The sequence below is a fragment of the Galleria mellonella genome, unplaced genomic scaffold (assembly GCF_026898425.1).
Source record: "Galleria mellonella isolate WM207_F2 unplaced genomic scaffold, CSIRO_AGI_GalMel_v1 utg574, whole genome shotgun sequence".
NCBI classification, from domain to species: Eukaryota; Metazoa; Arthropoda; class Insecta; order Lepidoptera; family Pyralidae; genus Galleria; species Galleria mellonella.
The window spans coordinates 190,530-261,997 of record NW_026442122.1 but is presented as its reverse complement, the minus strand read 5'-3'; the positions used below and the strand labels follow the sequence as shown (position 1 = coordinate 261,997).

At 40.4% G+C, this 71,468-nt stretch overlaps 5 protein-coding genes across 13 annotated transcripts in view; 3 read left to right on the top strand and 2 right to left on the bottom strand.

Annotated features, from left to right (window-relative positions):
• Positions 1-4,962, top strand: part of LOC113514909 (zinc finger protein 1) — a 16,087-nt gene extending 11,125 nt beyond the window's left edge. For all 3 annotated transcript variants that reach the window (XM_026899004.3, XM_026899003.3, XM_026899002.3), the window contains exons 3-4: positions 1-1,006; positions 1,455-4,962. The exon at positions 1-1,006 is cut by the window's left edge and continues 1,077 nt beyond it. In XM_026899004.3, coding sequence (XP_026754805.1) covers positions 1-1,006; positions 1,455-1,648 — 1,200 coding nt within the window. In that variant the 3' untranslated portion in view covers positions 1,649-4,962. The remainder of the gene's footprint in view (positions 1,007-1,454) is intronic.
• Positions 4,963-12,245: 7,283 nt separating this feature from the next.
• Positions 12,246-37,691, top strand: LOC113510543 (uncharacterized). The gene is made up of 25 exons (XM_052899536.1): positions 12,246-12,414; positions 13,743-13,943; positions 14,409-14,540; positions 15,271-15,405; positions 15,483-15,595; positions 15,709-15,891; positions 16,009-16,177; positions 16,335-16,401; positions 17,520-17,637; positions 18,166-19,006; positions 19,340-19,538; positions 19,622-19,840; positions 20,657-20,789; positions 21,117-21,603; positions 21,828-22,115; positions 22,504-22,739; positions 23,138-23,321; positions 24,894-25,080; positions 26,097-26,324; positions 27,186-27,324; positions 27,990-28,140; positions 29,027-29,180; positions 34,397-34,572; positions 35,428-36,942; positions 37,294-37,691. The coding sequence occupies exons 1-25, from the start codon at positions 12,367-12,369 to the stop codon at positions 37,351-37,353; spliced, it is 6,363 nt and encodes a 2,120-aa protein (XP_052755496.1). The 5' UTR covers positions 12,246-12,366; the 3' UTR covers positions 37,354-37,691.
• A 1,282-nt stretch (positions 37,692-38,973) lies between these two features.
• On the bottom strand, positions 38,974-42,140 carry LOC113518201 (transmembrane protein 138-like). The gene is made up of 4 exons (XM_026903044.3): positions 41,839-42,140; positions 41,329-41,401; positions 40,360-40,531; positions 38,974-39,199 (listed from the first exon to the last, which is right to left on the bottom strand). Exons 1-4 carry the CDS (start codon positions 41,964-41,966, stop codon positions 39,093-39,095), a joined length of 480 nt encoding a protein of 159 aa, XP_026758845.1. The 5' UTR covers positions 41,967-42,140; the 3' UTR covers positions 38,974-39,092.
• A 6,523-nt stretch (positions 42,141-48,663) lies between these two features.
• Positions 48,664-61,826, top strand: LOC113518115 (NKAP family protein CG6066). 3 transcript variants are annotated; one of them, XM_052899517.1, is made up of 7 exons: positions 48,664-49,317; positions 49,721-49,865; positions 50,369-50,592; positions 50,882-51,161; positions 51,979-52,155; positions 52,199-52,218; positions 61,785-61,826. In XM_052899517.1, the coding sequence occupies exons 1-5, from the start codon at positions 49,089-49,091 to the stop codon at positions 52,148-52,150; spliced, it is 1,050 nt and encodes a 349-aa protein (XP_052755477.1). In that variant the 5' UTR covers positions 48,664-49,088; the 3' UTR covers positions 52,151-52,155; positions 52,199-52,218; positions 61,785-61,826. The 3 variants fall into 3 exon arrangements, with proteins under 3 accessions (XP_052755477.1, XP_052755478.1, XP_052755476.1); XM_052899518.1 differs by lacking the exon at positions 61,785-61,826 and having other exon boundaries at positions 52,199-52,261; XM_052899516.1 differs by lacking the exon at positions 61,785-61,826 and having other exon boundaries at positions 51,979-52,261.
• Positions 52,215-64,363, bottom strand: LOC113519156 (protein phosphatase 1 regulatory subunit 12C). 5 transcript variants are annotated; one of them, XM_052899512.1, is made up of 11 exons: positions 64,217-64,363; positions 63,541-63,627; positions 62,270-62,470; positions 61,793-62,189; positions 61,262-61,318; positions 60,949-61,025; positions 60,302-60,494; positions 59,680-59,912; positions 59,357-59,572; positions 53,161-53,196; positions 52,215-53,130 (listed from the first exon to the last, which is right to left on the bottom strand). In XM_052899512.1, the coding sequence occupies exons 2-11, from the start codon at positions 63,601-63,603 to the stop codon at positions 52,990-52,992; spliced, it is 1,614 nt and encodes a 537-aa protein (XP_052755472.1). In that variant the 5' UTR covers positions 63,604-63,627; positions 64,217-64,363; the 3' UTR covers positions 52,215-52,989. The 5 variants fall into 5 exon arrangements, with proteins under 5 accessions (XP_052755472.1, XP_052755468.1, XP_052755470.1 ...); XM_052899508.1 differs by having other exon boundaries at positions 52,215-53,196; XM_052899510.1 differs by having other exon boundaries at positions 52,215-53,196; positions 64,128-64,362.
• Between the last annotated feature and the right edge of the window lie 7,105 nt (positions 64,364-71,468).

Sequence of the window (71,468 nt, the reverse complement as noted above, 5' to 3'; positions counted from 1 at the left end):
AGTGACTTACTGGACCACGAGAAAGTAGTATGTGGAGGTTTATTTAGAAAACACGAAGGTTTGGCAGCTCAAGTAGCCGAAACGGTAGCATTGAACAGATTAGAAGCAGAAGCTCGTGCCTCTATACAAAGCGGAGTGAGTGCAAGTGAAGACGAAGATTTTATAAGAGAAGATCGCGATGATAAAATATCTATACATGATAACGATAGAAAAATAAGAGTCCGTACTGCACTGAGTGAAGAGCAACAAGCAGTCTTGAAAGAACATTACGCAGTAAACCCGAGACCAAACAGAGAAGAATTTAAAAAAATCGCTCAGCAAATTGGACTAGACAACAGAGTAGTACAAGTGTGGTTTCAAAACAATAGAGCTAGAGTGCGGCGGATGACACAAACTTTGGCCATGTCTGACCAGCCACTCGACTTGTCTACTAAGAAGTCGAATCCGTCGGTGACGTCGAGTCCGTCGCCGTCGCCGCCTTGTAGCATTTCTGTTACACATTCCGACACGGAGGAAGCGGTGAACCTCAGTCAAAAATCATCGCGCAGTACGACTCCACACCGTACCAACTATTTGAACACTTATCCACATTCCAATTGCTCCTCTTCTTCTCTCACTGACTTTAGACTATCTCCATCGCCTGGAGAAACTATGAATGCTCAAAAAAGAGAAAGATTATTACTACGTAATATAGCAGTTACACCGATGATGCCTATGGACAAATTTATTCAATATAATGATATGGCAAACGGTCGATCGCCTCTGCTCAATATGCAGATGCCAACTGACATCAGTCGAGCGTCGAGTCCGTCGTACGAGCGGCCGTCCTGGGCAGACGAGTCTCATCCCGCAAACGATTTCGAAGACGATGCGACTGTACTTAAGAAAAGTAAACTGAAGCAGGGTGCTGAATATAAGGAGGGAGAAGGCCAGTTCGTCTGTGATCAGTGCGACAAAACTTTTGTCAAACAAAGTTCCCTCGCACGACACAAATACGAACATTCAGGTATGTGTTATCAGGCTCATTACTTCATTACTTCAAATAAAACTGAAAGGGGAGAAATTTGAAATCCATTTACCAAGATGTTAATACATAATAGGCATTATTATCCCTAATTAGTTATTTGAAGATATCCATGATTACATAGTAATGATTAAATGATAGCTACTCCATTTCTGATATAAGAAAATAGTACAGCAACGCAATAGAGGTGCCGTAAGCGACTCTACACCTACCTATATATCAGCGATGTGCATGATATTGTTTACGTCTATAGACGACAATTTTCCATTGTTTGTATTTCTTAATAATATAAAATAATTAATAGAATACTTTAACCCTGAGAAACAGTTCAAGCACAAATGTATGTAAACACTATATGCCTAGGTACTATAAGTCCTTAAAACCCGGACTTTTTATTTAATAATTTTAATATGTCATTTTTCATCAACAGGACAACGTCCCTATAAATGTTTGGAGTGTCCGAAGGCATTCAAGCATAAACACCACTTGACCGAACACAAGCGGCTGCACACCGGCGAGAAGCCGTTCCAGTGCTGCAAGTGCTTCAAGAAATTCTCCCACTCGGGCTCGTACAGCCAGCACATGAACCACAGATTCGCAATATGCAAGCCTTACAGAGACTAGGCGGCGTGGGACAGTGCCAAGTGGCCATCGTCACCCAACTGCGCATTATCGAAATCACGCATGCAATGCCTGTTTCGTGCCGTAAACTTCACGTTATCAACACAGTCGGTGAATACCTAACACTCGAATGAATGACGGTGACGAGCTCGATCCCAGCCGGCTACTCCTGTTGATAACGGCTTTACCTCATAGAGTGTTGTTAATGAACGAATAAATACGAGCTGCCGCATAATAATACTCATAATAATAAAGTATTCGTTGCCCGGTATTTTCGTTTCCAAGTTAATTAAGGCCATTGCTCAATGCCATTTATTATATGTAAGAGAGAACGTAATTTTGATTCCCTATTTATGATATTTGTATAGTGCCAAATGATACCAAAAACAAGTGCCAATGCCATTATTTTAATATTTAAATTTAATTAAGTTTCGCGTACTCAATCCCAAAGGCCGGTACCTGTAGCATAATACTCATTGCAAATAGATTTTATAGATATTCTTTTTGTATAGTGTCCACGTAATAATTAAGGTGATAAGATCGGCGCCGTTGTGAACTGCAGTTAATTTTTTATTTGCTTCATGAATCGACTGCATGTGCAACAGTCAATGCAAGTTGAGTCTTGTTACGTTTATACTCGTAGTGTACTCGTCACCAAGTGGACTGATTGACAGCAGAGTCCACTGTACATACATACGTTCACTACATTGTCCACCACACCACAGCGTCGACGCGATTCCGTACTTAGTAGGTAGAAAGTATTTAATATCAGGCGCCGCATTGGTTACCATAATAAGTTTAACAATATCAATGCGAGCTGCTATTGCACGTAAGTTTTTTTGTTATCACAAATTAAGAGATTTTACATAAGAAAGCCGTCACAAAATGTATGTAAAGCGTCGCTGTGCAGCATTTACTTTTCCATAGAAGAATGTTCGTACACTATACATATACACAGTTGTTTGCAACGTTGATTTTTACTAACATGACATTGTTCATGCACGCCAAATGCTTCCCATTCTCTATAAGCTTTACTTCTAAAACAGCATCAGTATTTTTTTTTTTTTTTTGTTAATAGATATCTATTTATAATGTAATCGTCGAATTCATGTCATTAATGTCAACAATATTTTCCACGAAACAAGTGTCGCTTAACAAAACATTCAGGCAGGTTCCTGAGGGCGAGACAGAGGTTCCAAGTTTTTAGATTTTCTTTAAATTCTATCATGTGTTGTTGAGACATTTAATATTTGATACGCCAGGCCCCGTCCGCGGGCCTGCACTAAGCTTGTCGTATTCTAATTGTAAGTGTTTAGCTAGTTACAATCTTACTTAAGTTGAAAGCATTCCATATTACTCCTATGGGATCTCGGATGTGTTTAAAACTTTTGCGGTTAGTCCAAAGATTATATTGATATAAGTTGTATATAGTGTAATTGTAAATAGCGTACGGTATTATGTGTAAATATGATTAGATCGTTATAATTATTATGTAACACACAATGCATAGTGTATGAAGCAGTTACACGACGAATATGTGACAATAATGTGCATCTTGTTTACCGAACACTGTAACGATAAGAGGTTCTACTATATATGTATTATATACCTGTGTGTAGTCCTAAAGTTCAATGAGCGTTGTTTATATTTATATCCTTGTAATTTGTCCTTTCTAATGTGCAAATTTATTAATAGAAAATTTTATTCGTCTTTAGGGAGTGCAGTTTAAAATAATTAACCTAGGGGTACCTATTACATGTCCTACAATTAATATGTACTTAATTTGTATTTGTCACTCTAATAGAATATATAACAGCTTTTATATTAAAAAAAAAATACGCCAAATCACCGCTCATAACATATAGGTACCTGCATACTCCATTGTCTATTGGTGGCGGGCGCAGGTTGCCCCCGCCGCACGCTCGTACGTAACACTTCATCAAATTCATTTTTACAGTATATATGTTAGAACACAAAGTTCCTAAGCGAAAATACATTAAGAGATATCTAATTATTTCTATATTTTGTAATTATAAGTAGATAAAATTAATTTTTAAAGGTTTCTAATCAACGAATTACACATAACTTATTGAAAAACAGTATGTACCTATGTGATTTTCATAATAATTATACCATAGTAGAGTCTATGAGCGTGCATTATTTAAGTGCGGTTCACTCAGTACAAGTACATAGCTATGCCTACTTACTAGGCGTAATCTACATAAGAAAACTTATACACTCAGATCTACAGGCATGTAGACTTCATACGGACCATCTAGACAAGTTGCAAACGTATCTAGTTATGTATTGTAGACACGTTTACGTTATTGCACATATGTGATAGCATGGGACAGCACTGTCCGGTCTCTCGTGCCATCGCATGTCTGGGGTAGTGTAAACGTGTCTACAAAGAAACGCTCGCCACTTGTACAGAGAGAGGACTTTAGGTATGAGCATGTATCAAACAGTATTGTGTCTGCGCCCAAATGGCCGGATGCCTAATATTCGGATAATAACCACATCCCCCTCGTCATATAGCTGTACGACAATTTAAATTGGATTAATCGTCCTGTTGGAACTATTAAATATTTTATAATTATTATTTTAATATAAGTGACTTCCAAATGGTCATCGGTGGGCTAGATAAACCAAAGATTACTTACTTTGCGACGTGATGCGGACCACTGTAATATATAAATATCCCATCACATGTACTAGTTAGTTTAGTTGTAATTATGTGCCAAAATATATAATTATTAAGGCTTCAAAGAGTTTTATAACAAAGTGAAATTTTATTTTTTACATAAAATGGCATTATGTACTATGGCAATGTTTAGTTACTTGTGCAATATGCATATTGCGGAAAAGTATTTCTTCCTTTTGTATCGTTTATATTATATGACTATTTATAGTTTTAGCGGTAGCGGTAAGCCAATGTGAATTCCTATTGCCATAATGTGTTTGTTGTATTTTGTGATGTGAGTGCGCCCGCGCGTCCCCCGCCGCGCCGCCGGCCCCGTGTCCCCGGGCCCCCGTGTCCCCGGAACCCCGTGTCCCCGGGCCCCGGTCCCACGGGCGACCCGTGCCCACGGCACGCGGCGCGGCGCGAGGGCGGGCGGGCGGCACTCACCATCCCACGCGAGGTTCACGGACATTTGTTAAAATAAGTAAGTACTCTAGATTGTTAAACTTACCCATAGATTAACATGTGTTAAAATATTGCCTATATAAATTATAGTAATTCATTTTACTTGATATTATTATAATGTATATTGAATTTATGAATATTAAAAATATATATTGACATTTCAATGCAAGTGTCTATTTTATTTATATCTCTTGAAACGTCCTCTTCGACAATTGAAGCTGCCGCTTTTATGTGCAGAGCAGAAAATAGTAGCGATGGAATATTTAGTTGACGACACGTAGTTCCAAATTCAAAGTAAAACAGAACGTGCGTGCTTTATAATTTCACTACTATATCCCACAATCCAACCAACCAGTATTTCCGAACCGATACGACAACATAACCTTCAAGAAAAGAGTCTATCTATCTATCGGGTCTACTTGCCCGCCTTTTGTAATGTAGGCGGGTGAGGTAGGGGTCTCGGGGTAAACCCCTCTACCCCGGCTGCATCTCCGGAGGCAACTACCTCCGGGTCGCTGGGATCTTGAGCCGGCATACACTGGTGGTCTGTGTATGCCGGCGTGGTGTCTTCTTTGTTGCAGTGGCCTCTTCTTCTTTCTTGATTGTATATATATGTATTTTTTTTTTTTCATTTTAATAATATATAGTTTTTTTTAATTATTATTCTCCCCTCTCGCCCGCTCCCAGATATATATAATAGGTGTTAGTAAATAAATAATTTGTTAGTAAGGGTCGACACAAGAAGTGTGTCGGCCCTCCCCCCGCTTGGACGCGGGGGATATAATTACACACTTGGAACGGGCGAGAGGAGGGAATGAGAAAGAAGAAGGGAAATGGGGAAAAAGGGTAGGTGGAGTCGTCGTACTGGTAGACGAGGCAATCGCGATCACTATTCGCCTATGCACAGGAGGTCCCTAGGCGTGGGACGGCCGTCCGGCGGACGCGCATGCAGCGGCGCGAGGCCCCTCAAGTGTTGATGGTGTCCGCCGTCGGCACGGGCGAACATTTTGCTCGCCATGCCGACAACGAACTCCTCCACCGTTGGGACCCCTAAGCCGCGGGCGATAACGTCGTTGCGGACGTATCTGCCCGCTCCCGTGCACAAACGAAGAGCGATGTTCTGCTGGGCCTGCAGCCGGCGCCTAAGCGTCGGAGAGCACAGTGCGTACCAAGCGGGTGCGGCATATGTTAACCGTGAACGGACGTAGGTCTTATAGATAGAGACCCGCGTCCGTAACGGCAACCTGGAAGTAAGCACCGGTCGGAGAAAGGCGCGCGCCGCGCGAGCCTGCGCTATGGCTCGCGTCACCTGCGGCACCATTCTCAACGACCGGTCGATGTCGACCCCTAGGTATCGCACGGTGCTCTCCCACGCGATTTCCTTATTAAGGAGCCTTAAGGGCGGCGGCGGTGCTGTGCGACTGCGGCGGACAAGTAGCGCGACCGTTTTGTCAACATTGACGGCCATGCGCCACTTGTCCAACCACTCCGGCAGCAGGTCCAGTTGCCGCTGCATTTGAGGGGCGGCTCTCGTCTTCCAGTACGACGACGTGAAAAATCCCGTGTCGTCGGCGAACAGAGCGAGCATGACATCCCGTTCCAGGGCCAGTGTAAAGGGCTGGCTGTTCAGGACAGGGATGTCATTCGTGTACAGCGCGTAGAGCGCCGGGGAAATGCAGCTACCTTGTGGAACTCCGGCGGCCACTGGGCGGGTGTCGGAGCGCGCGTCCTCCACCGAAACGAAGAAGCTACGGCCCCTGAGAAACGACGCCACCAGTCGCACATACGCGGGCGGCGTGCTGGTATATTGTAATACTTTATATACTAGGCCGTCGTGCCAAACACGGTCGAATGCCTTTTCGATGTCTAAGAAGACACCGACCACCACTCGACCGTGGTTGTGCTCGGCGGCCAGGTGGTGCAGCACGCGCGCCAGCTGCAGAGTGGTCGAGTGCCCCGACCGAAAGCCGAACTGTTCGCTCCTAGGAGTGAAATGCTCGGCCATCCGTCGGAGCAGCAACCTCTCGAACAGTTTGGCTATGTGCGCCAGTAGCGTGATGGGGCGGTAGCTTCCTGGCAAACGGCGATCTTTGCCTGGTTTGGGGAGGACGATCACTCTACCCAGTTTCCAGGACTCTGGAAAATGGCCTGTGCGGAGGATTCCGTTGAAGAGCCTGGTGAGCACCTTCGCGGCAGCTGCATTAACTCGGCGTTGGAAATTCCATCGGGACCCGGCGCCTTCCTCCTGGGGAGGCGCTCCACGGTCCTCCGCAGCTCAACAGGTGAGATGAATTCGACACCTGCGAGCGGCGGGGACTCGCCCGATAAGAATTCCTCTACGCGCTGTGTCACTCGCTCGTGGTGCTCGACGACAGTAGGATCTGTGGGAACGGCAAGGGGATGGGGCTGGAATTGCCCCTGTAGATGGTTGGCTAGAATGTCTGCCCTGTCCTTGGCTGCGTACCTTCGTGTGCCCGTCGCGTCTAGCAACGGACACACGGGTGGTGGCCGTGTTGACAACTGTCGGCAGAGCCGGTGCAGGTTAGTGTCGTGATCGGTCGCCTGTTCGATCAGATTGTCCCAGGCGGCCCCACCCCACACCCGCACCCCCTCCGACAGTTGTGCAGCCAAGTAGTTGAGATCGCGCTTGACGCGCGGACAACGCGTGCGCGCCCATAGGCGACGAAGATGGCGCTTCTGTGCGAGCATTTCGTATAGGTCGACGGGTAATTTCTCGCGGCGGCGAGACGCGCCCGCCGCTCCCGAGGGGGTATGGGCGACCGTTGCCGCCTTCTTGGCGGCCGTGATGGCCGTGGAGGCGTCCTCGATCGCCTCAGGAGTGGCGAGCTCGCCGCTTAGGGAGTGCTCGTCGAGCTCGCGTAAGAAAAGAGTATATTTCTTTTTAAAAGGCCGGCAGTACACCTGCAATGCCGCTGGTGTTGCGGGTGATCATGGGCGGCGGTAGTTACTTACCATTAAGTGAGCCACATGCTCGTTTGCCCCTATGTTGTAAAAAAAAAAATATATGCAAGTACAACTGGTTAAAGACAAAAAGGACTAGAATAGAGAAAAAAAGTTTCCTTGAAAGAAATAAATTCCATTTAAGTGCCTATAACAAAGTATTTCCCTAAATTCCAACAAAAACGCAAAACAACGGATCTTAGATTATTTATTTACTCTATTGGACATTAAAAAAATAGCAAACTTAATGCCATATGACATTCTCTATCACCTAACCATTAGATAAAGGGGGCGGGGGGGAGGTTGTTAGTAATGCAGACTACCAGTCCCATTGCTAGCAATGTCAGGTCTACCTCCACGTGGTCCCCCTGAAAATAAACGTGCTGAATCCCAGGTGTATTTATCACGATGGGCTAACTGACCGGCCTTATCATTCTTACCTGTAATCCTTCACTGGTGCTCCGCCCACGTTACCGTTAGCGCAGGTGGAGTTGTCATTCCATTATCATCCATTACAAAAAAAAACATAAAAACAAAGCCTTTGAGGGCACCGATGACAAACATACATATATTACACAAAAAATAAAATTACCTATTTAATATATTTTGACAATAATAAATATACATAAATATAACACATTAGCACAATGACAGTGTATTATATAGCTAGTACTGAATTTGTTAATTTAACAGATAATTGAATAATTTTCTTTTGAATGTAAACTTACTCGATGCCATGCGGAGAACCACAGGTATTCTATTCCAGATTAGATATTTTTTTCGCAATTTCAGGTAAAAATTTGTTTGTTCCTGAATTTCGAAGAAATTTAGGTATTTTTTTTTATTTTTGGTAATAAATTTCACACTTATAAACTATATACCTACAGATATATAAGGTACATAATTACAGTAAAATCTGACATAATATATAGCCTCGAACCTCAAAAACGGGTTAACATTTTATCAGCTGATTGTCAAATCCATAAGAATTACAACAAAAACATAAACAATTATAAACTTAAAGAAAAAAGAAATACAAAAATAAACTTATACCCTTAAATGATATAGATAGAATGGCTCCATAGAAATGCTTCCAGAAAAACGTGTCAACTTTTTCAATTTTGCATGATAAATAGTTATGAGTGATTCCTTTATAACTTCTGTATTTAATTTGTCTTATAAATTTTGCATCTTTTTAATCCAAGTGTATTCATTTTATTCATTAAATAATAAGTCAAGACACATTCTATGCGTAAGTATATAGAATACTGATAAAAAAACGAGTAAGCTAATTTGACAATTCGCTAACATAATATAAACTATAATAATATAATCTAATCTTTTACCTAATTAGAAATTATGCCACCAAAATGGTCACACTTAGCCAAGTGTTTAGGCACGTAGTACGGTAGTCTATGGTTTAGGCCAATGTTTCTCAATTTTTTTGTGCCATGCCCAACTTGAACGTTTCTTAAATTTTTATGCTCCCATACATAATTTTTACCGACAAAGTTTACTCGACGACTCTAATCGCTAAACATAACGTCAAACGAAATTATGACTGTCAAATTGTCCCCAGTGCGGCGTGGGTCCCACGTTGGAAACACCGGTTTAGACATAAGTAACGCCTAAACGCTGATTTTCTGTAAAACCAATGGGAGTAGTGATGGCCTTACCGAGTATTCATATAGATCTTAGAACAGATACAGAGTATCTTGACTAAAGTAAGATTAAAGTTTTTGCGCCCTAAAAAGAAGCATAAATTATAAGACTAAAAATATAACTAATAAATAAGTTACTTATAACCAGTAAATATCTTCCATTTTAAGCATAAATATAAATAAAACTATTAAATTTTTTTTAAAGATTTCGCGCTATTTTTATTAATTTATTTGTCTAACTATTACACCATAAACAAAAATATACAATGACAAGTAAATAATTCAAGTGAAATACAGTAACATAAATACAGATTGAAATATACACATAAAGATACAAAAGGCGGTGTTATCGCTAGGGCAATCTCTTACAGACAAACTTTGGTTAAAGGAGAACAGATAGAAGTGGGTCAGTGGCGCAAGAGTGAATTAATATTTTTTCATGCATAAAATTTAATGTTACTGGTATGCAAAAAAAAGCCCTACAAGTGAATTAAAATTCCCGAAACGATGGGGTTAATTTTTTTAGTAAATAATTATTTATTTATTATTTGTATTCTTTCCTTTTTTTTTACATAATATAAATATAATATTTATATAGATACTAGTTGACCCCGTAAATGTTGTTTTACCACTTATTGCGAAATATAAAAATCGCGATTAAAATACAGGGGTTGATCGTAAAACAATGAAAATTTAAAGTTGTATGTATTTTTTAATCCTAAATCATATATAAATAAAAATAAAAAATTTTGTTAAAAAAAAATTTTTTTAGGGGTTGGTCACCCTTATCATTGAGGGGTATAAAAAATAGAAGTTGGCCGATTCTCAGACCTATCAAATATGCACACAAAATTTCATGAAAATCTGTAAAGCCATTTCGGAGGAGTTTGGTAACAAACACTGTGACATGAGAATTTTATATATAAGATTTACATAGAGATATTATTAAGTAGGTATTATGCAAACTTTGTTATTTAACCGATTGCATTCAAAATTGATATCGGACGATCCATAAACTTCAAATATAGATTCGATGTCAGAAGCATTCAAATGGCCGCCATTTTTATTTAATGTGATAAAAGTATTTATTTGGATAAGGATTAACAAAATAGCATAAAGAAGTTAAACTTAAGATAAAATACAATAAAATATTTTTTTTTACATTTTGTCAACTTAATTACGATTAACTCATATTTTCCATACCGATTTTCAACCTTTACTTTAAATTTTTCTGAAAACTAAAATAATGACAATAGCTAAAACTAAACCTTAACAAAATAATACTATAAAAATTAACAATACTCAATTAGAACAAGTAAATACATTTAAATATTTAGGCAGTTTAATCATAAGTGATTCCAGATGTACTCCGGATGTAGTCACGAGAATAGCCATGGTCAGACAAGCTTTCAATACCGAAAAACATCTTTTACAGGCTAAGATAACAAAAGATATTAGAAAGCGGCTTATCAAAACTTATATATGGAGTATAGCTTTGTATGGATGTGAGGAGTGGACATAAACTCAAAAGGAAATGGATAAACTTAGAGCCTTTGAAATGTGGTGCTGGAGAAGGATGGAGAAAATTTGCTGGAGGGATCGAATTACCAATGAGGAGGACCTGCTTAGGGTTAAGAAAAGACAAATTATTAGAACTATTGAGGACAGAAGGGGAAAAATGTTAGGACACAATACGACACGACGAACTTATGAACATTATAATAGAAGGTAAGATAGAAGGAAGGAGGGGAAGAGGGAGACCGAGACATAGTTACATCAGGCAGATCAAGGAAGGAGTTGGTGTCGTGTCGTATCAAGAGGTGAAGAGACTCGCTGAAAATCGTAATGAGTGGCAAGAGCTCCACCGACAAGAGCGCAGCTCTTAAATAGGATAGATAGATAGGTTGTCCTGCCCAGCTGCCCAGCTGAGTTAAATTCTTTGGATAACCTCTTAATCAAGAGGAAGAAGAGATTGTTAATAACAGAAATTAGCAATCCTGTTGATAGCAATATAGGGGTCAACCCTATTAGGTCAACCCCCACACAATTTCGCCTGGAAACCATCTTAATTGATTTATTGTTGAATTCCTCACGATGGGATAACAGACCTGCTTCATCATCGTCATCATATATTATCCCTCACTGGTGCCCCGCCAGTGTATACCGATAACACAGACAGGTTAACCACTCAACTATTATACGCCTGCGCTATCGGTATACGCTGAAGCGTATACCGATAGCGCAGGCGGGGCTACTATTCCACTCCACTTTTATCCATCAAAAAAGATTGAAGATAAATTTACCGAGTCTAATAAGTTGTCCCAGATCTAAGTACTCGTTGACAACTTCGAGCGTAGTGTTCTTACTAATAATTGGTATAGAACATATGTGATTGAATGTTAGACATAATTTTAGTGGGGAAAAGGGATTGTTAGTTGTTTGTTGACCTCAACGCGGTTCCCCCTGGAAACCGTCGTGATTAATTCTAGTGGAATTCGTCACGATGGGCTAACTGACCTGCCTTATCATCCTCACCTGTCATCCCTCACTTGTGTCCCGTCAGCGTATCCCGAGGCGATACCATGCCATTATCACCCTTAAAAAAAGACATGTTTTTATTTCTGGCCATGTTGATCTTAAGACCTACTTGTTGGGAAGCACTATTGAGGTCATTGAGGGAGGCCTATGTTCAGCAGTAGACAGATAACGGGTGATATGGTGATGATGGTAACAGAATGTACATAACAAATAAGCTTAATTTTCAATATACTAATTTAGCACTTTTGATAATTAAATTCGTCCCGAGAACTCAATACTAAATTGGCAACACTGAAAAGAAATGTCAAAACAAAAATTTCTCGTCGTTTTTAGTTTATCAATCTTTTTCATTAATTAATTAAATTATATGAAACTAAAAGTGAATGTACTTTACTACGCCTACGTAGATAATAATGGGTGGTAAAAGTAAACAAAGTCAAAGAACCAAAAATAATGTCAGAGTAAGTAATTTTAATAAACACACTATTTTTCTATAATGTTTCGATATAAATGTTTCGTCAATGGGGCTTGGCTACAACATATGCAGTAAAGAAACAGATGAATTCCGAAGTCAGAATTCCATAATCTTGATATACTTAAAGGCTTTCACAAATGCAAGCAATATTGCAATGCCACACGCTGCAATGCACTATCTCTCACAAATTCGTTTAAAAAAGAAATTAATTATGCATTACAAGCATGAGAAAACAATTACAACATTTATATATTAGTGATATAATTTTTGTACATGTATAAGGCATAATTACTAACTTTTTATGTTTATATGGTTGTGAGTAAGTAATAGAAGAGTTAGGTTAAAATGTGTTGTGCAGTTTTATGCTAGAGTTATTTAATTATTGTACATAATCAAAGTAATATTACAGATAGTGTTATTATGGTAGTTTAGTAAAATAACATTAACAAGGTAATATCTTAATTTAGGGGAGAAAGGAATTGTTACACAAAGTTTCGGCATGGCCGAAACCGAAACTAAGGCAGAAAGTAGAATTTCTGGCCAAAACTAGCTGGAACCCAAAGTTCAGTCGGACACTAATATTATTGTATTTGTGATGTTGTCATGTGGTCTTGGCATAGAATGGACCACACCTTTCTTTACCATGGGTATTGTAAGAAGCGACTAAGGGAACTTAATGGTAGAGAGATAGGCAGCAGTATCCCTCTTAAAATATCACCAAGGCCTAACTGCGGTTGCCAATCCACCTGCCAAGAGTGACAACTACTCGTAAAGCCCCCTTATGGTGGAGGTTATATCAGCAATGGACGATTAGTGGCTGATGCATATATACTTAATATTTGTACATTCTCTTTACTATTTTTCTCATTTATGATAAGTATTATTTGTAATTGTAAATGTAAAAAAAAATTTAAACTACTGTTTTGCACATGTTACACAACATGAGCCACTACAGCAAGGAGTTCTAGAGTTAAAGAGATTTTTTCAGGATCGGCAACTTGCATATAATGCCTTTGGTATTGCAAGTATTCATATACTATAGTCACCACTTACAATCAGATGGGCCATATGCTTGTTTACTATATCAATGGTGTAAAAAAAAAAAAAAACAGAAAAAGTAATCAATTAATTTTTATAAAATTTTGTTTGATGGTTGAGTACAAGTACTAAATATATGATGACTCTTGGGTCATAGGATACTTTTCATTACAGCAAAATCTTTCATTTGCATGGTGAAGTACAACAATACATCATAGAAATAATATTTGTACAAACTTTTATAAACTTTCTGAAATAAAAAAAAAAAATTAACAGCCTTCGAGCAGTGGTCGCAGTGCAGACCTATTAAGCAGTGCTGGAAAATTCGACTCCACACTTAGTTCATTGGGAGGGGGCAAGGTGATGCCTCCATTGTTCCCAACATTAGCCAGTCTCTCCTTGGACCAGGGACTCAGTCCAGAGTTTTCTATGTGCATTAAGAAACTTAACAAAAAGGATCCTATTACTAAGACAAAGGTATTTATTCCTAATAATTTTTAAATTCATTTTCAGAATGACAAAATATATTGACATTAAAAGAAAATAGAGAGTCATTACACACTTTTCTAGATTTTGTCATTCTGGACATGGATTTATATAATCATTAAAAACTAGTCCTTTATGCTGTGTAAGCATTATTTAGATGTTGAAGGGGATTAGGAACTAATTATTTATGTTTATTTGTTTCAATAAAGTATACAGAGTATAAGTATAAACAGTGAGTTTAAAATAGAGTTTTAGTAAATTATTTTTTAGAAATAAGGTTTATTTATAAATTTACTTTATTTTTGTCAGCTCTTCATAATAATCATATAATAAAAGAAGTAAAATGTAAAATAAACATTTAATATGTTAAACATATTCATACTCTGAAAATGCCTTATGTATTTTTATTAGCACTACTATATTTGATATCATTATTGTTGTATTTTATATTTCTAGGCATTACAAGAACTCACAGAATTGGTGAACAAAAGCAATGTGGATGAAGTGGAAGCAGTGTTGCCCAGCTGGAGTCATTTCTATAAGACATTATCTGTGGATACTGATTGCAAAGTTCGGGAGGCAACACAGGTGAACCTACATAATTACTATAATCATAAATGTTGTATAAATTAAATGTGTTGTTTAAAATAAATATTTATTTAGCACTAGCTTTTATCATAGGTGTATTTAGGATGAGGGCTGGGTGGACCATCTCGCTCTTAAAATTGTTGGGTGCACACCTCAAGATGTGATTAAAGCTTTCAGCTATATACAAAAACATATCTGAATGTAAATTTTTAAGGTGCCAGCTCCTCTGGAAAATATCCATAAATATGCCAATGACCGCTGTCTTTTTGTAATTGTCTACATTCATTCAAAAAACTTTTTATAATTTTTGATGAGGCTACAGTGCACCTGGTTGACTATGCCAGCCTCATAGGGAATGTGTTAAGTGGGTTATGTCAGTTCATCAGGGACTCCTTTGCCTAGAGATATAAATGTTTGACATTGCAACTGCCAGGTTGACTAAGGATTACTTTGATGCCACCGTTATATAAAGGCGTATCCCTCGGATTTCGCCATTTCGACTACATTCTATCTATTACAGTATCAACAATTTTGATGAAATAAATGAAACGCCTAGTCAGTGAAAAGTTATGCTCAAGTAAAATTTAACAAAGATAAGAATTTAAAAGGTGTTTTAAGATAAATATCTTTTTTATCTTTACTAAGAAAATGTTACCTGAAAGCTAATCTGCCCATTATAAATTTCAATGAGCATCATTGCATGAATTGCAAGTGTAGGCGTGTGTTGCAGGCGTGCCACGGCGCGGTGGTGCGCGTGTGCGGACGCCGCGTGGCGCCGCACCTGCGGCAGCTGCTGCCGGCCTGGCTGCAGGCGCAGCACGACGACCACGCGCCCGCGCAGGCGCTCGCGCACCACTCGCTGCAGGTCCGCCGTCCCCGCCTTCGCTCTCTCGCGCTCTCGCTGCTCGGCCTGCCCTAACTTTGCTCTCTCTACTATTACAGAACACGTTTCCCGAGAGGAAGCTGCCCGAAGTGATCACGTTCTGTAAATCGGAGATCATCGCCCACTTAGTCGATAACCTTACGGGAAACGGCGAAGCGTTAATCGCTCAGAGGTGAATATTCATGTAGGCGAACAAGGCGCGCCGCATCTCTAGCATAGCGGCGCCGAATACATGGTACTGAGTAGTGGTAGTGGTAGTGGTAACGATAGAACGGTATGTGCCAGGACGTCGGATCCGGCGGAGCGGTCGGCGGCGAGCGCGCGGCTGGCGGCCAGCAGCCTGGCGGGCGCGCGCTGGGTGGCGCAGCACGCGCCGCCGCCGCCCGCCGCCTGGTGGCACGGCCTGGGGGGCCTGCTGGCGCACGCCGCCTGGTGGCAGCTCGCCGCGCACCCGCAGCCGCCCGTCAGGTGCGCGTCGCCCGCTCTACACCTTCACTCGACCTAGTCCACTCTCCAAGGCATTATTATTATTAGCATCTCGTCGCCCTAGAGATTTATACGTAACTATTACGGTGTGCACGGCAGGGCGGCGTGGTTCGCCGCGATGGGCAGCTTCGTGGAGCGGTTCAAGGACGAGCTGGGCGCAGCGTACGGGCGGCGCCTGCTGCGGGTGCTGCTGGCCGCCACCGACCGCAGCGCGCCCGCCGCGCCGCCGCTCTGGGACTGCCTGCTGCTGCTCATGCACAACCTGCAGGTGTGCCCTGTCTATTCTGTCTCCACATTTTTTATGTGTATATCACAAGAACTAGGTGGGGCACTCCCAAGCCCAGAATTATAGCGTCCACATTGTCGACCTCGAAAAAAACTTTTTTTTTTTAATTATCATTCTAAATGCTTGTATTCATTTGCAGGACTGGCACACATGGTTAGATAAGAACGATCTACTGACAAAAAGGATTCTCGATCTCTTAGAAAATGGTGAGTTGATTTAACATTTTTCATTCTTTCAACATGCTGCACGAGTTGATTGGCATCAACTCCTGCAGCAGTATATTTGAACCTTTATGGCATGAATCCAGAAAGAAGCATATTTCTTTTTAAAAGGCCGGCAGTACACCTGTAATTCCTTGTATTGCGGGTTCTCATGAGCGTAAGTAGTCTTTTACTATTAAGTGAGCCGCACACGCCGGATCAACAATTAATGCTCCATAAATCCCAAATCCGGCCTCACATAGAGTATTGCTGTCACTTATAGGCGAGAATACCTCAATACCAGCTTTAAACCTTCAACTCAATGCAACGACAAGCTATAGAATTGTCAATAATCCTAAGACTTAAACTATAACGAACCCTTAAGTCTTAGGAGAGATTTTGTCTCACTTCGCGTGTTCTACCACATCTATCAACCCGTTGGGGTTGTGTTCAGAAAAATTGTTTAACATGATGCCCATGGCAAGTTTCTATTGTCGCACATCTCGCCATCGACGGGGAATTCACCTCCATACCTTAGAACCTTAATGGTCGCGTACAGCGTAGTTTTAGAAATGTTTCCTCCCATGAACGCTCAGGTTGTGGAATGAGCTCCCTATCGAGGTTTTCCCAAGAGACTACAGTATGGAGTTCTTCAAAACGGATATATAAGAGGCAACGAATGCATAATGTCCTTGGTTTAGGTAGCCCTTATGGTTCTTTGTCGTCTCAGTGATACAAAAAGAAATATATATCTTTCTTCCATCCATATTTTGTAAATGCACCAGCTTATTAGGTGTTAGATTAGGATTCCTATTGCAGAAGTACTAAAATGTCATTGGAGACTACCACCATTTTGGGTTGTCCTGTTGATCAAGAATATAATGTTTCACAGACGGCTTAACTTCGTGACATCATTGGTTTATTTTTTTCCAATGCATATTTTATTCCTTAATATAACTTTATATATTAGGATTTTGTTCTAAGAATAGAAAGAAACTGACTTCCATTAATAAATTTTCAATGGGACCATCTTGAAAGTATCTAAAAAGAAGATAGGTGCAAAACACAATGGGCTTTTTTTGGTCCATGAAAGTGAATAGTACCGAAGGTGTATTGTTGTGCAGGTGGATGGGGGGAGGCGCGCCAACTATCGTCGCTGCTGCCTCCATTGCTGGCGGGCCTGCCGCCGCAACTCACGACCAAGGACTTCTATCTGAAATTCTTTGCAGCCATTTACAAAGGGTTTGTTCTTTATATTTTAATATTTCACCTTCATAATCTTTTTGCACGTGCGGTCTCGACATAGAATAGGCCATCCCTTCCTTTCCCGTGGTTGTCGTAAAAAGCGACTAAGAGAGGGCGAGGGATAGGCAGCAGCGATCCCCTTAAAACATTTTCAAAGTCTAACTGCCATTGCCAATCCTCCTGCCAAGCGTGGCAACTACTGGCAAAACCTCTCTGGGGCGAGCCTTATGTTTAGCAGTGGACAGTTAAATGTTGATATGATGATGTTAATAATAATCTTTTTAATTTTTTTCTTTATGCAACTTTGAATGGCAAACAAGTTGGCGGCTCGTCTGATGGGAAGTGAATCATCGCCCATAAATATATTACCTGTTATTGTTTTAATTTTACTCAATATAATAATATATTCTCCAGTTTCACTGGTTGATCCGGCTCAATGGACCATATTTGCTACTCAACCACATAACTAAGAGGCCATTACAATGTTTATTGCAAATTTCACTTTTCGTAATTATTTTTTTACAGGCTGGAGAAGAAAACGATATTAAATTCTAAAACCGAGCGACAGTACTGGATATCAAGTCTCTCAGATTGTATCAGATATGTGTCTATACAAAAGGAGGAGTTCGTTGTGGAAGTGGTGACAGGAGCACACAGGACATGGCTGGAGAACGCCCTCGCCGTGCACCACGAGCCGCAGCTGCGCGCACACCTCGTCAAACACTCTGCCACCAGTATGAGTGCTCTTCTCAAGTACTGGCTCAAGCAGTCCAAAGAGGGCAACAGTGAAACATACGACCAGTTAATCAGAAATTTTTGGCAAAACATTGGCTCTACGTTGGTAGTTCAAATTGACAAGTTGCCAGCTGAACAAGAACAAGCATCCCAACTCATAGATAGTCATATACTCCTTCTGCAAACTTTAAAAACAACATTCCTTCAGGAGCCTAAAAAACAGCATAGTATAAAATTTCAAGATGATGAACGGAGGATAGAAGCCGAGGAGCGCACAAATCCAACATCCGAGATCGACCCCATCATTATTGACCGATATAAACACAACCTGAACGAACTGGTCGAGACGATTTGCGTCGGCTACTTCGAGTTCGTCGACAAGAAAAATATCGCGGAACCCGTTCTAATGCCCCTCACTACCCTGTTGATGGATTTCGACAGTGCCGAGACGTGTACTGCAATAGCGAAGCGTCTAGGAGCGAACTCAGTTTACGAATTTTACGATAAAGTTCTAAAACGCTGGCTCGGAAGCGACACTATGGGGTGTCAGTCCGTCGTAGATATAGTTTTTACTATTTTAAAGTACATGACGGAAGCTGAACAGGATGCTACGATGAAATCTTTCGACTCGGTGAGTGGCACACATTTTGTTTTCGCTCTACAATACCAGAGGGAGACTTTGTACAAAAGTCGATTTCTTGTTCCATTCGTGTTTCAACCGAGAAGCAGCTGTGTTTGCACGGCTGTGTTTCGGTTTTGAAGGGTGGGATATGGCGTGAGTTTACTGGGTACAGAGGAATAATAGGAATGGTTACGTATGGGCGAACAGTATACACTGTTACGTCCATGGTACTGCTCATGTGTATAGGCGACGGTTACTACTTTCCATCAGGTGGGCCGATCAGCTCGTTTGCCACTGTAAGTTGTACTTGCGTTTAGTGTAGGTAACTGTGGTTGCGTACAGATGTCGGCGGGCGTGCGCGAGCGCTGCGTGTGGGCGGCGCTGGCGCACCCGCGCTGCGCGCTGGCGGCGGCGCGGCGCTGGCTGCGCGGCCGCGCCGCCGCCGCCGCGCTGCACGCCGCCGCCGCCCGCCTGCTGCACGCCGCCGCCGCCACGCGCGGCCAGCTGCTGCTGGCGCTGGCCGCCGTCGGGCCCGCCGGAGGTACGTGTCTGCACGCCGCGCCGCCACCCTCCCTCGCAACACTACACACCGCCCTGAACACACTCTACCTACCCGGCTTGCAGAGATGCTCATAAGCAAGGACACGGCCGGGGAGATACTGCGCATGTTCAGCGAAGCCCTGCTGGCGGTGGAGCCGCCCGCCTGCACCGGCCGCGAGCGCGCGCAGGTGGCGCACACGGCGAGCCTGGCGGCGCAGCTGCTCACCACGCTGCCGGACGCGACCTGCCCCCACTACGACGACCTAGTGTTCAGCCTTTTCCGGCTCGATTTACTTGTACAGGTAACTTATACTGAATTACGAGGATATCTCCTCCATTTTTTTTTTTAAGATAGAATCCGCAAGACTTGTACTGAGTGTACATGTCTCGCAAACCAATATATACTTTGAAAATTCATTCTTGAACGAGCGAGTTCCACTTTTTATTTTACATAACTATCTGCCTACAAAGTTTATATCTATTATTTCAAATTTAATTTAGTTGATTTCATGTATTAACGATCTCATACGCATTTAGTTAAATCTTGTTTTTAGTTGTTGAATTTGTAATTAGCTTTTAATTTTGTTTTTTATAATAATATTTTATAGTTTTTAATTTTTTTTTAATCTTTAGATTTGTATTTTTGTGTGTATGTTTGTAATGAATACTCTCAAAAACTACTTTGCCGATTTCAAAAATTCTTTGATCGTTAGAAAGCTACATTCACCCTGAGTAACATAGGCTATATTTATTGCTAGAAAAGATTAGGGATCCTTACTAAAACTCTAGTAACGTAACTCAAGGTGTAAAAAATGCTATAAAATATATGGTAATATCGTTCATCGCGTCCTCTGTATAATCTACTGGTGATAGAACAAAAGTATGTTCTACAATATTGAAGAAAATATCAATAACTTTTAAAAAACTTCGCGATACTACATGTCCAACTATTATCATTATATCACAATAACCACTTTTTAATATGTTGTAAAAATGTGTACCCGCTAGTAAAAAATAAAATATAGACTCGATTCCGAATAGTAACATTCGGGAGTGGCGAGGGTGAGCGTGGTAGTAGTATAGTGGTATGTGTGTGGTGGTATGTGTGTGCTGGTATGGGCTCGGCGCGGCTGCCGGGCGAGTGGCGGCGCGCGGCGCGGCCGGGCTGGCGGGCCGGGCTGGCCGCGCGCCCGCCCGCCGCCGCCGCGCTGCGCCGCGCCTGCGCACTGCTGCACACCTATCTATTCCACAAGTACGCTTTTATTTTTTATACCACTTACAATGCCAAATAAGTTCAAATAAATAGTTCCAAATAATTGCATTACTTTCTAATTTACTACGAACAAAAGCGTTATATAGCAAATTAAAAGCTTGTATGCAATCCAACTGTTGCGCTTGTCGCAATACAAATCCGAGAGTTTTGAATGCCTGAGTGCACAGTACGACAATATATGTTTTATGACAACAGAGTTATATGTTATATATATGAAATAAGTATAATATATATTCATTGCTGGGCCCTCAGCTCGTTTTATATCCTAACTCATAAAACACGCCAATTTTGTGTGTATAATTACAGTGTAAATGAATTGGACATACCGAGAATCGAACACGCGGCCTCGCTGTGCCCTTATCTACAGTGTGACGGCAGCCTGGCGGAGCTCACCGCTCAGTTATTCGACTTCCCTACCTCCCCCACCGATACCGCCGCCGCAGCTCCGCTCGAAGTGTTCGCGTTACGGTACGACTGCATCGTCGGCAAACTGAACTGTCCGTTTGATGACGACAACGAACATATCAAGAGAGTCGTCGATGAATCCGCCGAAGCTGAAGTCGAAGAGTTCACGAGAGACAGCTTTATAGCAGATGCCACCAAGATTCTGTTTCGTGCTATGTACCTGCGAACAGTTTTAATGCATAAAATTTCGTGCGATAATGACGATGACGATGCGCCGGAAGAGAACAGGCGCAGCACGCTGTTGGACGATAAGTACTTGTGCACGGAGTTCACCAAAGTGCTGAGAGACTATGCGATCATAGATTCATTGCATGAAGGTTATGCCTTTGTAAGTATGTCTTACAACTAAGGTATAGTGTAAATTTAAACGTTCTTAATTTTTCTCTTACAATTCTTTATCAAATACTTATTGATGATATTTAAAATATCTTGAAATAATTTTTTGACTGACGTGAAAATCAAATCTTGAACTGTGCTACAGCCACTGCATCAATACATATTCATAACAATAGTTTCCTAACAGTTTCTATTAATATTCGATTCACTTTTCAGTGGCTACATTATGAGTTAATTGAAGAAACCAAAGCAAAATTAGATTTTATACTGGAAGACATCGTTCGAGGAACGTCGATACCTACAAGAAACAGGATATTAGCTGTTCTAACACAACTAGCAGCTAAGGAGGGCTATTACTGGTCATACGCGAGACGGTGGTACGATGTTAAGATGAAGGAGCTGGTCGAGCCATCGGAGGTGGAATCTGAGGGTCAGAGTACGACGGTTAACATTGACGACTATGCAGAAGTCGTCACTGGAAATGGATTCTATCATAGTCTGCAGGTAATTCGTGTGAAAAAAGGGTTTTTTTAAATATATTATTTTATCAGTGTAATTAAACAATTCTATTAATAATAAGGATAAGCTGTCAAAACATATAATATGTATTTACTAGATAACAAGTCTGTTACATGATACAATACGATGGATAATACTGAAATGAAACTTTTTTGTTATATATTTGTTTTTTATACAACTTAGAATGGCAAACAAGCTGACGGCCCACCTGATGGAAAGTGGTAACCGTCGCCTATAGACATGAGCAGTACCATGCACATAACAGAGTATACCGTTCGCCTATGATACCCCGCATGCGTTGCCATTCCTGCGGACTCAGGTGTTATTCCTCTGTACCCAGTAAATCCACGCCATTGATCGATTGTGTGCGCAGGCGAGCTGCAGGTGGCCGGCGGAGACGGAGGAGGTGGAGACGGAGGCGGCGGAGAGCGCGCTGGAGGCGGCCTACCTGCTCATGACGCGCAGCCTGCACGCCGCGCTCGGCGCCGCGCCGACCACGCCGCCTGCGCCGACCACGCCGCCTGCGCCGACCGACCAGCGTCACTACACCGATCCCGGCCCCGTGATCGACCTCTACTACGCAAACAACCACATCATGCTCTACGAAAGGTCAGTCGCACCCACAGTCTTCCATTCTCCCATTCTGTTCCCATGTCCTTGTTTCCTATGTACCTCTTCAAATAACCATTTATTTATTTATACTTTTGCACACATTAAAATATATCTAGAGGGTAAACTTAATGTCTGATGACACTCTCTACCAGTCAACCGTTACACTATACAGAGAGGCAATTCATTTATCTCTTAGAATTCCTTTTAAGTGATGCTTAATCGATTTCACTTCCGCCTCCACTGAACCACCAAAATTACAAACGTTTGACCGAGACCTGCATGTGCGTCTCGTTACGAAGTACTGATTACATAATCGTCTACAATTATGTGTATACCGGTACGAATATGGGTATTTCCAATTTATTTACAGCAATAAATCGCTTTTCACTGTCCAGGGATATATCGGAGGCACCGTGGGCGCACGTAGTGAGCAATGCAGCTATCACGGAGTACCTAGCGCTGCTGGTAGCGACACACGGCTGGGACATGGCCGCCCACCACTGGGACTTCACAACTATCACGCTCTGCTCGCTGTTCACCTCTCTCGAACTCTCCAAGCAGCGATGGGGCTCCGTAAAGGTTGAACAAATCGCTCCTGTTAAATGTTACTACTAACATTGTTTTCATTTGTACTGTTACTGAAGAGCTCCTAGTCTTGTTACTTTCCCACTTATTTTTACTAGTCAAAGTGTTACTGCACAACAACGATATTTACTCGCTAGTAGCTTCTAACTAGGGGGGAAAGGGATTGTTAGCAATGGAGTTTGGCAGCCCCATTGCTAGCAATATGCCCTATCAGGTCGACGTCCACGTGGTTCCCCCTGGAAACCACCGTGAACAATTTTTGTCGAATTCGTCACGATAAGCTAACTGATCTGCTTCATCCTCATCTATCATCCTTCACTGGTGCCCCGCCGGTATATACCGACAGCGTGGGTGACTATTTTATTATCACCCATAAAAAAAAAACTATGCTAGTTTTTTTTTGTACAAAATTTTACTAGAAACAGAGCAAATATTCTAATTCTTAATTTATTTCTGTTTTTTGTTTTTAATTTCTCAAATGAAATTTATATTAAGATAAATTTATAACATTATTCTGTTTTATACTATAAATGTAAATGAGATGTAAGTAAAAAATTAATTCAAGTTTTTTATAAATGTCAGTTTAGATTAACCATCGATAAATTATATAATCTCTTTAATAACTTAATGTGAAATGAGAGTCAAGTCCAATAATACGAATATACGCCGTTTCAACTCCGCCGAAAAAAGAATAGTGATACCATATAGATGGGTGCCAAATTCCGTGTATAAAATGAATCACTATAAAATGAATTTATATAACAATTTCTTGCTTCTTGGTACTATTTCCATGTTTGCTACTGAATAGGTATTATAAATTTTTTAATTTAAAAGATTTATTAATACAATGCGTATACTTGGAATGTAATTCAAGCTCAAGATTTGGCTTGGCTAATTTGGCTAAGTTAGAGTGGTGTAATGTGTGGAGACAATTGTATTATGCTATAGAACTTTCTTGTGTCTTGATTTGATTTAGATCTAGATTAATAAGATGTACTTCCTTTAAGGTTTTAACTATGAAGAGTGCTCAGTAAGCTTTTGCCAAATATTTAGAAGTTTATTTTGAGAAAGCGCTAATGCTAAGCAAATAGGACATTGTTATTGCGAATATCTATTTTCATACTTCATTATTTTTTTTGCTGATAATTAATATCAATAATTATTAGTGGGTAAAGTAGGCTTTGATGCCAAATATCAAGTTTCTAGGTCATCTGGTACTAGGTTAGGTTTTTGATCTACGAGTCAGTCATAAAAATACCGGTTTTTAAACGTTAATATATCAACAACTACTTGACCAATGTTCATGATATTACGGATTCTAGTCCAACTAAGGGCTTGTAGTAATTATGCCAAATTCTATGTATGTAGATTAAATGGTTTGCAAGTCACGAGCGGGTCAAAAGTAACTGGAAACGGTTCGTGTACTACACATACTACAATCGATTGTTGCATCGCTAGTGTATTTTATTTGAACTTGGCCGGGCACACTGCCGCTTGTCTAGATGGGCGTGTGCCGCAGGGAGGAGTGAGTGAGTGAGTGAGTGAGTGAGGGAGGGCGGTGCGCAGGTGGCGATGGTGTGGCGCGGCGCGGTGCGGCTGCTGGTGCGCGTGCAGCGGTTCGTGCGCGCGCTGCCGGCCGCGTGCGCGCGCCGCCGGCCCGCCGCGCACGTGGCCGCGCTGCCCGCCGAGTGGCGGGACGTGTTCGCGCCCGCGCTCCGCGCCGCGCGCCACACCCTGCTGCTGCACGTCCTCGGTGCGTCCACACTTAAATAAACTGACACTCATGCCGGGTATGTCGCGTGCATTGCTATTCCTGTCCACTGAAGCGTTACATCGATATGTCTCGTATTTGTCGTCTTGTATTTAAGTACTATATTCCCATTATGAAACTATAGGTTATCTAGGGGCTTTAAAAGTGGTATGCATTAATTTGATAAAAATATATTATTAACTATGCATAAAAACATTGAAAAATATCATATTTTATCTATTACCACGTGATCGACGACGATCTAGAACAGACCTGGGTAAATGACGGCCCGCGGACCGAATCCGGCCAACCAGTCTGTTTGCGCAATAAAATTTTGTCTGGCCTCTGAAACATTGTATATAATATTATTAAGAACACAAATATTAGTTCTTGTCTAACATAAATTGGTACATAAAAATTTTAAATAAAATATTAAGCAATACCTATACACATTATCAGGGCCGGTGGAAGTCAAAATTTTCTCCCGAACAACTGCTCTTTTCAGCGCTTAATAAATATTTTGATTCAAAAATGTTGGTTTTAAAATTCATTAATTGGCATCATTAGCAAAAATTAAATTTAAATTTAGAAAAACAAAAACTGTTGGCCAAGGGTAAAATTTTCATCTGCAATATGGTCCGCCTATCAAATATTTGTCCACCCCTGATCTAGAACATATGATGACGTAACATAGGAGTAAACAGCATGTCTGCCAGGTGAGGGAATACGAGTTCCTTTGCAATTTTGATAATGGTACACGAATCCAAAAGATTTCGTTACTTAAATAATTAATAATTCCTAATTTTATTATTTAACTAAATAATTCAAACCAAATAATTTGTATTCATCAAACTGAAACGCACCTGCGTTATACGGGCCGTGTAACACTTGTGTTTTCACCGTCAAATAGCTACTGAAAACACAACCAACAAATTAATCCACGTAGATGTTTAACGTCGCGTTCCCACTTAATAAGGGGACAGGGTTCGCCGTATAAATATACGAGGCGTGTCGTGTAGAGAGCCACGGGGAGAGGATGTGGTGCGGACGCGCACGCAGCGTGTGCGCGGTGACGACGGGCGAGCGGCGCTGCGGCGACGAGCAGGCCGAGCCACAGCCGCGGCGCGACGTGCGGCGCGTGCTACGCGCGGCCGGCGGCACGTGGCGCGGCGCCGCGCACCGCGGCTACCAGTACGCCGCGCACGCCGCCGTCGTCGCGCGCGCCGCCGCCGCTGCCAGCGCCGACGGTACGTAACAACTCCCAACTGTTCCCTCTAGTAATTTATCCGGTGCTAAGGACGTATCAATATGCAACCCCGGCCGTCCGACCTACTGCGGTTCATCAATAACAGCTCCGCCATTGCAGTGTCCTCATATCCTACAGCCTAAATGGTCGCGTACGGCGCAGTTTCAGAGATGTTTTCTCCAATGAACACTCAGGTTATGGAATGAGCTCCCTGCTAAGGTTTTCCCAAAAGACTACAGAATGGGATTCTTCAAAAGGAGGGTAAAGAGGTTTATTCAGGGTCGGCAACGCACGCGTAATACCTCTGGTATTGCAAGTATTTATAGGCTACAGCAACCACTTACCATTAGATAGACCATATGCTTGTTTGCCACCTTAGTAGTATAAAAAAAAGTATCTCCCCCTCCCAATATTTATTCCTCAAAATCTTTATTCCCGATTTCCTTGTCCCCGCCCCTTTTTTGTATTCCTTCATATCGTAGTAATGAATAAACCACCAACGATCGCATTCCCAAATAGAGTTGACGTCAGGTAAGCAGCTGTAATAAAATTGTAAAACCGAAACCATCTCTCGTAATATGGAACAGAGTAAAAGATATAAAGATAGAGCAGAGCGTACCCCGAGGCGACTGCATCTACAGCACCCGGCAGCTTTGGGAATTGGACAAGGGTTGCTGCGTCTACACCGACGAGTGCAACAGTGTAAATATGGTAAATAAACTTATTATATTACGCCGACCCCGAATAGATATGAAAAAAAGGTAAGAAGAAGATTATAAAAGAAACAACCACGTTATCTGGGTTATCCGTGAGAGAAGGTTGTTCGCATAACTAGAGCTCATATTTGCCTCTGTATCGACAGTGGAGATCCTGACGGCGTGGAGCGAGGGCGCGGACGAGACTGAGGAGGAGAAGCCGCCGCCGGAGTTGGTCATGACGGAATTCAACGACACCTACCACTACCTGCTCGAGCTCGTCGACGCGGCGCTCTCTAATGTCGAGTGAGTCTACACTGTGTGGTAACTCGTGGTGGACCTTTTGAATTCACTGCTCAAGTTGTAAAATGAAATGTGTCTAAATTCATAATTTATAAATACAGTAATATAGAAGTAAAGTAATAGCAACGTTTCTAAATATATTTTAGTAGTATGGTACTCGGTATTAACTATGTATTACAGCTTTTACAGAATCATTGTCGGCTACTAGTAACTGTAATGTACTTATATAAAACACAAACAGAGTGTCACAACTGAATCATTGGTATAAAATTTTTTCTAGACGCATTTTAAATATTTCTTAGAAAAAAAAAATTATGGTAATTCGGGAGTGCCGACAAAAGTGAAAACTTGAAAAATTACGAATGTATTTTTTGAGTTGTCAGAGGTGTTGATAATGGTAACAGTGTCGCGAGTCTAATGATCTTCTTCCGTCTCAAAAAATGTCAACATGCATGTATATCTGTGTACGTACATACATAATATATGTAGATACTTATATATAGAGGTGTTGGTCACGGTCACGGGAACAGTGTTGCAAGTACAAAAGGTTTTCCTATCTCAAAAAATGCCCAACGTGTTTAAACATGTTTTCACTAAAGAAATGTGAATGTGAGTGTGTAGTTAGCGAGACATGGTCGGATTGCGTACTGAGCGCGGTGGTGGTGCAGGCCGGGCGCGGGCACGTGCTGGCTGCAGCCGGGCTCGGAGGCGCGCGGGCTGGCGCGCGGCCTGCTGCTGCTGGTGGACGCGCTGCACGCGCTGGCCGCCGCCGCCGCCGCCGACGCCGCCGCCGCTGACCACTACATACACATCTTCCAGTCACCTCGCGCACCACAACTCTCTGACATATGCCAGTGAAGTCACACGTGTCTTATCTTCAGCAAAACCATTACATATTGTTTGGGATTCATTGGGATCTTTAGTGCTTCCCCCCGCTTCATACTATCATTTTATAGATCCTACATGTTACCTTTGCAATATCCCACGGTTTAAGATATCTATAATCTGGCTCTAAATAAACAGTTTCTAGACTCATATGTGCTCACAGTTGCACATCAACACTACAATCTTTTTTTTTTATACAGATATGCCAAGCTGACGGCCCACCTGATGGAAAGTGAAGTCACACAGTATCATGGGCGAAACATGTTGCCATTCCTGAGGACTCAGGTGTTATTCCTCTGTACCCAGTAAATTCACGCCATATCACCCATCCTTCAAACCGAAACACAGCCATGCAAATACAACTGCTTCACGGTTGAAACACAAATGGAACAGAGGTAGGCCGAAGACAGACCTATCTTATATAGTAAATGCCTTACTGGCATTCCATCATGAATCTTGTGTGTTATTTACCGTCGAGTGTCCATTGTCCATGTCAAGCAAATCCATTATGTCCATATACATGATTCCCTGTAGGTTTTTCTGTGTAAAAGGAATAAAAAATAGTAAAAATATGGTGGAATCCATAGATGTCTATATGGTTCTCTATGGACTATGTGAATTTACTGAGTACAAAGGAATAACACCTGAGTGCTCAGGAATGGCAACACATGGGGGATATCATGATAGCCAATGGTACGATAACACTTTCAATTAGTGGGCCGTCAGCTTGTTTGCCATTCTAAGTTGCATAAAAAAAATGTAAATTGACTAGTTTGCCAGTCTAAGGAGAAGTACACGGAACAAGTGGGAGCTGCTGCCGAAGGAGAAGTACACGGACATGCTGCTGCCGATAGTGCTGCGGCTGCTGCCCGCCGAGGTGTTCGCGCTCGCGCAGGACTGCAGCGAGTCCGCGCCGCCGCTGCCGCAGCGCTACCTCGACATGTTCAACACCACCCCGGAGTTCACCATAGATGGTCAGTTGCCTTCACTTTGTTACATTATAGTATATTTAAACAAAAGTAGATATAAAAGTTAGGTATTAAATATTTTTAAGTGTTCAAAAGGGAGATTTTGTGAATTATTAATTAATTAATATCAATAAATTAAAGAAATGTAAAAAAAAATGGGTTAAAATTAAAATTTTAAGTGTAATTTGTAATGTTTTATTTTTTGTATTGATTTTTTAAATTTTTATTATACACATCAAAAGGGTTCAGGAATTAAGTACATTCTCATTTTAAACAGTTATTCGATTAGCATTTACCAGAGTTAGTCTTCCAGACTGGCTTTTTGTTTTAGATTTTTTTTTTTTATTAATAATTAATTAAATATTAGGCCCTTACATGTGAAATTGGCGTTTTTTACGAGAGGAATATAGTTTTTTTTTTTTGTAAAATATATTTAATTAATCAAAATATACACCATTGTTACCTATGCACTTTTGCCTTCTCATAGGTAGTTCATTGATCCCTTTACTAAAAAAACTATGGGTGCGAGAATCAATAAACTCTTTGAAGCCGGTTTGGACTGCGGCATTGGAGTTGAATTTTTTTCCTTGTAAGTTGTCCAAATTCCGGAAAAAAATGGTAATCTATTGAAGCAAGGTCCGGGAGTACGGTGGATGTCGCAGACATTCTAATTGTAGCTTACCTATCTTAGTGGTTGCTTGTTATGCAATGTGGGGTCTTGCGTTGTCGTGAAGCAGCAGTGGACTAGAGCGATTGACCAATCTCGGTTAATTAGCAGCTAGTTCTTCCTCCATGGTTTGCAGTTGCTGACAATAGATGTCTGTCGTAATCGTTTGGCCAGATTTTAGAAAGCTGTAGTGAACGACACCGGCGCTAGTTCACCAAACACATACAAATAACTTTTTCTGAGTCTATTTTCGTTTAGGGGTTTGGTTGGGTCTCTAGGGTTTAGCCATTGTGACGAGAGCTTTCAATTATTTTATAGTATCCACTTTTCATCACAAGTCATGATTCGATTTAAAATTTATTCATTATTGTATCGGTTGAGCAAAGTAACACAGCAGTCGACGCGTGTTTACAAGTTCGATTCACACAATTCATGAGGTACCCATCGTTTAAGCTTTTTACTTTCCCGATTTGCTTCAAATGGATTAATACAGTTTGATCACTTACTCTGAAGCCTGCAGCTATCTCTGAAGTGCTTTGTGGTGAATTCGCTTCCACAATAGCCATTAATTCTTCATTACCCACTTTTGTCTCTGGTCGTCCATGGGTTTGGTTTTGAAGGTCGAATTTTCCATAATGAAAATGTTGATACCAAAAATGTACTGTGTTTCCTTTTGCGACATTAGCGCCGTCCATATTATGAATTCTTCGAGCTGTTTCTGCATCATTGGTGTCACGGTAGAACTCGTACTCATAAATGTATCGATATTTTATGTCTTTTGTTGTTTTTTTTTTGTTATTTTAATTTAGTAGGTACACATTATAAGGAATTAATAATGTTGTCTTAATTTATACAGTAAAATAATATTTTGTTCAAGCTAATTCTTCAAAAATATGTGTATGTGCAGTAAGGACCCTGCCAAGATATACAAAATCCTTACTGCACGTGCTGCGAAGACACAGCACTACAAAAAATATATATATAATTATGGTGCACAATACCATGGGTTTCATCAGATCTTTTGCAAAATAGCCAAATGGGCATTACAACCGGCGTGAGCATTATTAATATGGCGATCTAATGCCAACAGACGTACTAAATTTCCAGATTTAGGTGAGAGGGTACGATAAGCACCAAAAGGTACTTCGCATTTCTTGCTTGTGTGGCTGAGTCATCCAGGAATGGACACAAATGAGCTATAACTCCCTTCAATTTAGAACGACCTCTCTTAAGGATATCTATCTCTTTAGTGAAATACTGTCGCTGCACAGCTCGCACACAAAATAATAAAGCTTGATGGTGCTCTTCAGAAAGAATAAGAGAAAGAACTTTTTTTTGCGAAAACCATTTTGAACAAAACGTATCCAGCGTTACATCATCAAGAACAACACTGTCATTAGGGACTTAAAAAACAAAAAACCTAGAGCAAAATTACAGGGGATAGAATGGGGGCGGTAATGTCGAGGGAGATAGTTGACCACAGGGGTCGGTGCTAGGACCGATCCTGTGGGACATCGGGTATGACTGGAACTTGCGGGGTGCCCTTTCCAGCAGCGATGTTGTCCATCAGACGACACGCTTCTAGTTACGACCACGGCAAGCATCACTAGTCGTCAAGTCGCGCCGCCTTGGACAACATCAGTTGCATGAGAGGGAGCCCATATAATGGTCAGTGGCCAGATAACCCCAGGGTAGGGGCATCTAAAAATCAGGCCCCACGAGTAAATGGCGGCGTCAGCCGGCTGAAACAAGATCCAGAAGCACACGCCGCCTTACCTTGGGGTGGTGAGGTCCATGCTGCATAAACAGGGCCAAAAAATGTGGCATTAAACAGGCCACATAGGGCCATGGCGATCCGCAGCGGATACCGCACTATTCCAATATGGCGATCTAACTTGGAGGCCAATGCCTGGGCGTCGGTCTAGAGTGGCGTACAAAGGCGTCATTTTCCAGATTGCGCTGCGGAAGTCCCACGCACGGGCCCTGCAGCGAGAGAGAACAGCGGCTGATCCATCGAGGACCGTCGAACTTCTTAAGGTGGACAGGCTCGAAGGCGCACCTTCAGGATGACACAGATACCACCTACATCTGTGTCATGTTGCGCGCAGGGAGCCGACGGAGGAGTCATCCAGGACCATGAACACAAATGAGCTATAACTCTCTTCAATTTAGAACGATCCTCTCCCGCCGTAGTTCGGCGGATGGTGAGGAGAGATATCTATCTCTTTAGTGAGAAGGAGGCTGGAAAGGAGCGGGAGAGTCGTCAATGCACAGACGAGTCAGCACAGAAGAAGGGGCAAACTGGGGCCGGGGTGATAAAGGTATTGTCCCAATGGTCCTGATGGCGCTCTTCCGGAGAAAGAATAAGAGAAAGAAGCGGGAAAGGATCCCGCGGAAATCTACAATTTTGAATAAAACGAAGTATCCAGCCCGTTACACCTACCAATTTGTCTAAGGAACTATACCGGTCTATAAGAAACTCAGCCTTGACTTGAGGTTCTTTGATGGTGACATGGACTTGCAGGCTTGGTACAGGAACAATAATAGATTGATACCGAGGCCAATCCGCTTCTTGGTTCAACAGCCAATATAGCTCCCACCATAAACGGTGATGAAGCAAGTCAGGAGCATGACAACCTCGAGACGCAATATCTGCCGGATTCAACTCGCCTGGAATATATCGCCAAATTAACTGTGTTTCAGACGTTTGAATTTGTGACACTCGGTTAGCCACATTATTTCACTAAAGGGATAGATATCCTTAAGAGAGGTCGTTCTAAATTGAAGGGAGTTATAGCTCATTTGTGTTCATTCCTGGATGACTCGGGTCTCGTACGAGTAGGTGGTAGGCTTCGAAATGCGCAGCTACATTTTGGTGCTCGTCACCCTCTCTTGTTGCCTAAATCTGGAAATTTAGTACGTCTGTTGGCATTAGATCGCCATATTAATAATGTTCACGCCGATCGTAATGCCCTTTTGGCTATTTTGTAGCGGGGATTCTGGATCTTGTCAACTCAACGGCCTACTCGTGGGGTGATTTTTAGATGTTTACCCTGTTATCGAATGAAAGTTCCCCTCATGCAACCGATGATGGGAGACTTGTCTACTTGACTTGCGTAGTCGTAGCTAGGCCTTTTGATGGAGTTGGGACGGATTTTGCTGGCCTTTTTATGGTCAAGACCTCACAACTTCGTAACGCTAAAGCATTGAAGGCATATTTATGTCTTTATTTGTCTATCTACCAAGGCAGTTCATCTCGAACTTGTTTCGGCACTATCTACCGATGCTTTTGTTGCAGCGTTTTCACGGTTTATATCTCGTCGCGGCTTGCCTACATTGATCAGATTCGATTGTGGAACGAATTATAAGGGTGCCGATAATTATTTAAACGATGTTCACAAATTTTTACTTGATGGACAATCCGAGGTCGGGGTGGAATTGGCCCGCGGGGGAATTACTTGGCGATTTGACCCTCCAGAATGTCCTCATTGGGGCGGTATGTTTGAGGCTCGTGTCGAGGCAGCCAAGACTCATCCTCGACGGGTGATCGGAGAGAGCATATTAACATTAGAAGAACTTGCTAGTGTTTTTTGTAAAATTGAAGCCGTGCTTAATTCTCGGCCTTCATGTCCACTGTCCCAGATGCCAATGACCTAGAAGTACCTCATGGTACGCCATGTGTATACTATAACTGTCTGGTGCAGCGGCGGAGGACGGTGCCGGTGGTGGTGGTGGTGGCGGCGGCGGCGAGGCGCAGGGCGTGAGCGCGCTGGCGGCGCGGGCGGCGGCGCGCGGGGCGTGAGCGCGGCGGCGGCGCGCGGCGCGCGGCGGCGCGCGCGCGCGGGCCGGGCGCGCTCGCGCGCGCGCCGTCGCGCCGGCGGCGCGCGCACCGCCTCGGCGCGGCGCGCGCGGCCGCACACGGCGGCGCGCGCGGTACTGTCCTCTCACCCTCACACCGCTCACACTATACACACGTACCACGCGGCGGCGGCGGCGGCGGCGGCGCGCGCGCGGGCGCGCCGCCGCGCCGCGCCGTCGCGCCGCAGCTGCTGCGCGCGCACCGCCTCGCGCTGCGGCGCGCGCGCCTGCCGCACACGGACCTCGCCGTGCGCAGCGGTACTGTCCTCTCACCCTCACACCGCTCACACTATACACACGTACCACGCGGCGGCGGCGGCGGCGGCGGCGGCGGCGGCGCGCGCGGGCCGCCTGCTGGCCGCGCTCGCGCGCCGCGCCGTCGCGCCGCAGCTGCTGCGCGCGCACCGCCTCGCGCTGCGGCGCGCGCGCGCGCACACGGACCTCGCCGTGCGCAGCGGTACTGTCCTCTCACCCTCACACCGCTCACATATACACACGTACCACGCGGCGGCGGCGGCGGCGGCGGCGGCGCGCGCGGGCCGCCTGCTGGCCGTATATATAGTAATAATCAACGATAAATTCCATGCTTATACAAACATATATACACTTTTATAATAAGTACAAAAATCTACCATCAACAAAAGCAGAGTAGTTCGAAAAAAGTGTCAAGTGTGTTTAATTAATAAATACTGTGCAGCGGCAGGCACGCTGGAGGCGACGGCGACGCTGACGGTGGACGGGCAGCAGCTGCAGCTGACGGTGCAGCTGGCGGCCGACCACCCGCTGACCATGCCGCGCGTGGACGGGCCGCCCGCCGGGCCCGCCTCGCCCGCCGCGCCCACGCAGTGGCTGCTGCTCTACCTCGGCTACCAGGTGCACCCGCGCCGCTACCGCACTACACTACAAATTCAGACAATTGAAAAACACGCGTGTGGCAACACACAATACTCTATTACTCCTTATAAAAACTGAAACTGCTACTAGACTATTTTAACTAGAGTATTTTATCACTATTTTTGAAATTGAGAAAATTAATATACAAGGAATAGACAAAACATCTCAATATCTAAAATCACTACATAGTATAAAACAAAGTCGCTCTCGCTGTCTGTCCGTCCCTATGTATGCTTAAATCTTTAAAACTACGCAACAAATTTTGAAGCGGTTTCTTTCAGTAGATAGAGTTATTCAAGAGGATGGTTTATATGTATAATACATGCATAATATTGTAGAGAAACACTGATAGATTTAGAGGTTCCTAATGTAATGTCGATAAATAAATAATTTTTTTTTTCGCAAAAATTATACAACAAACACAGATCTCTCGTCTTCTGCACTAATCTGTAAAATTATACCACAAAAATGAGAAACAAGCATACAGCCAGTCTGTAATAAAGGATCCTTATATCATATCATCAGTTACATGTCCACCGCTGAATATAGACTTCCCTTATAGATTGCCATAAGGAAGGGTCCTGAGTCACCCGCATCCACTGACTCCATCTAGTAGGGGCGTCGAATTATACTGCGTTTGCCCACACAGGGTCGCCACACAAGAACCTTATATTTTTTTGATTGTCGAGCTACGTGACCAGCCCGTTATCTTTTCCGCTTGCTTATCCTTCGGACTGTGTCGGCCGCTTTAGTTCTTTAGTTTGGATTGTGTGACGCAGTAGACTGTATAAAATGGCGATGATGATGGTGATGACATTGATGATGTGCCGGCAGAACGGGTCGGTGGTGTCGGCGCTGCGCATGTGGGTGGAGGCGGTGACGGCGCGCGTGGCACGCTCGCCGCAGTGCTTCGTGTGCTACTGCCGCCTGCACCCCTCCTCCGGCCAGCTGCCGCGCATGCAGTGCCGCCAGTGCAGGAACAGGTTCCACACGCCCTGCATGGTACGTACACACCCGCACACCCTCGCACACTGTACATGTACCGGCAGCTCGCCGCAGTGCTTCGTGTGCTACTGCCGCCTGCACCCCTCCTCCGGCCAGCTGCCGCGCATGCAGTGCCGCCAGTGCAGGAACAGGTTCCACACGCCCTGCATGGTACGTACACACCCGCACACCCTCGCACACTGTACATGTACCGGCAGCTCGCCGCAGTGCTTCGTGTGCTACTGCCGCCTGCACCCCTCCTCCGGCCAGCTGCCGCGCATGCAGTGCCGCCAGTGCAGGAACAGGTTCCACACGCCCTGCATGGTACGTACACACCCGCACACCCTCGCACACTGTACATGTACCGGCAGCTCGCCGCAGTGCTTCGTGTGCTACTGCCGCCTGCACCGCCAGTGCAGGAACAGGTTCCACACGCCCTGCATGGTACGTACACACCCGCACACCCTCGCACACTGTACATCCTCCGGCCAGCTGCCGCGCATGCAGTGCCGCCAGTGCAGGAACAGGTTCCACACGCCCTGCATGGTACGTACACACCCGCACACCCTCGCACACTGTACATGTACCGGCAGCTCGCCGCAGTGCTTCGTGTGCTACTGCCGCCTGCACCCCTCCTCCGGCCAGTGCCGCGCATGCAGTCCACACGCCCTGCATGGTACGTACACACCCGCACACCCTCGCACACTGTACATGTACCGGCAGCTCGCCGCAGTGCTTCGTGTGCTACTGCCGCCTGCACCCCTCCTCCGGCCAGCTGCCGCGCATGCAGTGCCGCCAGTGCAGGAACAGGTTCCACACGCCCTGCATGGTACGTACACACCCGCACACCCTCGCACACTGTACATGGCAGCTCGCCGCAGTGCTCGTGTGCCGCAGTGCCGCGCATTCGCCAGTGCAGGAACAGGTTCCACACGCTACGTACACACCCGCACACCCTGCACCCCTACATCCGGCCAGCTGCCGCCTGCACCCTCCTCCGGCCAGCTGCCGCGCATGCAGTGCCGCCAGTGCAGGAACAGGTTCCACACGCCCTGCATGGTACGTACACACCCGCACACCCTCGCACACTGTACATGTACCGGCAGCTCGCCGCAGTGCTTCGTGTGCTACTGCCGCCTGCACCCCTCCTCCGGCCAGCTGCCGCGCATGCAGTGCCGCCAGTGCAGGAACAGGTTCCACACGCCCTGCATGGTACGTACACACCCGCACACCCTCGCACACTGTACATGTACCGGCAGCTCGCCGCAGTGCTTCGTGTGCTACTGCCGCCTGCACCCCTCCTCCGGCCAGCTGCCGCGCATGCAGTGCCGCCAGTGCAGGAACAGGTTCCACACGCCCTGCATGGTACGTACACACCCGCACACCCTCGCACACTGTACATGTACCGGCAGGTTGCTAGTTGACTTCATTTCAGAAGCGTCCTAAGTATTTATCTATCATGAATTGAGTGGATTCTCCATTTATTTCCATGAATCAATAACACAAAAATATCTTTTTTATATACCACTGAGGTGGCAAACAACAGGATGGGCTAACTTTCGTCCTTATCAGTCATCTATCACTGGTGCCCCGCCAGTGTATACCGATAGCGCAAACGGGGTTACCATTCCATTATTATCCATTAAACAACAATGCTTGATACGTGTCTCGATACTGTTCACGCCGTTAACCCGCGCTGTACTCCTCCGTTCGCAGCGCAAGTGGTTCGCGACCAGCAGCAAGTCCAACTGTCCGCTGTGCCGCGCCGCCTTCTGATCGCCGCCGCCACACCAGCATTACTTGTATGTTTTGTTCGTGTCCAAGTTTGAAATGTATATTTATTTTTTTAAAATACCTGTATATTCTTCATATATTAATTTTGATCAGTGTAAAAATTTTATTGTAATTGATGTTGGCCACAAAGCGACAGTGATACGCTTCCTACCATTTAACGCAATCAATGAGTTTTCCCATCACCAATCATTTATTTATCTGTACAAATATGTAGGTATAATAATAAATATTCCACAATATTTTTTTACTTTAAATGAATACTTATTGTCTAAGAAGTTTTACGATAATTAAATATTATATATTGACATGTTTTAAATTGCCGTTGTTGTTTTATTTAAGTCTAAAGCAATAATCCCGTATTTAAATATTATATCAATTAAATGTATGTTAGACTAGCGACCCGCCCCGGCTTCGCACGGGTGCAATGTAGAAACAATGCGGTGTTAATGTAGAGTGATTAATATATTACTATTGGGTGGTACATTTGGGTCACTGCGACACACATGGCGAAACCATATTATCTCTTTTATTTTTTTAATTTTTAGATTATATGACAGTCTCATGATACTGAAAGTAATGCCTTCCTTTCAATGTCAGAAGAGTGCAAACAATCTACCATATAGTGATTTTTAATAATGACGTCAACAGCTTCAGGGCACCCATCCTGGTATTTGAGTGCATTTTTATTTTTAATATACTGTGAGATAAGTAGGGAGCTAGTAGCACCGAATACCAAACTTTGCATTACACACACCTTTGTAGTAGTTGTAATTAAAAAGTAATCATTTAAAATGTTCTTGTCGAATCTTATATATTTTATAGACCCCTTGATGAGATGGGATTATATATATATATATATATATATATATATATATATATATATATATATGTATGACCCCGTATAGACATGGGTAACACTGCGCTTCGCTGCGCAACTCACAAGCCCAAGAGGTTTAAGTGGTACTAAAAAATCAGTTTTTTTTAATGTATTTATGCATAATCTTCAAATAAAAAAAAAAAAGAAAACTACGCCAACTCGCATCACTGCTTTGGATGTCAGAATTCACATCTTCAAAATGACTTGGCGCACAGGCACTACAGAAATTAAGATAATTTGAACTTGTGGTACTTGTACTTAAATGTACACAAATGCACTAAAATATTAGAACGAGTGTAAGTAAATCTAAAAGTAGAAACAGAGTGAGGGGCTTTTTTATGAATACATGTTACCCTGTATGCGGCGCTATTTTCTCAATGAGTAGGCGCAGTAAAGTGCGCGTAAATTACTGAGTTTTTTTTTAATGAGTAATAATGCAATGGTAACCCCACCCGCGCTATCGGTATACACCGGCGGGGCACCATTGAAAGATGAGGTGAGGATGAAGCAGTTAGCCCATCGTGACGAATTCAATAAGAATTGTTCAGGATGGTTTCCAGGGGGAACCAGGTGGAGGTCGACCTAATAGGGTATATTGCTAACAATAGGACTGTCAATCTCCATTGCTAACAATCCCTTTCCCCCCTGAGTTACTGAGTTGACGCATGAAAAAACGTTGAGTTGCCCATGTCTAGATTAACATGCAGATAAAGAAAACACCAACAGCATGCGGAGTAGGCATTTTAATTAAAATAAACATTTGTAGTGACTAGAAACATTTGTACTTAATGTAAACAACAAATCGCGTACAATACAAAGGTCCGGGGTCGCGCGGTCGAGTCGGTTAGTGAGTCTGCAGCTGGTGGTTGATCCAGTCGATGTCCTCGTAGAAGCGCGGGTCGCTCACGCGGAGCGCGGCGCGCTTGTAGAAGAAGTAATACCAGGGGGACACTGTGAACAACGTGTCAACTGTACAAACCTATTAACATATGAGGAGGACGGTACTATACTTTTACCACACTAATTAAAGGCTCTATTTATAATTGAAATAGAAATATACAAGTATTTCTAGCGGTCTGTACCAAAAAGGTACAAAGAGCTCCTTATGGTGCGACTTGGTCTGTCCACCTGTCTATCTCAGTGTTATATCTCATCAACTACTAATACTATCAATTTGAAATAATTTTTATATTTTAATTTTATTTCTTTATTTGTTTGCTAGGAGTAATTTATGATAGGCCTTCATTTGTGCATCTTACAATTGATTTTTATACTTTCTTTACTTACAATTGAAATTGTGAGAAAAAATACCATTTCTCCTCTATCTTTAAAATTTGTCGAGTGAAAAATCTATAATAATAACATACGTAAATATTAAAAGAAAAATAAAACGATGTTCCTACACTAGCACCATTTTTGAGTAATTATCTAAAAACCTCTGATGAAAATGAAACAGTGACATAATTTTATCAGGTAGCCCTTCTGCTCGTTTGCCTTCCTAAGGATAAGAAAGAAAGGAAGATATATTTTTATTGAAATAAAGCAATTAAGTATTTTTGAATTAGCATTAAGTATTTTTGAATAGCAATTTTTTTTCCTTAACAAAGTTAAAAAAACAGTGATTCTGCCCGCATTACACTATACAATGGTTGAGCACAAGCGAGGGATGATAGATAAGAATGAAGCAGGTCGGTAAGCCTATCTCATCAGATTCAACAATTATTAACCACAATGGTTTCCAGAAGGAATCACATGGAGGTCGACCTGGTTGGGTATACCGCTAGCAAAGAGGTAGTTAGAGCCCATTACTAACAGTCCTTTTCCAATGACCATTGTAAGTTATTTTTTAATGGGTGATGATGGAGTAGTTACCCTGCCTGCGCTATTGGTATACACTGGCAGGGCACCAGTGAGTGATGAAAATGAAAAGACAGGTCAGTTAGCCCATTGCGATGAATACACTTGCATTCAGCATGATGGTTTCCAGGAGGGACCATGTGGAAGTCGACCTGGTTGGGTATATTGCTAGCAAAGAGGTAGTTAGAGCTCAGTACTATCAGTCCCTTTCCACTGAGCGTTGTAAATTGTGAACATGCCAGGTTGGTACGTACAGCATCTCTGCAGGGTAAAGAGCACAGTGAGCAAGGGCGTGGAGACGGTGTGTGGCGCTGGCCAGCGGTGCAGCAGCCAGGCCGCGTGCAGCGCCACGCTGCCGCACACGTACGCGCCGCACACCACCGCCGCCGCGCGGAACTTGCGCACCAGCACCTCCACCAGCCCCGCCTTGCAACAACATTAGATTTTGGACCACTATCATACAGAAAGCATATTCTAACACCACCTTATAGTTGTTTATAGCAACTTCAGCTATCTGATACCTATATAATCCAAACATTTGTTTTATTATTAACTAGCTGATACCCACTTTTTAAAATGAAGTTAAATTTTTTATATATTACAAAAATATAGTTATGATAAATTCTCTCTCTACCTTGAGAAATCATTGATTCCCCATACAAACTTTCATCCCCTATTTCACTTCAAGTCATTTGGAGAGGATGGATGAAAGAAGAATTACGAAAGAGATTTATGGAGCAAGAATGAATGGAGATGTCGGTAGGGGCCGCCCTAGACGGACGTATGTTGACCAAATAGGCGACGTGCTGAAGAAGGGCCAAATTAAAAGTACCTGTAACCAGCGAGCATGTATAAAAAGATTGATGAATGTGGAAGAAACGAAAGAGATTTGTTTGAATCGAAGCATTTGGCGTTCCAATGTTTCTGCCTACCCTAATGGAAGACAGGCGGGACAAATATGTATGTATGTATGTTTTATTTTCAGGACAAATGTAACAGTTTTTCATATATAATGTTAGAATAAATTAAATAAAATACTTTTTATTTTAAAAAATACTTAACATAATAGAAGACATATAACAAGTTTTAGCATCAGTAAAATTTAGACAGTGGTCTTTAATATGTCCATAGGATTGTATTATTATTATATCTAGATCTCATTGGAATTTCCATAAACATTAAAAAATATTGACAAGTTAATATAGCATTAATTAAAAACTCACTTGAAATAAATATGTTGAGAAGAATGTCATAAGCATCGCAGTGATGGACAGTACAAGGAACAGGTCTTGGAATCTGAAACAATTTGTTTTCAGTTCAGCTCACAAGTTAAACCCTTAACTTTACACATGTTAGATTTTTACTTATGTGCTTTACATTAACATTTTTAGTGGAAGTAAATGGTCAATACTGATAAACAATTACTATTATATGAGTAGCTAACTAGGTCAACGGAAAATAGATTCTTATTTTTCTGGATACCAAAATATAAAGACAGAATTGATTATGTTGTGCTATCACTGCCACATAGGAATCAAAATTTTGATTGGCAAAACATGAGAGGCTCCATGATGTATGGTATATTATATTTTGGCGATGTTCATATCCATTATAATTACAAAGCTACTATTATCAGGTAGATAATAGGCCAGGTAATAAAAAAAAATATTATGCTAGAAAGGTTTTACAGTATCAATCTGTATGGTTATATTGAGGACTAAATTTTTACTTACATGAATAAAACAAGAAGTCCATCACGACTACGTGGAAATAAACTGATACAATTAAACAATAAATCTAAAAACATAAATATAAGTTGAAAAAGCAAACAAAATGAATATCTGGGTGTTGACAACTTCATTTTCGCTACATTAATGCATTTATCTTTATACAAAATTCTAGGATTATACACTAGAATATAGTTATTCTACGAGCATAAATATAAATCAATGTTTGAACTGAAATTGAAAAAGTTGATTATACATCATTATTGATAAACAAATGTAAAATTGATTTTTAGTGTAGCAGTATTTTTTTTTTTTTTTTTTTTTTTTTTTTTTTTTTGTGGCGTTCACCCCGATATTAGGGTATTTTGCCAAGAACAAAACGGGGAAACGATAATAGTAATAAAAATACCTAACACAAACGAATTTAGAAAGGATAAGGATTAGGTCTAGGATATGAAACATATACTTGTACATATGAGAATATACTTATAAATATATAGGAAAAGCAATTGATGCAACTATAAATGTATTCATGTAATATAACTAAATCTTAATATTGTTATCATATATATATGAAGATAGTATTTTATAGATAATAGGATCATTGGAAGAAAGTAGAGTAAGAATAGAAGTTGGGAATGGAACACGGATGGATCGGAGATGATTAAAAAGGGAGGTGTGGTCAAATTTAGAACATGAGAAGAATATATGATTCAAGTCCGCCACTTCAGCACCGCAATTACACTACGAACTTTGTACAATACCAAGCTTGTATAAATGAGAAGGTGTGCATACGTGACCTAGACGCATACGAGTTATAATAGTTGTTGCGGTCTTTCCAAGCTTTAATTTACAAAACCATGGTTTGAAAGGAATATCGGGTTGTATAAGGCGATAAAATCTTCCTTTTATTGTACTTGTTTTTTCCCAATATTCCTTCCAGGCATACCTTAAATATATTTTTGGGAGACAAGCTAGGTCACTACAGTAATTATGATACGGATACATATCACCACAAGTTACAGCCTCTCTTGCAATAAGGTCAGCTTTGTCATTGCCGCTAATACCACTGTGTCCTGGTAACCAGGCAAAAGAAACGGAATAACCTCTCAACATGCAAAGATAAAGACTTTGTCTTATGTCTCAAATAATGGGATAAACTGGTTTTGATTTAAACGGATATTTGGCTAGAGCTTGCAAAGAGCTCATAGAGTCAGTGAAAACTATTGCCTTATGTAATTTCATTAAAAGTATATATTCTACAGCTTTTAAAATACCATAACATTCCCCGGTAAAAACTGAAGACTCCGGTGGAAGTTTAATTTTTTGAACGATATTAAATTGTGAATGAAACACACCCACACCTACACAACCGCTATTGTCTGGTTTTGATGCATCAGTAAAGATGTAGTGCCATTCATTCCATTCAATGTCAGTTATAAACATAAATTTGGCATTCAATTCTGAATCATTTTTTAATAACCCAAAATCATATTTAATATTAGGAGATAAAACTAAAGATTGATATGAGCATTTATAAATGGGAAAACAGGACGATGTAAAAGTTGGAGATTCTATGGATTTATATTTTTCATAACTTTGTATTAAACATGGAGGTTTTTTATGTTTCCAATAAGATGAAGACGAAATAACGATATGTAGTTGAGATAACTTTTGAATAAGCGGATGATCAGATAATTGTAAACAACGAAAAAAGAAGCGATCAGATAGATATTGTCTTCTTAAAACCAAAGGTGGATCACCGACTTCGAGCTGTAAAGCATTGATTGGACTTGATTTCATTGCTCCAGAGATAATCCTCAAGGCCTTTGATTGAATTAAATCCAATTTCTTAAAAGCAAATGAACTTCCTGGAGCTAACAAAAAAGTTCCATAATCAATGACACTCCTTATAAGACCATTATAAGCAAGTTTTAGTGAAACGGGATGTGCTCCCCACCAAACTCCAGCAAGGCACCTAAGAATGTTGAGGTTACGCTCACATTTCGTAGAAATATAATTACAGTGGGACAGACCTGTTAATTTATTATCTAGCACGATACCTAAAAATTTAATTTCAGTCTTTATAGGAATGTATGAGTTATCATAAAGCACCTTAATTTGTTGCGGTGATCTCATTCTTGAAAACAAAACTACACTACTCTTGGTTACAGAAAGATTAAGACCATTTGCATCTAACCACGTTTTTAACAAATCTAATGAATCAGATAATTTGGCAGAAGCAGATTCTATGGACTTCGCAATAAAATATAATAAAAGATCATCAGCATATTGTAAAATTTTGACGGATTTATCAAGGAATAATTCTAGATCGTATGTGTATATGTTAAATAAGATTGGACTGAGAACAGATCCTTGTGGAAGGCCTTTCCATACTGTTCTAGATAATTTGGTATCTTCATCTAAATTCATATATATTGTTCTTTCTGATAAAATATTAATAATGAAATTAGAAAGCATTACCGGTACATTTAGAGCTTGTAATTTAGTTTTTAAAATAGAAATTATTACATTATCATAGGCAGAATTTATATCTAAAAAGGCTGAGAGGATTGACAAATTTTGTGAGAAAGCTATATGAATATCTGAAATAAGAATGCTCACATTATCTAAGGTGCTCTTACCTTTCCTAAAACCAAACTGGTTCGGGGATAGTAAGTTATTACTTTCTAAAAACCATTCTAGACGGTTTTTCACTAAATGTTCAGCTAGCTTTAGTAAGACAGAGGAAAGTGCAACAGGACGGTATGAAGATGGTTCAGAAGGTGGTTTATGAGGCTTTAGAAATGGTATAATAATCTGAGACTTCCATGAAGTAGGTATATTTCCCGAAATAATTATGGAATTAATTATATTTAAAAAGTAAATTAATGTCGCATCGCTAGCATTTTTAAAAAAGGAATACGGTATACCGTCTTCTCCCGGTGCAGAGTCTTTAATAGAAGCTAGAACACCTTTAAGTTCTACTAGAGTAAAAGGAGAGTCAAGTTCGAATAATTCGTCAGAGACGGATAGAGAAATATTGTAAAGGCATTCCGGCACATAACTAGGAGCAAGACGATCTAAAAATTTATTCGCTAAAGTTAAATCGAGTGCAGAACGTGATGTATGATCACTAAAGGCAGATCTGAATCTTTTAATATTATTCCAAACGACTGATGAATTAACTTCTGGACAGATAGAAGAACAAAATCTTCTCCAGCCTTCTAATTTCTTTTTTTTCAGTAGTTTTCGAGTAGAACGTGAAACTGCGGTGTAAATTTCAAAATTTTCTGGTGTCATGTAATTATTATAATTTTTTTCAGCCTCTTTACGATTTTTAATTGCTTCCGTACAATCTTTGTCCCACCAAGGTGGCGAGGGAATTTTCCCTGAAGCACTATTTTTAACAGGAAATAATAAATCAGCAACCTCCTTCATATTTATCATCAAGTCATTACAACATTGATGTTCATTTCCATGGTAAACAATAGGTAACTCCGATATTTTATTATCTAAATATTGTTTGTAAATATTCCAGTCTACATTTGATAAATTATATTTAAGCCGAGGACCACTCTTTCGACTTGAGGGAATGGAAATTGGAAAAGAAAGAATGAGGGGAAAGTGATCGCTTCCGAAAGTAGAGGAATGAGGATACCACGACAGTGAAGAAGCTAAATCAGAAGAACATATTGAAATGTCAGGAGCACTAAACCCTTCATTCGGTGCAGTTCTACGTGTTGGTACATCTGAGTTAATAATACATAAGTTGTAAGTGTCAATTATCGTCAGGAGTTTTCCACCATAAAAATTAGAAGTAGAACTGCCCCACGATTGGTGTTGAGCATTAAAATCGCCCATTACGAGAAAAGGTTTAGGTAAAATTGAAAATAATTGTTCTAGTTGTGAATATATTTGGCATGTAGGATCAGGAATATATAAAGTAACAAAACAGATACCATTTATAATTATAGCAGCTGCATTAATGCCGCTATATACAGGAAGCGAAAAAGAAGAAAAAGGAAGGGAGTTTTTGACCAATATGGCAACACCGCCATATCCGTCAGCTCTATCATCACGGAGACTTGTAAAGCCTGAAATCCTAAAAGGATATCCTGGCTTTAACCAAGTCTCTTGGAGAGCTATTATAAAAGGATTATATTTATTAATCAAATAAAATAAGTCTGATTTCTTGTTTGTTATGCTACGACAGTTCCACTGAATTATTAGGACTTTGTAATCCATTGTGAGAAGTTAATAATTGAGAAAATACATTGTAAATGGCATCGTTGGACGGTGGTAAAGTTGTTTGTATCATTTTCGATTGCGATAACACTTTAATAAGCATGAGAATAATATCAAAGATGGATTGATTATTGTCAATATTATTTGATGATAATGCACAACCATTAGAGGGAGCAGGAATATTATATTCCTTAACTATGGCTTCATGGGCAGAACGATCATATCCTTGTTGTGCTTTTTGAGGAGAGCGTGGTTTAAGTGTAACTGTTTTTTTATGTGATGATTGAATATGTGGTAATGATGATTTCTCTTTGAGGAAAGAAGATTGAAAATGAGATTTATTGGACGGAGATGATGATGTTAATACATCTGAATATAGTTTAGAAGTGGGAGGATGAAATTTTGATGCTTCAGCATAAGAAACACAACTGTGGGCCATTGTTTCTTTAATGGCTTTCTGACGTGCATATTCAGGACATTTCTTACTAATTGCTGAATGAGAACCATTACACAAGATACAAGAAACATTTTCCTCATCTACTTCACATTTATCACCTGTATGATTTTGCCTGCATTTATAACACCGAGGATTTGAACGACACTGCATCTTGACATGTCCGAACCTACAGCAGTTATAGCATTGGATAGTGGGGTAAATGTACAAATCTACAGTTAATGATGTGTAAAACATAAATACTCTTTTTGGTAATATTTGTCCATCAAAAGTAATAACAATGGTTTCAGTATTAATAAAACTTGGTTGTCCTTCATTAATGGTCTTTTTCTTAATTCTTCTGGTTATATTTTGAATTCTCCTGTCCACAACCTATAGGTACTGATATATTTTGGATTACTTCCTCTTCTGTCCAATCTTTCAGGAATGGCAACGCATCACAATTGTTATGTCCATGGTACTGGGTTACATTTCCATCAGGAAAGAAGGTATAAATGCCTTAAAATTATGTGTTTCTAAGTGACTATTATTTAAAAATGCATTTGCATTTTCAAAATTTGAGAAAGAAAGCGATAAACGGTTTCTTCCTATTCTTTTGAGGCTACCATTCACTATATTATTTATCTTATTAGTGTGTAAAAAGCGACCAAATGCAATAGGATGTAATGTAGTGTTATCATTAGGATGTGTTTCATTTTTTTGTACATGAACGACATAAGGAGCTACATCCTCGGCATTGTACAAAGTTCTGCTTAAAGTACTGGGTGGAGAAGCAGGTTTAACAGACTCGGTATTATTTACAACTGGTATTGATACTAGAGTTTGATTCTCATCCTCAATACATTGACAATCACTATCTTTAATTTTAGATTCGAGACCTTTGGTGTGCCTCCTTCGTTTTTTATTGCAATGTTTGCAAATGCGACGTTCGCCACGTACTCGCTTACGTTTAGAACTTGCAACGCTAGAACCATCTGTGTCCATACTAGATTCACCCAATATATCAAAACTATTATTAAATGGGATAGTTATATTTGCAGACACCTGGGGGGTTGTCCCCCCAGGGTCTATAGGTGGATCCATAATGTCTAATTAATATAGGTAATTTACTTACCAATATTTACAGCAACAAACACTATTACTACAAAATATACAATTATATATACAATCTAATACACAATATATAAATAAAACTAATCCTTATATAATTAAAAATAAAATTAATTTAAAGAAGATCAAAAAACACTCCCGCTTTTTTAAACGTTTCCCGCGCTTTTTTCGTGTAGCAGTATTGTCAATTTTATATAGATAACGCTACAGATTAGAGAAACTGTAGGTAACCTTAGACAACACAGATTAAAGAGAACACATGTGTCTTAGTTATTTTGTCCAACCCAAATTTCTCCAAGTCATTATATATAATATGTAATGTAATAGTATACATTATACTTATATAAATTGAAAATTTTTCAATTGGTTTTGAGAATTAATAAATAATAATAAAATAATAAAAAAAAAACCTAGGTTTAATCATAGACGGAAACTTTTCTTGATCCTCTTATATAAACGACATTAGTAAACGTATGCATTTCTAAAGTATAGTGTTCATTTAATTATTTGCGTAGATAGTTCTTCCTTCCGTTTTCTCGATCAGTATATACAAAGTTTTATATAGGTCTTAAATGTCAACATCCAGTACTGCCAAATTGAGTTTTATTTTTGTAATTTTTAGTAAAAGTTTTACTATACTCAAAATTTTGAAGAATTTTTTGGAATAAATGAAATAGGTTTGGATAATCTTTAGTACTTTTTTAGAGACTTTTGGTACCTGTAAAATATATAGAGGTATATTAACGCAGTAAAATGAATAAATGAATAGTAAAACAGAGAATAGAATAAAGCAAGAAAAAGGGAAGAGTAGAGAAAGAAGGAATGACTTTTTCGACGTTCACTTTGTGGCATATGGCAAAACGTATTGTGAAAAAGGACACAAATTTGTGATTAGATATTAGTTTCGGAAATCCAATTGGTTAGGAGAAAAACATTTAATGTTAGGGTAAAAATCAAGTCTCAATCATCTGGCAACCCTAGACAACTGACAAATAATTTTTCTAATCTGTGACCATAATCTTTCTAATCTGTGTTTGTGACTGACAAGCAAGATAAAAACAACACGTTGAAATATTGTTTTTAAACCTTATTCATGTACATTAATTAAATTTATGATTTTAGTATAGGTATATATTTTTTTAAATTGTGATTGTGAATTTGTAACGAAAGGTAACTATCAATCAAGTGCTCAGTGATTTGTGATTTATAAAGACATTAAATTGCCTCGCGTATGGATTGTAATTTGTGGTCGTGATTTTGGTACGCTATCATAATCTTTCCTGTGATGAAAATATAAACTTTATTTAGGTATGATATTAAAAAAGAAGACAATGCACCTTACAGTGATAAGCAACTGGCTTACTGTTTATTTACTTGTAGCTTGACAAGGCTATGATAAAAATATTGTACTTTGTGGTATGTAAGAAGATTGTGTAGAGGTACAATGGCAGGAGATCATGAGCGTGGCCGCCACAGCAGTGATCGCGACCGCCGCCGGAGCCGGAGCCGCAGTCGCAGCCGCGACCGGCACCGGGGTCGGGACAGCGAGCGCCGCGAACGGCACAGGGAACATGAGCGCGGCCGCGACCGTCACAGGGACTACAGCAAGGACCGCGACAAGAGCCGCGCCCACACCACATACAAGGAGTACTCTGGAGGTGGTCTTGGTGGAGGTATTGTTCTTTTTCATTATTATTATGTAACTGAGTTATATTTATTGCCCAGGATAAAAAAAGCCTATGTCCTTTTCCATTCTATGTAGTATGTGTATACAAAATATCATAGAAATCAATAGTCATTAAGGCATCAAACTCTGTGTGTACTATTAGTATATGTTGATGGAGAACAGTGAGGGTTGATAGGCGAGCATGAAGGCAGGTCAGTTTGCTTATTGTGACAAATTCATCAAGAGTTAATCATGATGATTTCTAAATGGAGATCAACCTGACTGAGTATATTGTTAGTAATGGGATTGTCAATCTCCATTAATAATAATAATTTTCCTCCTTAAAAGAAGAGATTAGATATGTTAATGTATTACAATTGTTAATAATCAGTTCTGTATGCATATAATAGGTTTAGGCAGCAGTGGCAATATAGGACCAAGAGGTAGATACAAACCACAGGAAGAAGAATTTTTAGATGCAAGACGAGAGGAAAGGGAGAGAATTGGGCAAGTTGGTGTATCCTCAGTGTGGGGCAAGTCACCTACGAGGCCTGAGTGAGTACTGTTATTAACCATAATATAATATTTATAATGTAATGTCATCTGTTTATCAATTTTCTCCATAAATACAAGTTTTCTTTCAATAAATAATTTGAAAAAGCCAGTTTTATGTGATAACCAGCTTTTCTTCAAAACTTCCTCTGTGAACAGAATATGTTAACTGAGTGAGATAAAAGGTAGCCTATATATATATCTTTCTCTATCATATGAGTATGCCAAATTTCATAGTGATTGGCTAAACCTTTAAGGCACTGTAAGGTAAAAAAAAAACCAACTCCCTTCCATATTTATACTATTAGCAAGGATAACATACATAATTATGTTTCTTCTTTACTTATTGTGATGTCACAAAACAGTAAATAATATTAACATAATAATTTTATTTTAATATGTATTATAAATTATTTTTATTATAATATTATATCAAAACATACTTGTGAGTATACAAAAAGGGCAAGGATTTAAATTAATATATATACATATTATCTACTTTTCAGTTCAGAAGAAGAGACATCACAGCCAGATAAGGCAAATAATAGCAAAGAAAAAAAGAAAAGTAAAAAATCAAAGGACTCTAAAGATACAAAACAGAAGTTAAAAAAATTGAAAAAGAAATTAAAAAAAGTGAAAAAGGCTAGGAAAAAAGCAAAACGAAAATCAAGAAACTCTAGTAGTGACTCCGACTCTAGCTCTGAAGAAGAAGTGTGGGTGGAGAAAGGAAGTAAGTCAATATTGGTTTTTATATGGAAATAATTTCACAATTTACTGTATTTATTTACATTGAAGACGAGATATATTAAAAATGTTCAGGTGTGAGTTAAATATGTATAACATGAGCTTTAATGCATTTATCATACAAATAGATAGCTAACAGTTACTACTATTGATTAATGAACAATTATTATCATGGACAGAGCTAAAAGTAGCCTACGATGTTCTCTATCCCATATGGGACGCATCAATCATAGTGAACATTTACAGTGTGACTAAGCTAAGGATGTTATTTACAGAAGAAGTGGAGACGGTGGGTGTGGCTAGCCGCGGGCCCGTGTCTGGGGGAGGAGGCGGCGGCGGAGGGGCAGGGGAGGAGGAGGAGCCGGGCCCGCGGCCGCGGGCGGGCGCGGCGCTGGCGGCCCGCGACTACGGGCGCGCGCTGCTGCCGGGCGAGGGCGCCGCCATGGCCGCCTACGTGGCCGAGGGCAAGCGCATCCCGCGCCGTGGCGAGATCGGCCTCACCTCCGACGAGATCGCCTCCTACGAGGCCGTGGGCTACGTCATGAGTGGCAGCAGGTATGACCCGCTTCCTGTCCGTAGGGGGATCTTTGTATTCTGCTCTACACCAATATATTTTAAATACCATAAAATATTTAGTGGCACCCACTGAAAAGTTGCACTAATTAATATGTGCCATTGAATATTTAGTATTTTAAAATGTAACCAAGATATATAAGGTCCTTTGGTTTCAAGTCTTGATAAAGTTATGGCCACCGTACATTTCACTACGAATCCACGTCGAAAGGAGGGCAATGTCCTAAGTTGCCGGCGCGAAAGATGTATCTATGCTTAATATACATATGCGGTATATAGTCGCGCTGTCGTTTCGAGTTTGATTTTTTGCTTTGTAGATTATATTTAAATGAAAAAAAGTGATATTTCACGGGTATCGATTGTATGTAAATGAGCCATTTACATACAATTTGTCCTTAATCTCACCCCTGAAATAAAAGTTCATGGGTGTGCGGTCTGGAGATCTTGTCACGCGATCGGCCTACCTCGCCCTATCCATCGACTACCGAATTCTGTATTTAGGTAGTCACGCACTGTGCTGCGGCAGGGTGGTGGTGCACCATCTTGTTGGAACCACAAGCCACGTAAGTTTGACAGCGGTATGTCGTCAAGCATTGATGCTATCATTTCGCGGAGCACATCTATGTAGGTCTCTCCAGTGAGGCGTCCTTTGATAAAAGAAGGACCCCGAGGTATTTAAAAAATATTGGTGTATACTTGTATAGGGTAAAAATCAAAAGTGAAACTAAATTTATATGTGTAGAGATTGATGCGCAATTAGTAACTGAACTGTTGTAGTAGTGGATATGTATGTTTCCAGACACCGGCGCATGGAGGCGGTGCGTATCCGCAAGGAGAACCAGATCTACTCGGCGGACGAGAAGCGCGCGCTCGCGGCCTTCAGCAAGGAGGAGCGCGCCAAGCGCGAGAACGCCATCCTCGCGCAGTTCCGGGACGTGCTCACTGCGCGCGCGCAGCGCCGCGACTGCTAGCCGCCGCCCGCCGCCGCCCGCCGCCGCCCGCCGCCGCCCGCCGCCGCCAAATCAAACCACACGCTCTTGTAATTTGTTTTTATTTATCAACAATAATACTATACAATGATATTATACTATCCGGTCTTAGAGCATTAAATCTTGGAAATACTATGTCATATAATATTTATCTAGAAGAACTCTCTACTAATTGTAGGAATAAGACTTAGTCGATACATTTTACTATCTCAGCAGAAGCGAGAGCTTTTTGTAAATTACATCTTTTGAGGAATGCTCTAAGAAGGAGAGTGGTCTTTGATTTTCTACTCATCCACCTAAACGAAGTTTAAATTTGCCGCAAGTGAGATTTATATCTACTACGTATATTGTCGCAAAAATAACCGAAATGGCTGAGTTTCGTTTCAAAAATCGATCTACTACGAACTATAGGTACAGATACAAAAGTAAAAAAGTCACTGTCAGTTCGGAACCTGTTCGGCACGGTTCCCTGTTAGTAGTGTGTCGCGTATCACAGTATCGAGGAGTAGGTCCCGGTGCGACTAGTCAGTACGGGCGCGGCAGGCGGGCACCTCGGCCGACAGCGCCGCCAGCTGGTGCGCAGCCGCGTCCGCTCGTCCTCGCCCTCCGCTAGTAGTGTCGCGTATCACAGTATGGAGGAGCGGGTCCCGGGGCGAGCGGTCAGTGCGGCCGCTCGATGCGTGCGAGGCGGGCGCGGCAGGCGGCCAGCTCGGCCGACAGCGCCGCCGCCAGCTGCGTGCGCAGCCGCGTCCGCTCGTCCTCGCCCTCCGCTAGTAGTGTCGCGTATCACAGTATGGAGGAGCGGGTCCCGGGGCGAGCGGTCAGTGCGGCCGCTCGATGCGTGCGAGGCGGGCGCGGCAGGCGGCCAGCTCGGCCGACAGCGCCGCCGCCACCGCGCGCCGCGCCGCCGCCAGCTGCGTGCGCAGCCGCGTCCGCTCCTCCTCGCCCTCCGCCTCCGCACCACCATCCGCACCCCTCGCACCCTCCGCACCCTCCGCACCCTCCGCCGCGCCCGTACCCGCGCTCGGCTGCCAAAACAATTACACTAAGACAAGTCTGTCGGAGTCACCGCTACGTTCGTCGATACTCTTGATACTTGGTTAACTCAGTACACTATTTCAAGTTAGAGGGAAAAATCAGAACTAGGCAATTACAGACCTATATCTATCTTGCCAGCATGACTTGAAGAGATGCTTAATCAAATACTTCAACTTCAACACTTCAATGAAAATGGACTGCTTCACGGTCTACAAATTAATTTTACTGCAAATAAATCTACAATTGACGCATGTCATTTCAACACTGTTCGGTGCATAGATAATTGACACCAAGCAATGACGTCAAACTCATCGAGTTATATCGATGCGTTTGACCCAAAAACGAGAGTGCCGTGTCCGTCGCCGTAACGTGCATTCATTAACATTAATAATTAACATAACATTAAAAACATTTATTTAACATTTAAGAACTTTATTATTTGAAGTTCCACATACAACAAACACATTACTGAATCTTGGAAAAAATCTCAAAATGCTATAAGAGTATTTTATCTACCAAAAGCATTTGATTAAATTAATCATATAACACTCTTACACAAATTTGAACATTACGGTATTACAAATAAAACCTTAAAGATAATGAAATCTTACTCAAATGACAGAGTGCAATCAGTTTAAAATAAACGATATAAAATCTAAAAGAGGTCAAGTCAAAATGGATGTTCATCAAGGATTAATTTTAAACCCTCTATTTTTAATTTTCATAAATGGCCTCCCTTTTACGGCAGAGAAAATAGCGATTATAGTTCTATTTGCTGATGATACTTCGTTAATATTTAAAGCTAGACATCACTGAAAATTTGGACGGAGCAAATAGAGCTCTTTTTTCTATTCTAAAATAGTTTCTTGCTTATAATTTGTAATGCTTCCAAAACTCTATTAAATTTATTCTTCATAATGTAAGGCAAGTGGATCCATTATATAGTTTTGGACAATAACGACACCGTATTTTTAGATATCACAATCTATATAAGTTGCAACGGAGTGTCTATATTTGTAAATTAACTAGTAGACTTAAGTCAGCTGCATATGCAGTTAAAAGAATTAGGCAATTAACGGATGTAGTAACTGTTAAACTTTAGCTATTTCCACAGCATGATGTCATATGTAATACTGTTATGAAGTGAAATAATGTTATATTATAACAGTTGAAATTTTTTTATGCAACTTAGACTTGCAAATAAGCTGATGGCCCACCTGATGGAAAGTGCCAAGCTAAAAAACTAAAAAAAGTACTAAGTAGCGTAAAAAAAAGAAGAATCTTATACGCCAACGATCAATTACTGCTTACATCGTCGGAGCATGAATTACAACAAATGGTGACTGTAATGAATGAAGCATATGCAAGAAAACGTAAAAAATAAATGCTACGAAGACGAAGGTGATGGTTTTTGAGAGGAATGAAAGCTTAGCGGAATGCCAGATAATGATAGATGAAAAATTTAAGCAAGTGAGTTTCTACATTTGGGTTCATTGTTTACGAGGGATGAAAAGTGTGAGAGAGATATTGAATTGAGAGTGAAAGCGGGAAACAGTGTTAACGGTGCACTGCTCTTGATTATGGCAAGCAAAAATGTATCGAGCAAAGCTCGCCTCGCCATAATTCAAGGAGTACTGACACCAACACTCATGTATGGAAGCGAATCGTGGCAGAAGAAGTATGAAAGTAAGATAAATGCTATAGAGATGAGAGGTCTGTGAATTATGTGTGCTATTACATTAAAAGATAGAGTAAGAAACAGTGTGATTAGAGAGAAGTGTGGACTGAAAGACGATGTAGGAATAAAAATCGGAAAGGGAATGTTGCGTTGGTTTGGCCATTTGGCGAGGATAGATGAAAGAAGGATTACGAAAGAGATTTATCGAGCAAGAACGAATGGAGATGTCGGTAGGGGCCGCCTTAGCGGACGTATGTCGACCAAATAGGGCTTAATAATGCTTATTAAGGGCCAAATTAAAAGTACCCGTAACCGGCGAGTGTGTATGAAAAGATTGATGAATGTGGATGAAACGAAAGAGGTTTGTTTGAATCGAAGCAAAATAAGATTGTGTAGCGGTTTTATTATTTTTTATTAATTTACATATGCCTTTTGTTGTGTGTATGAATACTGTTATGTAGTATGAAATTATTTTAATTTGGATATGATATGGTTGAGTGCCTTGACTAAGTCATGTTCCACTAAAATGACCAGACAGGTGGTGGTGTGTTGGACCAGGTTAATACATTGCCTAAATAAAAATCGGTAAAAAAACTTTTAAGTTAAACGGTTTTATTTTATGTGCACTGAAAACTACAAAATAAATAAATAGTTACTTACCTATCAACCTACGTAGGTGATCTCGGTCATTAATATCTCTGATGGTAGTGGTTGTCATAACATGAACCATGTCAGCGGCCGAAAGGCTGTTCATGAGAGAACACTAACACCAGGGTTTGCTTGGTAGGTAAACTAAGCAGCCCACACTATAACAAGTAGGTATTTTGACCTTCTAGTTCAGAAATATTTTAGTACTAGGCAGAATAGCTGTTAGGCATATTAGACTAAAATAAAAACGTGGGGCCCATTAACTATTTCTGTATTACTTTCTACTATACTGTGGATTGCATCGACTTATTATAATCGTCATCATCATCATCCTAGCGGTTTATCCCGGTCGCATCCGAAACCTCATAGCTCCGGAGTCCAGGGTCCGCTGAATCGACTTACTATAATCGTAGCTGGAGGTTTTGACCATCAATAACCAGCCGTTACGGCTTCACCAGCGAACGCCGAACTCATGATCTACCAAAGTATAAGATATGCTCTGCTATAGGTATGATTTCAGAGGGGCCCCACGTTTTTATTTTAGTCTAATATGCCTAAAAGCTATTCTGCCTAGTACTAAAATATTTCTGAACTAGAAGGTCAAAATACCTACTTGTTATAGTGTGGGCTGCTTAGTTTACCTACCAAGCAAACCCTGGTGTTAGTGTTCTCTCATGAACAGCCTTTCGGCCGCTGACATGGTTCATGTTATGACAACCACTACCATCAGAGATATTAATGACCGAGATCACCTACGTAGGTTGATAGGTAAGTAACTATTTATTTATTTTGTAGTTTTCAGTGCACATAAAATAAAACCGTTTAACTTAAAAGTTTTTTTACCGATTTTTATTTTCTTGTTTTTAGTATTTAGTGAAATTGTTTACCAAATATTCCTCATTCTATTTAATTCATTCAGTGCATCATTATTACATGGTTTCTTACCTGATAATTTAGTACAATCTAATTCCTCAATACATAGCCCTTCCAGAGACTTGACTCGACTTAGAGCCACGTATGCTTTTCCTTCCTCAAACCATTTTGAGCCCAAATATACTACTGTATGGTCGACGGTGCTGCCCTGCATTTTATAGACGGTGAATGCTCATGACAAAACTAAGGGTAACATCCTTTTTTCAGCCGTACCATAATTGAATTTTGCTGGAAACTGTATGGCTTTAGGGTAAATAACGTGCATGCCGTCTGTGCCAAAGTCAATTAAAACTGATGATATATCTGTTTCGTACATTTGGGTTCGACGGAACTGAGGCCGAAAAATTTCTGTAATGTGGCCTATAGCGTCATTTTCCAATCCTTTTGTAACGTCAATGTTGGACTGCAACATTACTTTTGCACCTACAAATATTTCAAGTACTGATGGTAAGCCTCCAGTCTTATTTATATTTGTTGGTATTTTTTGTTTATTGTTACCATGTTGTTCCCACGATTAAGGGGCATTTTGACGGTCGACCCCCCCCCCCCCCGCAGTCCAGTAAAGGGGCAAGGCTTAATATACAACAAGATGCGCCCAATCTTGAGGGGGAAGCGCTTACGACATTACATTTTTATCCACCCTAATGCCATACAGTCCTCGGCACGTTTTAACCTATTACCTTAACTTGGGTGGTATAACTACCGCTTACTAACGAGGTATCTAATTACCTATTTTTTTTTATCTGCCCCTCTAACGTCACACAATCTTAGACGCAACTGTTCTCGATACGACGAATCATGCCCCCACCTAATACGCCATTTTGTAACAGCGTCCATCTTGAATTTGAAATTTTGACATAATGACAGTATTCTGCAGTGTAGTCCTATTATTTGATACCCATATTGTGGTGGTTGTGGAAAAATATGTACCTAGTCCGCCATATTGGAACGGCGTCCATCTTGAATTTTAAATTTTGACATAATCATCGTGTTTTACTAGTGTAGCCCTTTCATTTGATACCCATATTGCGGGGGTTGAGGAAAAATATGTAATCCGCCATTTTGTATCGGCGGCCATCTTAGATTTATAATGTTATTGATTTTATTATATTGTATTGTCATCTAAATTAAATGTGTGTACCAAATTTCAGATCAATCTGACAACGGGAAGGTGCTTAAATTCCAATTTCTAATTTTGACCCAAATAAATAAATACCGTACAGGTCGAGCTAAATAAAACCGTTTAAAAAACCGTTTAATAATAAAACCGTTTAATTATAAATAAAACCGTTTAAAAATAATCACAACTAATTTAAAGCAATTGTGAATAGGCTATTCTCGGGTCCACAAGCTTCGTCTAAGACCACATCATCACCATCCATCTGGTGAGATGTGTGTCTAGTGTCTGAGTGTCTTGTGTCTGAGTGTCTAGTGTTTAGTGTCTGAGTGTCGAGTGTCGAGTGTCGAGTGTTCGAGTGTCTAGTGTCTGGGTGTCTGAAAGTCTAGTGTCTGAGTGTCTTGTATCCGAGTGTCTAGTGTCTGAGTGTCTAGTGTCTGAGTGTCTGAGTGTCTGAGTGTCGAGTGTCGAGTGTCGAGTGTCAAGTGTCGAGTGTCGAGTATCGAGTGTCGAGTGTCTAGTGTCAGAGTGTCTAGTGTCTGGGTGTCTGAGTGTCAAGTGTCTGAGAGTCTAGTGTCTGAGTGTCTTGTATCCGAGTGTCTAGTGTCTGAGTGTCTAGTGTCTGGGTGTCTGAGTGTCTAGTGTCTGGGTGTCTGAGTGTCTAGTGTCTAAGTGTCGAGTGTCGAGTGTCGAGTGTCAAGTGTCGAGTGTCGAGTGTCTAGTGTCTGAGTGTCTAACATCTGGGTGTCTGAGTGTCAAGTGTCTGAGAGTCTAGTGTCTGAGTGTCTTGTATCCGAGTGTCTAGTGTCTGAGTGTCTAGTGTCTAAGTGTCGAGTGTCGAGTGTCGAGTGTTGAGTTTCGAGTGTCTAGTGTCTGAGTGTCTAGTGTCTGAGTGTCTAGTGTCTGGGTGTCTGAGTGTCAAGTGTCTGAGAGTCTAGTGTCTGAGTGTCTTGTATCCGAGTGTCGAAGTGTCTAGTGTCTAGTGTTTAGTATCTGAGTGTCGAGTGTCTAGTGTCTAGTGTTTAGTATCTGAGTGTCGAGTGTCGAGTGTCTAGTGTCTAGTGTCTGAGTGTCTAGTGTCTAGTGTCTAGTGTTTAGTGTCTGAGTGTCGAGTGTCGAGTGTCTAGTGTCTGAGTGTCTAGTGTCCGAGTGTCTAGTGTCTGAGTGTCTTGTATCCGAGTGTCTAGTGTCTGTGTGTCTAGGGTCTGGGTGTCTAGTGTCTGAGGGTCTAGCGTCTGAGTGTCTAGTGTCCGAGTGTCTAGTGTCTGGGTGTCTCAGTGTAGTCCTATTATTTGATACCCATATTGTGGTGGTTGTGGAAAAATATGTACCTAGTCCGCCATATTGGAACGGCGTCCATCTTGAATTTTAAATTTTGACATAATCATCGTGTTTTACTAGTGTAGCCCTTTCATTTGATACCCATATTGCGGGGGTTGAGGAAAAATATGTAATCCGCCATTTTGTATCGGCGGCCATCTTAGATTTATAATGTTATTGATTTTATTATATTGTATTGTCATCTAAATTAAATGTGTGTACCAAATTTCAGATCAATCTGACAACGGGAAGGTGCTTAAATTCCAATTTCTAATTTTGACCCAAATAAATAAATACCGTACAGGTCGAGCTAAATAAAACCGTTTAATAAAAATGCTTAAATCTAAGTTTACTTGAATACAAATATTTTTTCTTTCTATTACGGCACCGTTTTGCGGTCGCCGGCCGTCCTATTTGCGACGTCATTGTCTCATTAAGTAGAGGAGGCTGTTACCTGGAGCGTAACCGGCGCGGCCGGCGTGGACGGCGCGGACGGCGCGGCGCCGGCGACGAGCCTGTCGTAGTTGGCCTTGTTCATGATGATCTTGACGGGCGGGCGCGGCGCGAGCTTCGCCTTCGCCTTAAGCTGCACCGGCTTCCGCGGCGACACGATCTTGGCGTCCGCGGCCAGCTGCACGAACTTCACCTGCGTGCCATCCACGTTCACGATCTGTGTATTTACATAAAATCTTACTAAACACATCGAAGCCTTGTGATCGCCGCCCACGTGTCAGAGGCGCAATTTTTAGTCACAATTCATGGTGTAAAAATAATGACCTGCATATCCTGTGGGTTTATTATCTTCTTGATGGGTAACTTGTTGTTATCCTTGGGGATGGCGAGCAGCTTGTTGTTGATAGTGAATATCTTGACGCCCGGCTTGGGCGGCGTCTTGACCGGCGTCGCAGTTAGCACGACGCCCTTCTGTTGCCCCGCGAGCTTGCTCGACGCAGCCGGCGTCGTCGGCTGCGTCTTCTCTCCGCTTTCTTTTAACATTAGTTTTCCCGCGTCTGCGACGATGAAAGAAATAATTACAACTGATCGATGTTCTCATAGTTGATACTGTAAATGGGCTTTCTCGTAGCTTACTAGTTAAATGGATGTGAGAGGTACGTGTGTCGGGCTTTCATGACAAATTTGAATGGATTGAATGTTGAGGTGATGGCCTACAAAAGAACGAGTCGGTTGTGCATGTTTACATCTTGCACTCTCTCAAGAAACGCGTGGAATTTTGCTCAAATCCGAAAGAAAAACGGACAAGTCGCGTCTCCATAAACGTTTTCGTACTCCTGGTAATTCGAAATATTTCAAATAAAATTTTGCAATAAAAGAGGCTCGGAATTGCCCGTGGGTGAGGTGTGCAAAGGACGGGTTGTGTGTGTGGGGGGGGGGGCAGTACCGGACAGCACGACGGTGCGTCCACTCTGCAGCGCGGACAGCACGGTGCTGCCGTCGTCGGTGGGCAGCAGCGTGATGCCGTGCCGCCGCAGCAGCGCCGCCGCCGCCGTCTCGCTTTCGTTTCCTCCACCGCCGCCCCCTCCTCCTCCTTCGTCCGCGTCGTTCCCTCCGCTCGTGCTATGAGATTCGTTCGCCTAAAAAATCATGACTAGAAATCGGTACTGTGGCAGTTTGTGCTGCCGTACACTACGGAGGCTTCCATTTTCAACACTACTGGATCGTTTAAAGTATTTAGAACGTTCGAGCGCTTATCGCATTGATTTCAGCTTGTTTTCCTATTTCCAATTACTTTATTATTACTACATACACAATTGTAAATAAAGTTTGAAACTTATTGATTTCAGATTGTTTTTCCTTTTAATAGATAGTCTGCGATGGCCTGTAAATGTACTATTTATGTATGTCGACTGTCTAATTTACTCAGTGATTATCTAATCTATTGAATTCTGTATAAGGTTGTGAGAGTTGTAAGTAGCTATATTTAAAATATATTTGGTTTAATACAATGGAATATAAAATTGTAAATTGATCTATTATATTAATATATAATTTTTAAAATTTCAAGTCGTACCGACTACATATACTGACCTCGCAATTTTCCTCTGTCTTCATAGCTTCCTCTTGTATCTTCGGCATCGACATATTGGTTTTAATTTCTGATATCCCTAAAAACATATTTTGTTATCTCCCTTATTTATAAAACTAAAAATTCCTGTAAACTTACTTTAACTATTACACTGTTTTGTCAAATTCAAACGGAAAATTTAACACAAAAGAAAAACAAAATAGTTCAATAGCTAAAATTGGTTTAAGGGAGGTTTTAACCTTTTTTTAATCAATGAGGGGGTTTATCTATATTATTCTCATTTACATCTAGTATTACATCTACTGTTGATATTACTTTGTAACGTGGGGAACTCCTGTGAATGCAGCTCCTCATTTTCTTCCAGGATTTCATCTGAAACATATGGATAAAGTTTTGGAATTCAGAAACAGAAGGCAATAAAGGAAATATTTATTTAAAAATAGGTAAAGATTAACTATATAGATAGAGCATTGAGTTTCAAAATGTGTTAATATTTAGTTAGCTAAATTGTCATTTGGCTGACTTAATTTTATACATATTTTTTAACCAAAACAATACGCGCCATTTAATTTCAGTGTTGCGCAAATAATTGGATTAAGATTCCCGAGATCAAGTTGATTTATTAAATTTGAATTGGGAGTAACGTTTTCTGATGTACCTATATAATAAATATATGTAATACATTTTCGTATACATATTATGTTTATATTTGGATATAAATATTAGTAAAGAAAACCATGTTATAATAAATATATGTGTGCTTTGTTATATAAAAAAGAAAGAAGGAACATAATAAGTATATATAAGTAGTACATTTGTATTGTTTTATGTTGTGTAGACACTGACCGGCGGCGGCGGCGGTGGAGGCGGCCGGCGCGGCGTCCAGCAGCGCGAGGAGGTGCGCGTGGCGGCGGCGCGCGGCCAGCTGGCGCGGCGTGCGGCGGAACTTGCACAGCGCGCGCGGGTCGGCGCCGTGCTGCAGCAGCGCCGCCGCCACGGCGGCGTGGCCGCGCTCGGCCGCCCAGTGCAGCGGCGTCATGCGCAGCATGTCGCGGCAGTCGACGGCGGCGCCGTGCCGCAGCAGCAGCCGCGCCACGGCCGCGTGGCCCGCGTACGCGGCCAGGTGCAGCGGCGTGCGCTCCACCTTGGTGCGCGCGTCGCGCGACACGCCCGCGCGCAGCAGCACGGCGCACGTGTCCACGTGCGCGTTGCTGGCCGCCAGGTGCAGCGGCGACGTGCCCAGCTGCGCACGTCACACGCCACGCGTCAGCACCGCGCTACACCGCGCCACACCACAACACATCGCACGCAACCTATACGCACCCAGTCGGTGGTGAACGGCGCGCCCTCGGCCATCAGCTCGAGCACGAGCGCCGTGTCGCCGGCGCGCGCCGCCAGCAGCAGCCGCCGCCCCAGCTTCACCACGCGCGGCACGCCGCCCTCGCCGCCGCCACCCGCCGCGCCTGCTGTCCGGGTGCCGCCGCCGCCGCCGCCGCCGCCGCCCTGACTCGCCTCCGTCTCCGGCTAATGTGCAGACAAGAAAGTTTTATACATTTGTCTTCTTTCATAAAGAACCCCTTGCAGAACAGATGGAAAGAGCCAAGAATAAAATACAAAGTATTAATATCATGTTGTTTAATATTTCTTAGTATATAAAAACTTCTAACAGTGCCTCTCTATGTCATATCACTTGCAAGATGAAATATTAATATATTAATCTCAATGTGTCCATGTAGTAATAAATTATTAATTTGACATAAAATGTGACTGAGAATAAATTGAATTATTCATGATAAAATAAAACCTATTTCAAATAAAACCCTCTACTAAACAACCTGATCCGCATAGCAGTATGATAACCTCATATTATCAGAGAGTAGTGCACAACTGAGGGAAGCTGTCGACTATTACAACAACAGGTGGACCGTCAGCTTGTTTACCATTCTAAGTTGTATAAAAAAAAAACAATAGAAGCTAATCTCAATCATACTCCGGATACTAGTGTAAATCACATTCTGTCGTTATATTTATATTTGTATAAATATATTAAAATAAGCATATATAAATATTTATAAATTATGTGGTTAGTTATAGTAGCCACAGAACCTAGCAAAATTAGTTATTTCTCAAAACACTTGTTCTATCAAGTCTTTATGTACTCGCACACATTTAAATGTAACTTGATTAGTTACAGTGAAATACGTTTTTATAGCCATGTGGTCCTAGCAAAGAATTGGCCACTCCTTCCTTTCCTGTGGGTGTCATAAAAAGCAACTAAGGGAACTTAATGGTCAAGGGATGAGCAGCAACGTCCCTCTCAAAATATCACCAAGTCAAACTGCATTTCCCAACTCACCAGCCACGCGTGGCAATTACTGGCAAAACCCCCCTAGAAGACCTGTGTTCAGCATTGGACAGTTAGTGGCTGATATAATGATGATGATGACACTTTATTCTTAGTTGAAGTCCAATTGCTGAGCTAAAAACATAGGTACCTAAGGACTTATTGAAACAAGTACCCAACTTACTTGTCCCTAGGTGTCACTTGAACAGATTATATATTAGAGAAAATGTCCCTGCGGTAACTCACATACCGAGATGATGTGTGGAGCTGTGATCTGGACTACGACATCTTCCGTGCACAGATCAGTAGTCATACTGCTGCACTGCTGAACCTACACCTAAAATTTAACATTTTATATTGATTTTCGAATCTCAAAAATTACTGAGAATATAATAGGGTTTCTAATATGTTATATATACATTTTAATTATATATAACAGATATATAAATTACTTAAATATTATAGGTAGTTTTCCCTATAAAGTCACTACTCTATGAAGATCTCTGTATATAAGTGAAAACAATTTCTCCATTACTTTTCTCATAGTGCATAGGTACCATTAAAAGAAAATTTTAATAAAAATTTTAAACCAATGTTATTATTTACAGACAAGACTATATTTATTACTATGTAGACAAGATATACTTTAAATAATACATTATATCTAGTTCTCCCTACATACATATACAATGAAGTAATTGAATAGGTTTAATTGTATTTTCTAATTGGTTTTTGTTGATGATGGAGCATAATACAAAAGTGGTTTTACACTTTTGCGCCATTACTTTATTGATTAAAAGTAACAGGATAAGGATGTTGTGTTCAAAGCTAAATTACCATGCTGTCGCCATAACACTTCCTTTTCCTGTTGTGAACGGAAGTGATAGCTATTTGACACTTACTTTTAATGATTTGGTTAAACTTACAAAGTTATTTTAGCCACTATATTGAAAGCAACACATTTATTTTACTTTTATAAGATTAGTTTCATCGCGAAATATGTAAACGTCAACAGATTTCACTAGTTTCAGTTATCTATACTAGCGGGAAAAGTTGCCAAAACAAATGTCAAACAGATCAGACCACAGAGTAAATAAATACTACGTTTTTAGGAGTCGGCCCTGTCCTTAAAATAACAAACCGAAAATATAAACTTTGCATCTAAAGACGTATTAATGCAATAAAGTATATTAATATATATAATATTGTACAACTATTTTTGATATTCTTTGTTAAAAATATCGATAGGTATCATAAAATAACTACCGTATAATATTTAATTTCAATGAAGTGGTTGCATAGCTTTTATAAATATAATTATTTGCTCGAGTGACGGGACATAAACGAACGACAACTTTTATTATCTATAACCTACAACAACCAAAAACAATTTACTTACCAGAATATTATAATTCATTATCTATGAATTGCTGGACCCACAAATTAATAGTGAAACAACACATGATGGACCTCTGCCATACCTTATATTTTCTAAAAAGAATGAATAATATTTTTGAAATAGCAATAGACAATAAAAAATAAACCGAGTTACCATTAATTTACTCATAAAGTCCGTAAACGGTCATTACTTATGAACATTACTGCTCTATGTCGGCTTATGATGGAGACAAAGCAACTATGTAAGATTAACTAGAACTGACACTCCTGCTAATCCGTATTCGTCGTTTAGCCGCCATAAGCAAAAATTTAATTTCATTGGGGGTCAGCCTTGCGTAACTACCATATTAGCTTTTAATGTATGGATTTGGTCAAAAAACAATATCTCAACGATTAGTTACAACTTAACTAATAATTAATATTGACTATATTACTAGGTCTACTCTAGAAATTACCCAAATATTGTATTAGAAACTTGTGTTTATTATTATTAATAAATATATTATTATCAATAAAATTACAAAATTTAAATGTCAAGGTAACATTGTATAAAATAATAAATATATTTAATGAATGTCATCTTTTGTTTCATTTTTAATAAAAAAAAAAGTTCATTGGACCATGTAATTTGACATTATAAATATATAATTTCCACATTATTCACTATTAAACTATAACATAATTATAAACCTATTCGTTTCCATTTTGAAAATCAGGCTGGGCAACATAACGATAAAAGGAGGTTTTGTGTAGATTGGTTAGATATTCCTGACCAAGTCTTGAGATACTTTGCTGTATACACTGATTGGGGGTGACAACCCACTTGAGGCTGTCATCGTTTTTGTGTTTCGGTTTTTTATTCGGGGAGTTACCTACTATTTCCTCTTTTTCTACCTTATAGTTATTTTTTTTCATGACTGTTTTTATAATGATCATTGAAACTCCGAAAGCAGGCAGAGAGTGGTATTAGTGGTTGATGATAGGTAAAGTTGAAAGTGGTAGGTTTTTAAATAGATGATTGCAATGACCAAATCGGACAATATCCATTGAATTGTTATCCATTTAAAAAAAAAAAAGGTACATGAGTGTCAATTCTAGCCAGATTATTTATTCTTATGGAAACTGCTTAGTTTTCTTTATCTAACTGACGGCAATTGATGCATCTTTAGTCTTTAACTTTAACCTAAAGATTCGCGTATAATATAACTTTCTTAAGTCAACTGTATGTATACAGGACCATTACAATATAGAATACATTTTTATTTCATTATAATTATTTGCCAAGTATAGTAACTTGAAAGATAAAGATTTTAGAATTTTTGTTCTTTATTCAAAATCTTTCCTAAAACGTTTATCAGAATTAGAGAGAATTAATGGAAATGATAATTTACCTGAATTTAGTTTACCTAAATTATCGCATAATTGCTGTTTCTTATAAACCATAAAATATACATTATGAAAGTTTAAAATTTAATATAATAGACTTGGAATAACGTCCTTATAAACCACAATGTAAGTGAAGCATGCATGTGTTTGTAACTTAGGGTTGTAACTATGATAAATAAGAATATAAGGTTGCTGTGTTTACATTGTTTTAATTATTTAATTATTATATAGGTATCATAATAGATATTACGATTATTAAGAGCTTACATAGCTTCTGCATAGATTAAGGATAAAACATAGGTACCTACGGTAGCTTCTGAATAGTTTATAGGTAAGATAGAATGATACAACGATTATTTTCTGATAAGTTTTGTATAGATTAAGTTGTTTTTTTTTTTAAGAATGTATTGTGACACCTATTTAAAACCTGACAAAAGCAAATGACAACATCAAAGATTGTTTTTTGATGGTCTTAAAACCAGAGAAAAAGGAATTACAAAATCTTTGCTTAAAACTTGTAGTAGGCGTTCCACTTTTTTTTCTTCGCTTTTCATTTCCCGTTGTCCAAATCTTACAAAAACTATAATTTGCACGAATGAACTCGTTCTGTGAATATATTAAATTTCTTATAATATAAAGTTATTTCTATTTTGAGTATTTTATTGCTTCACATGTATTGAAAGACAATGTTTTATTTGTTTATAAATTGTTTTTGCTTGCCATGCGAGAGGGAGGGCATGTATATTAAAATAGGTGTGTTCACTATGTACAAAATATAACTATGTGTACCTAGTTATATTTTATTAAGAATTTACTTTAGATTTTATCCAAATTATATTTAATAACTATTTGTTCCAGTAAATCATTGTTCTGTCCCCCCCCCCCCCCTTACTGTCACTTACTGGTTACACGTTTTCTTATCAAGATAAAAAATTCCCTATCTCTCAAGTAGGACTAAACAATATAATATATAAACAATATAGGCACGTAATTTATTTATATTCATCGGTTTCGGTGATTAGTATAAACGAACATCGTGACACGGGATCTTTATATTTAACATACAATGTAAGCATATTAGTTAATTAGTTTAGGTCAATTCCCGCAAATGGAATTAGAATCACTTCTAGACAATTGAGATGGAATGTTGCATATCTACACTTTTATTTCTTTATTTTTTTCTCTTTATTTAGGTCAACAAATAGTGGACGCAATAACTATATATATATCTAAGTATCAATAACTTTTGTGCCACCAACGACGTTAGCCATCTATTACTATAAAACGAAATATATAAAATAGTTGTGTGCAACTACTTGTACAAAATCACAACAACAGAACAGAAATATTTATACACATGTACGCATATATACACGCATATATACACATACATACATCGTATGCACGTACACACGCACACACACACACACATACAACTTCTTCTTACTAGCTAAGGAAATAATTTAACCCTAAGAAGACACAAATCTGCACATTCATTGTAAAAAGACACCATTTGTCGTATCTCTTCAGTTTAAAAACACTCCTTTTGAAATTAAGTCGAGTCTGGGAATTCTTGGCGTTGATATATCCAGCAAGTCCAATTTTGCGGTCATTTTGAAAAAAAAATTACGCCGGCACATCAATTACAATTGTATAATACTCAAGTTCGACTACATATTTTTTTATACAACTTAGAATGGCAAACAACTTGACGACCCACCTGATGCAACTTGACGACCCACCCGATGGAAAGTGATAACCGTCGCCTATAGACATGAGCAGTACCATGGACATAACAGAGTATACTGTTTCGCTCATGATACCCCCCATACGTTGCCATTTCTGAGGACTCTGGTGTTATACCTCTGTATCCTGTAAAATCATTGCCACCCTTCAAACCGAAACACTGCCATACAAACACAACTGCTTTGTGGTAGAAACACGATTGGGACAGAGGTGCCCAAACAAACGACTTTTGTATAAAGTTTCCCTCTGGTAAATTGGGATTCTGATTTATTTTTGGTCTGGAGCGCCATAGCATCAGCTTCTTCCATTGGACCGCATTTAGCCATCATTTGTTTTTAATGAAAGAAGGGATTATCAGTAATGGGGATTAGCAACTCCATTTGCTAGCAATATAACCTATTAGGATATCCTTCGTAGTAGTAGGAAACCATCGTGGTAAATTTTTTGTGGGATTCGTTATGATGGGCTAGCTGACCTGCATTTATTCTCACCTATTATCTCTCACTAGTGCCATATACCGATAGAGCAGACGGAGTTACCACTCCGTTCTCACCCATTAAAAAGATGTACCAGCATCTACCATTAGACCGCTTTCAATGTCGGGCGGCACGAATTATTGATGATCAGCACTTTACTATCCTAATCCACCGATAGCGTAAAAAAATCTATGTTATTTTTTATTTATTATTTCTTTTTTTAAATCTCTTTTTTTGTGTTGATGTTATTTTAACAAATGAATGAATTGATACGTGCCGTTGAATTTCACAATCGAACAACCAGAGGGAGACTTTGTACAAAAGTCGATTGCTTAGGTACCTCTGGTTACCACTTTCCATCAGGTGGGCAGTCAGCTTGTTTGCCATTCTAAGTTGTATAAAAATAAATAAATAAAAAAAACCCCGTCATAGACTAAAATCCACCTTAACCATCTGGATGAGTGGAAATCTTTCACCGCGCGTTTTTCAAGGCTTGCTCAACCATGCTTTAGAATCAATTTTCAGCAGCAGTATTTCCGACTTTGTAACCTTCAAGAAAAGAGCATATTTCTTTTTGAAAGGTCGACAGCACACCTACAATTACTTTGGAGATGCGGATACTCATGGCCGGCGGTAGTCACGTAACATCAAACTCTGTTTTTAAAAAAAATACTGTCTTTACGTATGGTAGTCTTCGATAAACTTAATGATGACGAAGTACAATTAGGTACCTACTTGTTGCAGGTTGATTGAGACAGTGAGATTGGTAGTGTTCCAGTGACTTGTGACTGACTCTTAACTGAGTTATAACTGACAATATTAACAAATAAAAATCATCTCATATATTAAATACAAATATAGGAAATTAAGATAAAAATGGTTGGGCGACACATTATTTCTATACGTACAGTGCTGAATTAACAATTATTAAAGTTCTCGATAAAAAACGAGAGACACAAAAATCTTAATTCTGAATTTATTCCAAATATAATTATATTCCATCTCACGCGTTTGTTTTATATTCCTTAATTATGCATGGAGACCTATTATTGGCTGTTTCTTATTATAATTAATATTTAGTATTATTATTGGAAAAGCTGGTGGTCTTCCAAATACATAATGAAACTGAAACGTAAAGTAGTCGATTTAAATAGAATTCTCAACATATTGAAGTCAAAATTATTGTTCTCACTTGTTTATAGATTAAAATCAATCGCTATTTATTAGTCTCACGACAACTCAAAAATGGCTTGACGGATTTGAATATTTTTTTATTGTTGTTAAGAAAGGTTTAAAAGAAAAAAGTCAGGAACACCGTAAAGTTGAGCTGAAAAATTTAAAAATTAAAAAGATATATATATATATATATATAGTAGGTGAAATGTTAAGTTCACGGGCTCGTCTGGTGGAACATAAAAAAGAAGATATCGAAGTAAGAACAAATTTTTACAACAATTTTTATAATTGTCTGGAGATATTGGTTGTTAAACGTGGTTATAGACTTTTTGTGCAATTTTTTTGTGGGATACAATCTTGTAGAAACGTAAAGTCAGAGTGGCGAGTAAATTACACTGTACTTATTTGGCCATCTATACATATCCAATGTTGTTGAAGGTACAGAGGCTTGCTGATTACATTCGCTTTGTTTCCGCAAATATACCTACCGTGTTTGGAAATGAAACAGTATTGCTTGCTAAGCTTTGTTTGACTGCTCGTAACTTACTTATCGATCCGTTTACTATTATACTCGTACATTCGAACGTAAGTCGAGCGGGATTTTTAGTACTTACCTACCTATATATTTATGGCATATTTCATTTATTTGGTTCTAGTATAGCTGCTATTTTTTTTTATTTTAAGGATTTTTACCTTATTTAATAAAGTAAATAAAGCTTTATCTACTTTCCCAAAGACAAAGTTATGCCAAAAGAACAATGCCGAGAATAATATAGGATTTAAAAAAAACAAAATATTGAAGATAGATAGAAGATGGATACCTCGAGACAGCTCGAACTTCGTACCTGTAATGAAACGTGATCGAAATAAGTAATGTAAAGCGACTATCGAATTTTTCGGATTTGTTTATATCAAACGAGGATGGATTTTCCATTGATGTATAAAGTTCTTTGTAAAAACCCACAAGAAGTACAAATATGTTGCAAATACCTATGTAACTATCTGTAAAAATATTTCATATCGTTTACCTGGTTTTTTTCTTTGGGTCTATTTCACTATACGATTAAATTTATAATAAAACATTTGTTTTGCGCTTTACAATTTATTTATATGTTAGGAAATGTAAATTAAGTACGCAAATAAGACATGGACGTATCATGTCAAATTAATTCTTTTGAGTAAAAATTATATGTGTGTAATAACAAGGGCTCTCACTGGATACTGCAAACTAAACAAGCATTTGGCTCAACTAGGTGCCCTACTATGCCCAAAAAGTGTTTGCAGACTTTGTCACGATGAGGAAGAAACGCCGCAGCACTGAATGTATGGCTGCAGCCCACTCACACATAAACGATATATCTTCTTTGGAAAACATATTCTATATCCTAAAGAATAAAGCAAAGCAAATCAGGAATTATGTTAGGATGATCGTAAATTACTTTTAGCGTATTTACAAAAGAAACTACTACTCCAGTAAATTTTTTTTATACAACTTAGAATGGCAAACAAGCTGACGGTTCACCTGATGGAAAGTGGTAACCGTTGCCTATAGACATGAGCAGTACCATGGACATAACAGAGTATACTGTTTCGCCCATGATAGGGGTAGCCAAGCAAATACCTAAAGAAGGTGGAAATTGAAAACCTTTTCTATTTGGAGTGGCTTATGAATACTGCTATGCCATGAACGTATTATACGAGTACATATGGGTATGCAACAAATTACAAAATAAATGTTAAACAACATGGTAAAAGGATTCAATTAATACAATATTACGTTTTCATGCTTTAATTTAACAGAAATATAATGTTTTTAATATTCTGCGAATGAATATTTTAAAGTTACTTACAAAGGTAGAGCTGTCCGGCTTGATAATCCCCGTGACCCCGTGCATGCTTCGCAGTGCGCAGTACTTACCTTCTCGGGCGGACACTGTTGTAATTTAATCTTTTTTATCTTTATTTATCGTATTATTTTTATTACAAGATGGGTTGG

Excerpts from the sequence above, each read along its gene's own strand:
- LOC113519156 (XM_052899508.1), bottom strand. The coding sequence starts at position 63,603 with ATGACTACTGATCTGTGCACGGAAGATGTCGTAGTCCAGATCACAGCT. Across the intron at positions 61,319-61,792 it reads CTCCACCGCCGCCGCCGCCG|ATGAAATCCTGGAAGAAAAT; the intron begins GTCAGTGTCTAC and ends CATATGTTTCAG. Across the intron at positions 60,495-60,948 it reads AGACAGAGGAAAATTGCGAG|GCGAACGAATCTCATAGCAC; the intron begins GTCAGTATATGT and ends ATGATTTTTTAG.
- LOC113518201 (XM_026903044.3), bottom strand. The coding sequence starts at position 41,966 with ATGAAGTTGTCAACACCCAGATATTCATTTTGTTTGCTTTTTCAACTT. Across the intron at positions 40,532-41,328 it reads TCTCAACATATTTATTTCAA|GCGGGGCTGGTGGAGGTGCT; the intron begins GTGAGTTTTTAA and ends TGTTGTTGCAAG. Across the intron at positions 39,200-40,359 it reads CTTTACCCTGCAGAGATGCT|TGTCCCCCTGGTATTACTTC; the intron begins GTACGTACCAAC and ends CGTTGTTCACAG.
- LOC113518115 (XM_052899517.1), top strand. The coding sequence starts at position 49,089 with ATGGCAGGAGATCATGAGCGTGGCCGCCACAGCAGTGATCGCGACCGC. Across the intron at positions 49,318-49,720 it reads TGGAGGTGGTCTTGGTGGAG|GTTTAGGCAGCAGTGGCAAT; the intron begins GTATTGTTCTTT and ends TGCATATAATAG. Across the intron at positions 49,866-50,368 it reads AAGTCACCTACGAGGCCTGA|TTCAGAAGAAGAGACATCAC; the intron begins GTGAGTACTGTT and ends TCTACTTTTCAG.
- LOC113510543 (XM_052899536.1), top strand. The coding sequence starts at position 12,367 with ATGGGTGGTAAAAGTAAACAAAGTCAAAGAACCAAAAATAATGTCAGA. Across the intron at positions 15,892-16,008 it reads CACCCGCAGCCGCCCGTCAG|GGCGGCGTGGTTCGCCGCGA; the intron begins GTGCGCGTCGCC and ends TGTGCACGGCAG. Across the intron at positions 36,943-37,293 it reads GGTTCCACACGCCCTGCATG|CGCAAGTGGTTCGCGACCAG; the intron begins GTACGTACACAC and ends CTCCGTTCGCAG.